This window comes from Akebia trifoliata, chromosome 2 (assembly GCF_017979445.1).
Source record: "Akebia trifoliata isolate Shusen 1 chromosome 2, ASM1797944v1, whole genome shotgun sequence".
Taxonomy (NCBI): domain Eukaryota; kingdom Viridiplantae; phylum Streptophyta; class Magnoliopsida; order Ranunculales; family Lardizabalaceae; genus Akebia; species Akebia trifoliata.
Genome location: NC_141376.1, coordinates 2345283 through 2412922, shown reverse-complemented (window position 1 = coordinate 2412922; position 67640 = coordinate 2345283). Strand labels below are relative to the sequence as shown.

Sequence of the window (67640 nt, the reverse complement as noted above, 5' to 3'; positions counted from 1 at the left end):
ATTGTTAAACCTTATTAAATTGAACTAAATTAATCACTTTCAACCACCTTAATTTGAAAAGCCATGATCCAGAATGGTGTCTCGTTCCTATAACAATGTTAGGTGTCTATGCGGCACATTTTTATTGAAGTTCAAACACACCATGTGCATAGCTTGGTTAAGAGCCCAAAGTGTTTTAAACTTCAACAAAAACATGTCATGTAAACACCTAATCATAGGAACGGAACACTGTAATGGATCCTAACTCTAATTTGAATGGCTTTAGTGAAAGAGTCATGATTTTCTAATTCCCTCTTTGAAAAACTCTCCCCCACAAGACTGTGCATAGAACCGTGCTATTGTGTATCCCGAGGAAATGTATGGTTTTACGCACAGTCATGTGGGGGGAATCAATTAATCATTATTCTTGGTGAAAAGAGTGCTACATGGGCGGACTCAATCCAAGAATCATGGGCTTAACCCAGTTGTGGGCTTGGCTTTAGTCAGCAATTTTTTTAGGATAAAACCAACCAATTCAAACCTGATATTATGTATCACAAGTACTATATGTTATATTTTCTATTTTTATTGGTTCTTTTAGGACAGTTTCTACTCTTTACCTTTCTTAAGTTTTCTACCTTCCAAAAGCCTTTTTAATAAGGTAATATGTGAAGATTTTGAAAACTTATGTTGGGGGATATTCGTATTCACAGAATAATTAAATTTCATGGATCCAAGTAGGAGTGGCAATGGATCAGGTTGTATGTGTTTAGGTAAGGATTTTATGAAAATTTACCAAACCCAAACCTGACCCATTTTCATGTCATAAACTTTAAAACAAACCAACCAATTTATAAATAGGTATACTTAACTCGACCCATTTATATTATGTTTAATAAAATTTTAGTCTTTATTGAAAAAAATAAGTTCCCTTTCCACCACTAAAAATAAAATGTCATAACTAAAGATAAAATCACACAGTATTACAAAACATAAACTACATTTTGTCACCACAAATGGATAATTTAAAATTTTCTTAAATAATTGTTCATATATTTAAAACTACATTTTAATGACAGAATAACTAAACGTGTCAAAATAGGTTGACTCACCTAAACCAGATCCGACACATTTAATAATTATGTTAGATGGGTTAACACTATTATAATCCAAATCCAATTAGGTTTGATCCAAACCCACTAATTTTGAGTCGTGTTAAGATTGCCACCATAGATACAAGTCAGGCTTCACGAGTAGTGTGTACCTTGTGTTGGGTTTAGGTTCAGCATCTCAAGCCCAAAGTCAAGTTAGATTAGGTTGAGCTTGGTTCGACCTCAACCCATGCTTGTTGTCTTGTAAGCCTTGCTTTTAATTATAGGTTTTTAAGAATCGGTCAAATTCAATAACATTACTTGTATTAAAGAATTAAGAGTCATGCTGGGGTGACAGGATTTACTGCGATTCTCACAAGTCTGACGTGGACATGTGTTCATAACCTGTAGATGGTTTTTACTCATATCACGAGGAAACACATCTATGGTTATATGCACATCCCACATCAAAATTGTGAGAATCGCAGTAAATACCGTGTCACCTCAGCATTTTCCAAGAATTAATGGTATAGATAATGTTAGATTACTCTTGAAAACCCGAGTACATTTCCTTCTCTAATCCAACGGTTGTCACTAAGGAAATGTCTATTAATCAAGTTGATTAGTAGAACATTGAAACCAATTAAACTATTTAACAATTATGCAAAGAAAATTTGCAATTTATGAAATTTTGTGAGTAAAAAATGGTTTCACAGATATCAGTAGAATAAATTTTAGATTTCTCACACCTCAAGATTTGTGCCGTGATTGACTCTGTAATCTGACGTTCATCTCCTTCCATTTTTCGTATTTTAGCAACTTCTCACATCTTTAAAAGATGTATAATGGCTAAATTCGATGGAATTTGACGTCGAATTTACCCCCTTTTCATGTAATGTAGACAGTTAGTGTGATGTGTATCAATGTATCTAAAAGCCATATTGTCTATTGTAGATGAAAAACCAATTTTTTGACTTTAATTACAACACCCTTTGTAGTGGTACTTAATTTCATCTCGATCAGCTTTTGGGATTCAATGACCTTCCATTTGAAAATGTCTTAGTAATTCTTTACCTCTATTTAAAGGAATTGTTTTAATATGAAATAAGCTTAAGCGATTGCCAATTGTAGTTTATCATCTCTGTATGATTATAATGCTTGCCATAAAATAAAATTGAACATAGATTTGACAAATTTATCACAAGAACATACTTTTAATTTGTTATATTTTGGAACCAACGTTTTCAATAAGCTTTTGTTGATTAATATTTGTGTATTTAAAAATAAATATATTTATCTTACGTCATCTCGATCTTTTATATTTTCATGGGTGAGTTACCATTTCAGGAGCTGAAAATGAGTTATTTACGTTTCTGGCCAACTGCTCATTTTAATTACCAAAACGTGAATGATCACGCTTTCATTTTAAAAAAAAAAATTCAGAACAAAAATTAATTTGACGATTTTAAGGTTACTATTTCCAATTAGTCACTTTAAACATGTGAAATTGTCACTGTAAACCTATGAAATAATCACTTTAAAAATCTCTGAATTCATTATTGTTCATGTTCTGGTAATTACAATGAAAAGTTAGCCAAAGTCATACATTCATCAAAAGTTGATCACTTTTTCATAAATATCCCTATTATCATATTCTACTTTCTCTATTTTATCTAACACGTAGGTCCACCAAGAATGGGCCAACATTCATTTACCGATTGATCCCAAGTGTACCACATATGGCAATCTATGGTCAGATCTGCAACTCACAACCCCCTAAACAAAATAGATCCATGCAAAAAAAAAATTACTCTCTTTACCTGATTGATAACTTAATTTGGTATAAAGTAATTCAAGTTTTACATTAAAATTGAGAAGAAGACCAAAAAAAGATAAAGAAGAACAATAAAAGAAGGGGGCGGTTCATCGGACATATGTAAAAACAATGGGTTTTCAAAATATGGGTTAGAGGTTTTGGATTGAACTGGTTTTTTGCGAGGATGATCACTATGATGAGAAGATCATCCTCACAAAAAAAATCAGCTCAATCTGAAACTTCTAAATCCATCAAAAGTGATTTACAAATTATTGGCAAAAATTGACAAAAAAATCGACGGTCCACATTGGGGTTAGAAGTTTTAGATCGGGCTGAGTTTTTTTTTTTGTTGATCTTCCCATCATAGAGATCATCTTCACAAAAAATCAGCTCAATCCACAACTTCTAACTCATATTTTGAAAATTTATTAATGTTACATCGTTTTTACATATGTTTTTTCATATGTCCCTTGATCCGTTCCCATAAAAGAAAAGAAATTGTGATCCTCTTAGAATTTTGCCTTCTATTCTATACTATCCAATAGTCTTTGCTGATATGGTTGGATGAAAGGGTCCAAGTCAACGGTTTATTTTATCTATTTTTAATTCTTTTGTGACCTTTTCTGCATTTTTGGTTCGACTTTGTCAAGGATTTGTAAGTAGATTTTTGGCATATCAGTTTGGCATGTTTCGGACAACCATCCAAGTGCATAAGATAGGGAAAGACATCCTCCTCTAATTTATATACATGGGAGCCTTTCTGGCTATCATGTTTTGTCTTATATGAGTTAGAAGTTTCAGAATGAACCGATTTTTTGTGATGATGATCTCTATGATGAGAAGATCATTTTCACCAAAAAATCAATGAATTCTGAAATTTCTAATCCCATCACAAGTGATTTACAAAAAATGAACAGTCCACAATTCTTCCACTCATGAACATGATATTAGAAATTTCAAAATTAGCGGATTTTTTGTGAGGATGATCTCCTCATCATAGAGACCATTCTCACAAAAAATCAGTCCATTCAGAGACTTCTAACCCACGTCGACCAAAACGGTGGCCAAATAGTTGGCACCTGAATAGGACCCTATATATATATATATATGAAAAAAATATGAGTTGTGTTAGAATGACCTCAATTCACACTTTGATAGCGTGAAGGTGCACACAGAAGTTACTCAAAATATAATTGAAACAAAATTCTTCTCTTTGTGAATATGAGTTTTTTTCATTAAATCTATAAGGATATTGAAGTCGATTGTCAATGTGATAATCCATGTGAGCCCAATAACCCTTAGTAAGATTTGGAATCTTACTAGTTAGTAAGGAAAGTATTAACGAGTCAAACACACTCCTTACATGTGGCGAAACTTGGTATCGATTTTTGTGTTAGCTACTTTAACTTTGAGGAGTAGAGAGTCTGTCGGACCCTTATTTTTTTATTTGACTTTTTATAATAATGAGCATTTGACATTTAAAGAGTTTGTTGGAGTTGCTCCGGCACACACATATTGATATTTGTAGTCTTTTGCTCTTTACAATGTTTTTGGAAGGTTACAACTCTTTCGAAAATCTAATCAATTACAAATCTGTAATAACAGTTTTTGGAAACAAAATAATAACAAATTTATAAGAGTCAAGAAGAATTAAATCGTAAGATATTAGAGTATTATCTTATCCAATTCTTTTGAATTTGAATGAAACTGATGTGAGTACATATTTGATGTTAACAAATTTATGTGCTAAGCTGATGAACCAAAGGCATGACTTCACGTGTGAAGAGAAAATTTTTAAACGGTTAAGAGTTCTCATTTTAAGTAAGTATCGGACTAGCCCTACTAACATATTATAACTATTATATTATTTTTCATAATTTTTGTTTTAAACAAGGAGAAAATATTACAAAATAATATAATATTTTGTAATTATTAAATCATTTTTTTATCAATATAATTAATAATTTTCACAAATTTTTAACAATATAAAAAATTATATATATATTTCTTACTCGATTTTTTCAAAATGCGAGTGATTGAGAGTGAGTGAGTCAGGTATTGTGGGGCCATTGTGGGGCCACTTTGTATAGAACGAAACTCAACATTCCAATTGTTGATTTTCATTAAAAATAAGTGATTAGGAGTTAAGGAGTAGGTTGGTATGAAAATTGATAATATATCAAACCGTCAAATTTTGTGCTCAAAAGGGTATTTTGATCAATTTATATACTTAACACTAAATATCGACGTTTCAACCATCGATTTTTGAAAATCGACGATCAAACTACCAATTTATTCTTATTTTTTGTTAAATTTGATGAAAAAAAAACTATTATTTTTTAATTATTATAAATTAAAATATTATTATTTTAATAATTTTTCCTATAAACTATTCATGAAGTGCTTGGACATATGGATGTACATAGTTATACACCTACACTAACATGCACGTGGGCCAATAAAATGAATGGATGAAATTTATTTGAACAGGCGGATTTATAATAACTCTTCAAACATTTATGGTTTCTAAGTTCTACTCATTACATTTTACTATTATTATATAATTTCTCACATGTCGACCTCAATGTAAGAAATCGGGTCTTCCCCAGCTTACATTTGTCTTCTTCTTACGATTTAAAGAAAGTAGCACCGATGAAAAAGACGTGTGCTGTGTCCACAGGTATCGATATTGACCTTTTTCTTCCTTCAATACCAATAATAATAACAAGTCTGGTAGGGACCACTATTCAATTATCAATGCATCTGGCCATGATTTTAAAACTCGTCCAAGATCAAGGTGTGTCATCCGAGTTAACTCAATATTAAAATTGAATTACAAACACCCAAATCACTTTTTGATCGAAATTTACTACTTTACATTTAGTTTTTAAATTTTTTAAACAAATTATCTCAAACAAATGGAAAAACTCATATGAGAAGACTCAGTATTGAACCTAAATGAAATGAAATGCGAAACCAAGTTTTAAAATCATGATCTAGGCACTACCATTGTTAATTATTATAAGATATATTTAAAAGAAATCCAGGCGTAAAGCATGAAAATACTTCAAACAGTATTAACGATCAGGATCATCCACCTCTCACATCAAAGAAGATAAAAGAAAAAAAGAATTTTGATCAATCCTAAGTTTGTGAACCATAATTATGGATTTTCGATTTTGTACCACATAGACCAGATGATCGTTTAAAACCTGAACCGATTTGAAAACAAGACATTTGATATAAACATCGATGAAAACTTCAAAAATATATATATTTTATTCTAAATTAATTATTTGAATATTGAAAGTTCTGTCACTTCAAAATGTTCAAAGAAAACAAACCCATTTTTTAAGAGAAACATAAGAGGGAAGACACCCGTACAAAGGGATATGGTTGGCTTGGCAATATTCTATGTTTTGCCAATTCCGAAGATGTTTAAAGGTTAGGCTCCATAATTTATAAAATTATACTAAATAATGGTATTTTCATAGGTTAATAGTATTGGATAGACTTGGATAAGTGGTTGAAAAATGTAAGAAAGGGATGGATTTTGTCTCACAGGGTATGAATCTGAGTGGAAGGTCACTATAACCTGTAATTTCATCATTTATATATATAGCTTATGGACCTCCCTCCTATGTTGGGACATACATCACACAGCCACATTGGTCCCACCAATCCCTGAGGTTTTAAGACTTTTCCAATAAAATTTTGTCATTTTATTAGCTGTTACTTTCACTTTAAACATGATACACTGTGACAAAAATATAGAAAAGACATCATCTACGCTCTTAAAATGCAAAAGTAATTTTCCTATATCAATCACTAAAAATATTTATAAAAAAACATTTATTTTAATTTAATGTGTGAATAATATATAAAGAGATTAATAGGGCATGCCTATCTGTTGAAATTTTATTATATATTATAAATTTAATGTGTGGACCTTTTTTTAATCACTTTATTATTATTTTTCTTTGCTCCCTCTATTTTATTTTCACTGTTCTAACTTGAATAAATTTCTTCTTTTATCTTTTTTTATTATTTTTCATCTTTTATTCCTTTAATCTCAAAATTCTTTAATAATATTTTTTCTATTTTATCTTTTTTACTCTTATGTCCTTAATCCTCCCATTATGCTATAATTTTGTGGGATCTACCTTATGTCTTTTACACTTTGTCTTTATAATTTTATTATATATATATATATATTTTTTTTCTTTTAACTCATTTTATTATTTTCATCTTTTACACCCTTGATCTTGAAAATTATCAATAATACTCCAAATTCAATTAGATTTTATCCAAACCTATTAATTTTGTGTAGTTTTCGAGTCGTGTTCATGGGTCGTATTATAATTACCACCACCTACTTCAATTTTACTTTTTTTGCTTTTACTCCCTTAACCCAAGAGAAGATACTCGTGCCATACTTACAAGTGAACCTTAGTATAATATAAAACACAACTATAATATATATAACACAAGTGCATGGCCCACTCATGCTACAGTTTTGTGAAGACAAACGTTTTCTCGATCACAATTTTGTATGGGGATAAACTTTCATCCAACCACTTTACGTGAGGTCCACTATTATTTAACCCCTTCAACTTTATTATATTTTTTCTCCTCCTCCTTTCTTTTTCAATAATACGTCTCTAGTTTAAATTTTTTTCCTCATTTACCCCTTTAACCCCAAAGATTTTTTAGTATTATCATTCTAATTTTTTTATTTTTTTATTCTACGCTCCTTAACCCCCGAAGGGGATGTGCACATAGGCATGAACGATATATATATGGGTCCCGTTCAGCAACAAACATTTTGACAAACATTTTGGCAAAACATTTTTCAAAACATGGGTTAGAGGTTTTGGAATGGGCTGATTTTTTGTGAGGATGATCTCTACAGTGAGGAAATCATCCTCACCGAAAATCAGCCCATTCCAAAACTTCTAGCCCCATGTTTACAAGTTGAAAAATCGTGAACCGTCCATTTTTTGTAAATCATTTTTTATGGGTTATAAATTTTGGAATAGGCTGATTTTTTGTGATGATGATCTCCTCACCGTAGAGATAATCCTCACCAAAAATCAGCCCATTCCAAAACCTCTAACTCATATTTTGAAAAATGTTTTGCCAAAATGCTTGTCAAAATGTTTGTTGCTGAACATTTCCTTATATATATATATATAAAACTTAATATTCTATATAATAAAACATAACTGAGTTGGTATGATTGTGAGACACAAACCTTTGTATAGGGCCCACTTTAACTACTTTATTATTTTTTCTATTTACCCCCTCAACTTTATTTTTATTCCTCTAACTTTATTATATTTTATCTTTTATTCATTTTAACCTATTTTATTGCATTTCATATCTTACCTCTTTAATATAAAAAATTATTTAATAATATTTTTTCATTTTTATGCTCTAACCTCTCCCATCAAACTATAGTTTTATGGGACTCACTTTATTCTTTTAAAAAATAATATATTAAAATAATAATATATTAATTTATAACTATTAAAAATAATAATATTTTTTCAAATTTAACAAAAAGTAATAAATCGGTGGTCCAATCGTTGATTTCCAAAAATCGATGGTCAGAACATCGATTTTCAATCTAAAATATATAAATTGATTGAAATACCCTTTTGACCACGAAATCTGGTGGTTTGACTGTCGATTTTCATACTGACTTACTGCTCAACTCCCAACCACTTATTTTGAATGAAAACTAATGGTTGAAACATCAATTTTCATTCTATACAAAGTAGCCTCACAATCTCCTCACTCAACCACTGTCACTTCGACAAAATCGAGTAAGAAATATAATTAATTTTTTTATTTTTATTTTGCTATATTGTTAAGAATCCGTTAAAATTATTAATTATTTAATGATTATAAAATACTAAATTAGTTTTGTAATAATTTTTTTCTTATTTTTAAGGAAAATTATGGAAAAATAATATAATAGTTATAACTATTAAAAATAATGAATTCTTTTTTTTTTGTAAATATTATAATTTTTTTAATATAATAGTTATAATTAATAAAAATAATAAATAATAGTTATTTCAAGAGTTACAAGTAATAAAATATGACACCTAATATGTATAATTATCAATATTAGTTATTTTTCAATATTATTTGTAAGTATTAATATGGAAAACTGTAAAAAACAAAAAGATTGAATCAACATTTCCCCATTTTAGAACTATAAAACCAATGGGTTCCATAACAACACCTCTTAAATTATAAACATAGTTCAAAAAGAAGCTTCATGTACAAAAAAAGATTTATCTCACCTAATAGAATAAGTACTTATCTTCACCAACTAGGCCAAGAGATAGGATCATTATCCAATAAGTCTAAAACTAATATCACAGGACAAACGCCAACAATACAATCAAAGGATAAAAATTCATTTCACCTTCATGAAAGACTAACACTAATAGAAACCTTCACATCTTTTTTGAATAAAGTAATAAAAAGGATTCAAGGAAATTTAAAAATAAATGTTTTATTAGAACAAGCAAACAAATAATCAAAAGAAGAAGAAATTTTTTTTGATTCTCCTTTAACAAGTAAAAAAACTTAGAATCACAATTCATTGATGACAATAAAGAAATCTTTCAAATAAATAAGTTTAAAAAATCCAAATACACTAAATCAAACTATTCGAGACTAAATTACAATTAAAAAACAATACAATATTATAGAAGATCAACACCTGTTAATCTTTAATTTGAAGAAAAAGTAAACCCAAGAAAGTATTATAATGGTAACAAAATATATGAATAGAATATTGATAGATATACTGACTATCAAATATTGAATACACTTTCTCAAATAACAGTATTTGGAAACGCCTGTACTCATTACAATCTATCAGAAAAACATATAGCAAAAACCATTGCTAGTGGTTTTACTGGCCAACTCTATGAATGGTGGCATAATATGCTAAGTCAAGAAGATAGAGACGACGTAAAATCATGTCAAATTAAAAAAAGATGGCAAACCCGAACTAGATGATAAAGGAAAAGAAATACCATACCTCTTTATTATTCTTATATCAAATATCTTCCTCCATTTTAATGAAAGACTAGATGAAATGGGACAAAAGGACTGTGAAATCTTAATGAATCTAAAATGCCTTATACTAACCGATTTTAGACGGTATAAAAACGTATACCTATTTAAACTTTATTCACTAAATTCTGGATGCAATGATGTATTCTAGAAAGAAAAATTTGTAACTAGATTACCAAAATTATTCACTGATAAAGTACGAAAAAATCTTACAGGCGATTCAGATAGTATAAATTATTATCAATTCTCTTTTGGAATGCTTATACAAAGAATCAATATGGTAGGATTAAAATTTTACTCGGAATTAAAACTTAAAAAACAAATAGAAAATCAAAAAATCTAAAAAAGAATTATGAGACTTTTGCTACCAAATTGGAAAAAGAATGTTTAAAGCACCCTCTGCAAAAAACAAACAGGAGACTTAAAGAAATCAATAAATTTCAAAAAAAAATCAACATATTATCCTTCAAAATTTCAAAGAAAATTCTAAAAAAGAAAAATCAATTCAGATCCTAGAGTAAAAAATAGAAAAAGAATTTAAACAAATTATTTGCTATAAATGTGAATAACTTGGCCATATCGCAAACATATGTCATCTAATTTTTTTTTCTTTTTTAAAGTAAATGAATTACATATGTCTTCATTTTCTGAATAAGCTCATTCTTCCATATAAGATAATTGTGAATATCCTTGACATTTTGACTCATTTTCTTTTACATATTCTTCAATAAATATGCTTCAATTAAATGTTTCAACCTAAAATGAAAATTTTATTCAATGAAATTCTTGACAAAGACCAACATAATCAACATTTAATACAAATATTATAAAATATGAAAAATCAAAACCAAAATAATAAATTTTCAACAGAAAAAATTCTTAACCCTTCTACTTCAACTCCAATGTATTATTTGAAAGATGTTTACTCAAAAGTAAATAAAATTTATACAAAAGAAACTATTTCTTTTATGACCTTTCAAATTTACAATAACAAATTAATAAATTAAAAGAATAAATTAAAATTCTAAAAGAACAAGTAGCGGAATTACAACTGTCATCAAATCCTCAAGTTGCTTCAGACAAATTTTCAGACACTAAAGAACAAACAAATCAATTTTTTGATGTCATAATTCAATACACTTATAAAAATGGTATACTTTAATCACGATAAAAACTAAAAAAATTTATTAATCTTATTGACTCATGAGCAAACATAAACTATATAAAAGAAAGATTAATATCTCTATCTTATTGCGAACCAATACAAACGTCTTTAATAGTAGCTAATGTTAAAAATATTTATATTAAATATAAATTAACAAACTCCTTTGTTTGCAAATAAAATATCTACCTTCCTGTTCCTGTTATTGTTGTACCAACATTACAACAAGAAGCAATATCAGGAAATTATTTTCTTAATAAAATCCAACCATTTATGATGACACTAGAGGGAATCCTCTGTAAAATAGGAGTTCATGAAGTCCTCTTTAACTTCATATCTCCCCTATCGTTTGGACAAGTTGATTTTTGAATAAATTTGATTCAATTAAAAGAAAACCAACTTGATTTTGTTAATCAAGAAAAAAATATTCAAAAAATAAAACAAGACATTATTTTTCTAAAATTACTAATAAAGAAATTTTTTTTAAAGAACAATTAATAAAAATTTACTGCTCACATATTTCTAGTGCATTCTGGCACAAGAAAACACATCAAATAGCTCTATCTTATATCTCATATTTCAATGAAAAAAATATTCTCACAAAAGTTTTGACCAATTCATCCACCATTAAAAAACCTTCATATGCATAAAATAAGTAATTGAGATTCATAATAAATCTCGAGGTCTTATTTTACATACGTAGAGGTCTTTTTTGAGGGTGGATGAGACTTATGAAGGTTTTTTTTTCTCTCTTATATTAGTAAGGAAAGGGTTTCTTTCTAAGTAATTTTTTTCAACCCACGTGGCGTCAGCTTAGCACATTAACTCACAGCAGAATATATGTCATTTGTACATGAGCAGAGTTTATGCTAACAACAGTCACTCCACTCATCGAATACTCTTGGCTTTCTTTCTTTCTGGAAAGTCATTCTCTTGGCTTTCTTTTAATGGCGTACTTCAGTCAAACCAGCAAAACCTGTCATTTCGAACCAGTAAAAAGCCATAACAGTAAATTCAACTCTATCAACAGGCCGGCTGGCAAAAGCCAAAGGAGATATCGAGGCTGCTTTGTCAGCACTCGCCATCTACCACTGTCTCTTAATTATTTAAAAAAAAAAAAAATCTGCTTGCACTTTAAATTCGATCGACGAAGAACTAAGTTAGGACAATTAGGTTTTGAGAATGTCGAGATTAGAGGCCGCAGTGTCGGCATCCATTCTTCGCTGCGCTTTTGCTCTTCTTTGTGCTTCTGTGGTTGTTAATGGTGGTCATGTCAAGTATAACACTGGTGCTGGCATTGTGGAAGGGAAATTAAATGTTCATTTAGTTCCACATTCGCATGATGATGTTGGATGGTTGAAAACTATAGATCAGTACTACGTTGGATCGAATAACAGTATCCAGGTTATAACAAGTCAATCAGATTTGTTAATTATTGATTTTGATGGCTTTTGGCTTTTGGCTTTTGGAGGAGAATGTGAATTTTGATTTTTTTTAGTAATCTTGATTGTTGGTCTTCTAGGGTGCATGCGTTAGGAATGTACTCGATTCGGTGGTTGACTCGTTGCTTCGCGATCCTAATAGGAAGTTTATTTTTGCTGAGCAGGTAAAATGTGGTGTATTGCCAAGTTTTGATTCTTGTTTATTTTTTTGTTTGTCCCATTGGTAACGTTGATTACTACAAGTTCATTTCAAATAAATGAAAATATTTGATTTGGGGTACTTATAAAATCACCCCACGAATTAATAAGGGCAACCCACACTAGCCCATTCCGAAACTTCTGACCCCATCAAAACTGGTTTACAAAAAATATGGATGATTTACGGTTCTTGAACTTGTTTTGATGGGGTTAGAAGTTTCGAAATGGGCTGATTTTTGGTGATGATGATCTCCTCATCGTAGAGGTCATCCTCACCCAAAATCAGCTCATTCCCAAAGTTTTAACCCATATAAGACAAAATAATTTGGCTATGGTGTGGGTTGCCCTTATTAATTCGTGGGGTGCTTTTATAATTATCCTTTTACTTGGCTTGGTTGAAGTGATAAACAATGCATTCTTAATGAACATGGCAATGTATTTGAAAAAGGGTACTTTTATAGGCACCTCAGTCCTTAGTAATGGCGCCCACACCATACACCAATGTTTTTGTCTTATGGATTAAAAGTTTCGAAATAGGCTGATTTTTGGTGAGGATGGTCTCTATGGTGATGAGATCATCCTCACCAAAAATCAGCCCATTTTGAAGCTTTTGACCCCATCAAAACAAGTTGAAGAATTGTGGACCGTTCATTTTTTTGTAAACCACTTTTGATGGGGTTCGGAATTGGCCGATTTTTGGTGAGGATGATATAGGACAAAAAACTTTGGCTATGGCGTTGGTGCTCTAGCAAAATTGCTAGGCCCCTTTGACACACGCCTTTGAAAAAAAGTAATAAACTTAACCCAAATGAAAAGCTAGGGAAAGTTCTTCCTTGAATCTATGTAAAGAAACTTTATCGATAAATTAAGCCGGATTGTAGAAAATTACGTCACTAACAATGAGAATTTTGTGTGGATGTGCGACAAACTATACGAACATGACTATTAGTGGGCTTAAGCATCATATTAGATTCCTCTGGTAGCTGTCTATATTCTATACACTACATCTCGATTTCTTGAGCAAGAAATTGGTTCACATTCACTAATGCTTTATAATGTGGAAATTAGTTCACATTCACTGATACATTCTAATGTGGCTAGTAGGCTTTTTTCCAACGATGGTGGGCAGAGCAAGGTGTGGAAACACAGGAAGAAGTGAGGAAACTAGTTGATTCAGGCCAGTTAGAGTTCATGTATGTCTCTTATAACTGTGGTTTCATGTTGGAAAATGCAATTTCATATAGTAATAGTTATTTGCTAATTTTGGTTCAGAAATGGTGGCTGGTGTATGCATGATGAAGCAACATGCCATTACATAGATATGATTGACCAAACAACTCTAGGTCATCGCATGATAAAGGAACAATTTAACAAGGTTCCTCGTGCTGGATGGCAGATTGATCCCTTTGGACACTCTGCGGTGCAAGCTTACCTATTTGGGGCTGAGGTAACACAATTTTCACTATGATCTTTTTTTATCAGTATTTTCACAATGATCTTACATGTAGTGAATGCAACAATATTTCATTGGAGAATTTTTTCTTTTTGGTCAATCAATATGTTAGGCTTTATTGAACAACCAGATAATTTCACTTTTGTGTAAAGCCTGGTATTGATAACCAAAGGAGTATGTATTGCCATTTTGTTGTGTAAACTTTTCTTGCAATGGCTATAGAATGTTCTTGGAAGATTGAAGGTGAAATAATTTAATATATATGTTATTTAAACTCATCACTTTTATTGGGTTTGGGGAATCGAAATAACTATAATTTAATAACGTTTCAAGTAGTTTTATTTTACAAATAGATTCCTGCACAGACTTTTTTCTTTGAGAGGTAATGGGTTAGTGGTTAGCAAGTGAAGTTAGGTTCAATGGGGTTTGAACCTAGTACACTTCTCAAGTTTCCACATTTCTGTGGAAAAATACATATTGTCATTATTTAAAAAAAATCGATATTTTCTCTGTTTCTCATAACTTCGTAAATACCATTATTGGCATCCATTTCAATAGTTTTGAAAAAATTGATACTTGCAGGGGATTTTTATAAGTTCATTTTAGTTGTATAAAGACTAGGACTCGTGTGTTGATGTTCTACATGGGTACGAAGTGTCAAACACACTGACCTCCACAAACTTGATATACGAACACATCCATACAGTTCATTTCATATGTTGAGAGATACACTTTATTGTACTCAATTTCATGTTAAGCTTAAAAATGTAGGAACTTTGTGCTTAGACACGCTTATGTGCATTTTTTTTATGGGTGACAGACTTATGTGCTTTAATATCATATCAAGTTATAAACAATATGCACATAATAGAGGAAAACAATAATTTGAATAAATTAAAGATTTGTAGGCTTAAATGTGGTGTTATCTGTTCGACACATGTGTCCAACAACAAATCCTTAGAAAATGGAATACCCTTGTTATATATTTGTATTGTATCTTGATTATTGACATGTTGGCTATGTTATCCTTGTAGCTTGGTTTCGATTCTCTACATTTCGCGAGAATTGATTACCAGGACAGAGAAAAACGCAAGGAGGATAAATCTCTTGAAGTTATCTGGCGTGGGTCCAAGACTTTTGGTTCCTCTTCTCAAGTTAGGAACTTAAATTCTTTCTGTTTCTGATTTTTTTTTTTTCAAGTGCTTTGTTTTTCTGACAAGTTTGTACCATAATGCAGATTTTTACCAATGCCTTTCCCATTCATTACGGCCCCCCTACTGGTTTCCATTTTGAAGTGAATGATGACTCTTCACCTGTCCAGGTACCAACTTTGGACAAGAGTGTGTCTTCTTGTACTTGGTTTTGAGTCACCTCATCAGTTACATGCTAGAATTGCAGGATAGTCCTCTTCTATACGACTACAACGTTGAACAACGTGTAAATGATTTCATTGATGCTGCTATGACTCAAGTAAGCCTTCACTTCTTAATCCCCCCATAGCAGATATTCCAATGACTTTCATAAGAGTATAGTGTAGCTAATTACCTTTATCTACCTGTACGTAAAGTTGTGTGCACGTGGTTTTTGATAATCTGTTCCACTCTTGGTTAATAGGCAAACGTGACACGTACCAATCATATCATGTGGACAATGGGTGATGATTTTCAGTATCAATATGCTGAATCTTGGTTCAAACAAATGGACAAGTTAATCCATTATGTTAACAAGGTATAGTCCATGGGAAGTATTCAATTTCGCAAGTTTTAATCTTATCACATATTTTTATAGAACTTTGCATATCTTCTCTTATTTGAAACTTCAGAGAAGCTACGATCAATTCGATTTGTTGCTATTTACATAGTAGTTGATCACTTCACTATTGGAAGTTTGGAACTAATATCTGTATGATAGTTTCAACTCCATTTATGAATTCCTTCATCATTTCTGTCTTGTACTTGCATAGTCCTGGTTCAGCAAGGACCATCCTGGTAAAAATAATTTGTGGTATTCTATATCGGTTTGATTTGATTTGTTGAAATACATGGAAAGTAAGTTGCTTTTTGGCAAAAAATACGTACTAACACGCATACACGACTTATATTGACATTACTAGGTTCATCCATGATGGAATCTCCAGGATCAGTCCATAGTAACTGGGACGTGTTGGGAAGGAGTGCCTTCGAAAACCAGAAATTAAATATTTTATGACCAGAAGCGGGAGCAGGAACTGCATATCGAGTAGAAGATTCCTGCTATTGAAGATTTAGTCACTGTAATAATCATCAATTGCAACAATGAAGTTAATGACTCAAGGGAACAATCGGCGACCTTGATGATGAGCCATGATAAATAAAAATTAAGGGCCCTTTAAAAGTTTATGCAAGATTGTTTAACTTGTTTAGTCTGATTTTTCCCCAACCACAGGCTATTTATCGACCTTGTTCAATGAGCCCTTAGTAAAAAATTGGTCATTTGAGTCCCTGACCCCTTCTCCCGTTCAATTTCTTACTTTTTAGTCCAACTGGCTACGAATGAAAGATAGTTCATAGATTGATTAGAGCAACCCTAGATGCTGTCTTGAGTAAGTTACTCAGGAAGGTTACCATAAGTACTTGGATTTTGAACCAACAGTCCATGGAGACTTAACAGTAAGTTGGCAAGTTACTTGTTCTCAAATGCAACTTCACTTGGGAAAGAGCTTCAAATTGACATAGTTTGAGGTGGATATTGCATTCCATTTATCAACTAGCTTCTAAGCTTATGCACAACATGTCTGTCCCAATCATGGAATCAATAATTGATAGCACTGAAAGGAACAGTTGGTCTTCCTTACTGACCTGGAATGTGGATTTGGAGTGAGTATAACTTGTCGTCTGAATGTGACATTTGATTTAAATTATTCTACGGCTCTCTAAATCATCTAAAGATTTTTGGCCTTTCAGAATTTGGTTTATAATTCCTCAGGCTACTGCTTTGTAGTTATTTTCATGGTTATTATTTTGTTGTTTTCTCTAGGTACTAGACTTCTTGGTAATGCATTTTTCTTTCTTTTGTGCTAGCTTAGGATACCTGGTATTTTATGCAAACATGCATTATTAGCTTGAAATAGCTACTGCACCTTGTAACCATGAAATTAAAAAAGAAACGAAAAAATTCTGCTTTTTAGTTATTTGATGTGCATTTTCACTGAGTTTGGTTCAACAGGATGGTCGAGTGAATGCGCTGTATTCTACTCCATCGATCTACACTGATGCAAAAAATGCAGCAAATGTATCATGGCCACTGAAAACTGAGGACTATTTTCCGTGAGTATCACCTGTTCCTGTTTGATGTAATTACTTGGCATGGATAGTTTTCTTCATCTAATTTATAATATGCATTCAGGTATGCAGATAGGGCTAATGCTTATTGGACTGGGTTTTTTACAAGTCGAGCAGCATTCAAGCAATATGTCCGTATGCTGAGTGGATATTATTTGGTGGGATATCATACAAGCATTTTCTTGTTAATATTTGTTGTAGAATATGTAGAGTCCGATGCAAGGAGGAAGAAGCCATTCTAACGGCATTGGTTTTATACACGGTACACATGCATCATGGTCAAGACCCACCATTTGATGGGTTCTACCTGGGTGCTCTTTTGCTCCATGACGATCCTCACCATCCAATCATTATATGCTTTTGGATGGTCAGAAAATTATGGCTAAATTATTATACGTGTTATTGGATGGTCGAAAGTATGGTTAATGATTAAGAAGAAAGTCTGCAAACCAGAAGTTTATGGTTCTCAGACTGGTCAACTTTGATCCATAATATCATAAACACATCACATGGTGGATACCGACCACTGGATTTAAGACATGTCGTGTCCTGGAGGATGACTGCTTCCAGTCCTCTTGTCCTGTTGCAAGTATTCTTACCCGTGTTTTTATCATTTAGTCATACCACAAATATACCTGAAAGAATCTTCTATTGTCTAAAATAGGCAGCGAGACAACTTGAATTTCTGGCTGGAAGGAGGCCCTCTGGTCCCCACACCTTTAGTTTAGGAGACGCCTTAGGAATTGTGCAGCATCATGATGCTGTCACAGGCACTGCAAAGCAACATACGACAAACGACTACATGAAACGCCTTGCTCTTGGGGCTTCGGAGGTTGATAGCTAACTCCTGATCACTTCCTTCAATTTCTTGATATATATATTCCTTTTGTGTTGTACTTCTTGTTCTGACTTATGTTCTTTTAATTGGAATCGCTTTTTACAGGCAGAAACCGTTGTGAACTTAGCTCTGTCATGCCTAACAAATTCAAGTTTAGGCTACCAATGTGCAGCTCCTACGATGAAATTTCGCCAGGTAAGATGTTTTCATATGTCAATAGGTTTGTTTTGTCCTAATATTCACCTAGGTCTGCAGGAACCATTACAACAATTATTACATTGAGTGTGTGAAGGATGCGATTGTAGTTCTTGAGTTGTATTTAAAAGCTAAATATAATCCAAGAGATATGATGCAACTGTTTATTGATAGCTGTCACATTTGTTGCACAGCTCCTAGTACTATTCTGGATTGACAGTGGTAATGATGAATCTTCCGCTTCTTCTGGTCTTCAAATCTTTTCTACTTTTAAATAGAAAATTTGGGCTGCACCCTGATTCTTTACTTGCCCAGTATAGGGAACATCATCTATGGATATTAAATTTCCCAAAAAAACTTCCATGGCTACTTACTACCATCCCTTTTTTTAAAACCAGATTTTTCCAGATTATTGAAATATTTCTTTTATTTTCTTCTTGTATTTTTTGACTATTGGTCAAATGCTTTCCAATGTTTATGTTATTTTTTTCAAGTCTAATATTGTTCTCTTTTTATTTTTCCAAAAACAGTGTCAGTTGCTCAATATAAGCTATTGCCCACCAACTGAGGAAGAAATTCCCGAAGGGAAGAGCTTAGTATGTATTTCCATTGCTTTTATGTTTGTTACAAGGTAAATGATACGCATGAATAATTTTAATCCATTATACTATAATTGTTACTTTTGCAGGTTGTAGTTGCATACAATCCTCTTGGGTGGAGTCGCTCTGACACAATTAGGATTCCGGTGAGTATATTCTTTTGTTTGTTGGTAGGACTCTAGCTCCTAGAGACTTCTTGTCATTCATCATAGTAATTCTTATTTGAAGTTTAGGCCTCAAACCATGGTTTTGAATTGCTGCAAAATTAATTTCATGTTGTTTGAAACCATATTTTTGTATTTCCTTTCGGATCTGCTCCATTTAATAGAATATTTGCTCTTTGCTCGCCTTTAAAAATGATGCTTTCTGTTAGGTCAATGATGCCGATCTTGTTGTACAAGATTCTAATGGAAACACAATTGAGACACAATATTTGGTGGTGGATAATACTACAAGCAATTTAAGAAGCTTTTATACCAAGGCCTACATGGGAGTGTCACCCAGAAATGCGCCAAAGTATTTGCTTTTATTTCAAGCATCCGTGCCGCCTATAGGATGGAACACTTACTTCATTTCTAAAGCTGGTGGGAAAGGTAGTTCCTTTTCCTTTCTTTTGTTAAGTAACAAAATAATGTTTATAGATGGAAAACGGTATAAAGTTCAAGTAGAGGTAGTTGGCGAGGGAGTTCCTTATTCACAAGAAATACATATTTACACCTCTTTTCATGAGGGAAACGGCCATGTTGTTTCTATCTAGGGAAATGCGAGGTGGGTATGATCTTTGTGAGTTCTATTCTGTCCTACCTACCAAAATAAATAAAACATTGTCCATACAGAACTGAAGCACCATGGACAATAATATGACTTAAAATTTTCTCTTCTACTTTATGTAATATTATCTCTGATGCTACTCACTAAAATAATGCAGGACAAAACAGAAGTGAGTATCTTCCTGTGATGGCTGCTTCACCAAATGATACAGTAGAGGTTGGACCAGGAGATTTGAAGATGTCTTTTTCATCAAGAACTGGACAACTTAAACGGATGTTTAATTCCAAGACAGGGGTGAGTTATTCCACATTTCCTTGCCAAAGGTAGGCAATTAAGATACCAAACTGAAATGAAAAAAGGTTAGCATATTAGGTAGTTCTATCAAGATGTATTATTTCTGCAGTTTTCTATATAATTGATTTTAGATCAATATAAGGTGAAGCAAATTTCATGTGAGTTCTTCCTGCTTATGTTCTTTTTGTACCTACTATTGGATGTTATTATTCATGTAGAATTTTTTTTCCCATTTAGCTGCGTGATCACGTTTAGGTGGTAAAGTGTTTGTTTTCCTAAAGCACTACCCACTGTAATGGTTATCAGATCATCCAGTTCAGATTGTACTTTCGTGTTTCACAAGTTGAACTGGATGGTTCTCCCAGTTCCATCAAAATGGGGTTTCTGCTCCTGGTGGAGATGTTTGTTACCTCTTCTGGTTGACCATAGATTTGACTAGCCATTCTGCTCTCTTTAAAAAATTAGAATGCTCATATGTAATGGAAAGTTTAAATGGGCTTAATTTCGAAGACGAGCACAATTGTTGGGCAGTACAGTGGTTGTGAAAGCAATCCACTCACACTATATGCCACTCGAGTTTCTCATTTTGAGAAGAAACAGACTCATTAATACGAAAAAAAATGTTGCTCAGAAATAATAATCAATTGCTCAATACCTATCAACAAAACTAATTTTTTGTAATAAAGAAAATGTTAGGTGCTAAAAACATTGAATAAGCTTTTTGACACTGAGATGTCTTATGAGATACATTGTTCTTCAGTTATGGTTTACTAGTGTGCAACATTAATGTCTTCAATTATTTGTATCTTTGTAGGGACATGAAAGTATGTCTCCTTTTTCCTGGGGATACTAGCAACCCTTGAGAATCTCCAGCTAAAACTGGTGCATACAGAATTTTCTTGTGCATATGAAACTTGTTCGTATGTAGATTGCAGATATTAAAATGAACAAATACTACTAAACTTTGGTGAGCAAAGTTCTTTCCACAGTGATGACAGTGATTCAGATCTTTTTTTGATTTAAAACCAAAATAGATTTTAAAAACCAAATTAAAACAGAGTATAGAAAAATTGCAGCTAAGAAGTAGAATGAAATTAAAGCAGGAATTGAAACTAAAGCAATGTAAAAATTAGAAAGATCAAATCAACCTTTGCAAGCTATCTTAAAATTCTAAGCAATTCTAATTCGGTCTCAATCCACGCAACAAAACTCTTGTTAGTGGATCGGAGGATAAGTCGGTTAATTCTTTTAGTTGAATCCAAAATATGTGTGAATCCTAAATCAAGGTGGGATTATTAGATTTATATCTCGAGTTTATCATTGAGCATGATTAAACTTGATCTTATCTAAAGCATGAATCATCAAAGTTAGAACCCTAGATATAAATTGGATAATCCCAATCTTAAGAGTCTTCACAAAGGTACATTAAAACAGAGGCAATAGAATTGATTCAACAACATTAAGATAAACTCGCTCCGGCTTCATTGACCTCTCTATAGAGAGTCTTGCCGATCATCGCGAGGAACAAATAGCAGTAAGATAAAATAGAGAGAGCAAAGTAGAGAAGACAATGGAGGTTTCTTGTTTCTCTTTGATTCCAAAAATCAGCTTAAATCTCCTTCATTACATAGCTTCAAAATAAACTAAGAACTAGACTAAGGTTATAAGAAGAATAAAGAAGAAAAGAGAAGAAAAGGTTCTTTTAGCTCTCACTCTAAAAGAACTTTCTCTCTCTCACAAAATAGAAAATACAGAGCAAAATTAGGAAGAAGGGAAAGGGACCCCTTTCCTTGAGACAACCCTTTTATTTATGGAATTTCTTTCGGGTTTCGGGTCAAAGTTGCTTTAGTTGATGCGAGATAGATCCATCATTACAACGGCCAAAGGGTCTAGAAGCTTCAGTACGAATCTCAATGCTAATCTCCCCAGGATTATCGTGGAGCACCACAAGGTCACCGCGGAGCGGTGGCGTGGCGGATTTTTATTCCGAGATTTGGGTGGATGATCCATCTTGGCTCGAGCATTGTAATGAAAATTATTTCCATTTTTATTTGTCTCCGAATTTAGCCTTTTTATCTGCAATCAATAGAAATTCTCTTAGCTTTCAATAATTTGGCAATTTTATATAATTTGTTTTTATTTGGAGAAGAATAGCAATCAAGTGCCGGTAATCCTTGTGTAATTACGGTCCCAAAAATGACTTTATGGGACCTTATCAAAACTCTCCCTAATCTTTATATTTTTCTTTTTAAACAAAAATAATAATTGAATACAGAATATAACATAGTATTTTGTGCTTTTGAGAGATGCTAGATTTACAAAATAGAACTTCTAAGTTGTATTGGTGTTATTCTATTACAATGATTTTCCTTTTTGGAATTGAAGTTGTTTGTTTTAAATTTTATTTAATTTTCCTTTCTCTGTTAAAATTAAACTGGAAATAACTCAAAATCTAGTTGGAATGATCTTGAAGTGATTGTTGCAATGTATTAGGTTGATATACCGATACAACAAAGCTATCTGTGGTATGGTTCAAGCAATGGTGACATGGATCCACAAGTATGTATTAGCTTTATGGTTAGGTTGGAATTGTGTTACCAAATTGATGTGGTTTAACTGTTTGTTGGCATGTCACACATATGATAATTCTTGTAGGCTTCTGGTGCTTACATATTCCGACCAAATGGTTCCCCTCCAATGCCTGTTTCAAGATCGGTAAGCTGTTTGTTTGTACTTTCATTTCACAACCAGTTACAAATATTTCATTACCTGAAAATCTGCAATAAGAGATTATATTTCCTTAGTCTTTTTTTTTTTTTTTTTTGGTTCTTTTTAGTATTTACTTGCTGGTATTCCCTTTGACTACAGGTACCCTTGGAGATCATGCGGGGACCACTTGTTGATGAAGTTCATCAAAAGTTCAACTCATGGATCTATCAGGTTATTTATTTTGCTCTATATGAATGATTTAGTTTGTGGGTAGAAAACAATGAAAATTTCAAAATTGCTACTTGTTTTTTTGTTGCTACTATTTGTTTGACTATATATCAAGAGTTTTTGGTTCTTTATAGTTTTCCTTCTAGACTGTACTGCACTCAGCACTTGATAATTTAATTCCTGAAACTTAGTAAAAGAGCTACGTCTAATTAGGCCCACACACTGCCTGGGTTCACTAATTTTGCAGTTTCTTTTGTGGGGCTGGGATCCATGGTCTCACAAAATCATCTCAATCAAACCTAAGGTTCAATTCATCTGATTGTGATGGCTAGAAAATCTGGAGATCGCTTGACAACTGATTCGTCTTCATTTACTAAATTACTTACATTTTTTTTTTTTGCAAAAGTAGTTTCCAAATGATTAGCAATGAAGTACAACTAAAAGGTTGTGGCTGGGTACTTGTTTTCTTTGATGATTTGCACAGATACTCCAACAGGGTGGAATTCTGCTATGAGCCGATGGTTATTAACTATGGGTGGGGTTCTGTTGTAGCCTTAAAGGGTGCTCCTCCTTCCATGCTTTTTTTTCCTCCCGATAAGTATAATAAAGTTTATTGAAAACAGATATGGGGTTGAGATGACCAATACAGAGGAGAGTAACACTCCAAAAACAAGTAACAACAACAAAAGAACTCATGAAAAAGCTGGCTAAACATAGACCTACACCTACTATGAATCTCAAATATTACAAACATGATCCCATCTAAATAGAAAATCTTCAAAGAAAAACCGTTTGAATTATTTAAATACTTTGCACCAAAAGAAAAGGAAGCCGAAGATACATATGATGATCTTCTGCAGTGACCGCTCCCACCTGTCGAAATTGCAAAGGTTTCTTTCCTTCCAAATGGCCCAAAGTTTCTCTGCAAATTTCAGAAACTAGGGGTTTTGGGCTCCATTCTGGTTGCTCGAACAAATCCGTCTAGTAGAATGTGGTGGATTAATGATATTTCCACCCAGGTTTATCACTTGAAGTACATATCTCTTACTTTCCTACACTCCTTGATGTCAGTTATTTAAAGTAGTCAAGGACATCAGCAAAAAATGGTCATGCACAGAAAGTAGATCTTTACTGCAAAAATAATAATAATTGAGGGGTTATTTTATTTTATATAATAGGATATCTTTTCTGAGAAGATTGTGGCTGACATGGTTCATTTTGTTACCACTCCCATTTCATTATATTGTTGCATTTAAATACATTTGAACCTTGAAATATAGTGTTGGCTTAGGGTTGTTAAATCCGCACACCACTCATTTAAAAATGAAACAATATGTGCTTATATAACACAATTCTGCGCAATGGCTTCTATGCTCCTAGAATTTATATATGAGTATTCTTTATTCAATAAAAAATATGCAGTGTTATTGAAAATGTGTCTTGATGCTAAATGAAGGAAAAGAAAGATGCCTAAGACAATTATGTATGATATCTTGTCGATGCTTGGTGATAGTAAGCACTATGTCATAAATCATAACCCATCTGTAATTAACGTTTTACAGGTGACTAGACTTTACAAAGACAAAGAACATGCTGAGGTTGAATTCACCGTGAGTCTATTCACCTTCATTTCCATCTTTCCATTCTATGTAACTCAAGTTAACTATTTATGATCACAAGATCCAACAGCTGGCCAAAATGTTATATTCACTGCACCAGGAAGTAAATTACAAGTTTAATTCTCTATACCTGAGTTGTTCTGAAATTTTCTGGAATGAAGGTTGGTCCAATTCCTATAGATGATGGTGTTGGAAAGGAGATCATCACGCGAATGTCTGCAAATATGGCCACAGACAAGACGTTTTATACAGATTCTAATGGGAGGGATTTTTTGAAACGGGTATGTCTTGCATGTGTGCCTTTTTGTCCCCTCTTCTCCAAGTTTTTGGAAAAAGAAAGCGAAAAGAACACTCAACGACAAGAAGAATGATGCATAGTACACATACATAATTTCTTGTACATTCCTTTTGCTGGGATGTGTGTTTGTCATTTGCGCATCTGAACGTTGGGTTTGTAATCACGCTGAATTATTTTCACAAAACCTGAATGTCCTGTTTACTATTTATGAATTTCCAATATGCATACCAGTATTGTCCATTACTTGGTAAACTTCACTGCTTCTAAGTTTGTTTAGTTAACTTCCTGATTCAAAATACAGAAACCATGATTCTTTACAGGTACGAGACTATAGAGCAGACTGGTCTTATTCAGTTAACCAACCTGTAGCAGGAAATTATTATCCAGTAAGTCTACTTACTTCTTTGAAACCTTACAATATTTTTTTCTGGCGGTAAACAACTTTAGTAAGAATCTAAGCTCTGCTACTTAGACATGGGTGTATACATAAATAACAGACATGTACTAGTGCACATGCAGATGGACCCTTGTTGAAATGGTCCTGCATTATAAATTTATCAAATACAATATTTGATTTGATTGGATTGTCAGAATGTTTTTGAAGGGATTGGAGGCTATTGCATTGAGGTTCGCCTCAAGGTGAGGCTCTTATAATACATGTTAAGGCTTTAAGCAAGTGATCTTTTCCCTCCAAAGGCTTACGCCTTACTCAGAGAGGCATTGAAAAGGCATATCCTTAGGGTATGTGCAAGCAGGCCTGGCTGGGAAAACATTGCTTTTACTGACTCCTCAAGCTTATCAACTTTACATTTTTTTTTACTAATTTTCATTGGAAAACCTTGCTCATTGGCATACACCTCATGGGGATGTGTGCATTTATTTTTTCTTTTTTCCCCGCTTTTAGCAGTTTCACCATATTATATTCTTTATAATTATATAAGTTCCCCCAGTATAACATTCAATTTATGTATAATCTCTTGTTCTTCTTCCACTAGTTTTTGTTTCTTCCCTATTTTCTATTGTTCTGTTTGTTGAATCTATGCCCCGCTTCTCCTTCTAGTTTTAGAGTGGTACTATACTTTTCTTGTAAGAGTGGTTATTACATTGGTTGGTTCTTGCTTGAGAGATTAAAACTTAGAAAAGTCGTGGTACAATTTAACAGTTTTGATGAGTTTGGAATTTGGATTTGGATATTAGACTTTGGATTGTGAAATTAATAGTTATCATGATTTTCTTATTCATTTTTTGAGGTTTTTTCTCTTTATTTTCTCTGATATTTGAATTTTTATTTTTATATTTAATTATCTATATATTTAAAAAATGCAAGCTCGTGAGGGCCTATGCCTTGAGGCTCCAATGCCTCGGCTCATGCCTTAACATCTAAAAACAATCCCATGACTATGCAATTGATCCCATTCTTTTGGATGGTCAAGAAAAATGTGAACAGTTCAAAAATAAATCTATGATTAAGATGGTTAAAATCATCCAATCAAGTTGACATTTGGCTGATTAGACCATGTCTGTCATGTAGTAATTAGCCTTTGAAGGTGGGTTCGAACCCAATGATGCATTATGATTCATGGCAATGGACCATTTTAGTTGAAATAGTCTGCATTGCACTGTTTAGTGTTTTGCTTTAGTAATTTACTAATATTATTAATGTTGCACCTAGAACCATAAAGTAAACATTGGTTTTTTTTTTTTTGACACTTCAACACTCTTTGTGATATTGCTCCAAACTCTTTTACCGTTTTCTTTCTTCTTTAACCTTTGCAATGAAGACATGGACCCATTTCTTACTTCTTTGGCTGGGCCACATAGAGATCATTTTAAGAATCCAACTGTACAAGTGATTTGTTTCTACAATACTTATTGTCGTCATCAAACTCTATCCATTCCGATATTATTCACCAAATGAAATTTGACCTGTAGTAACAGCTTTAGTTGAATTGGTACTGATTTTTCAATTTCAAGTCATTTTTTCAATGAAGTCAGTAATGTCTAAATTTACTGTTTTTTTTATTTATTTTTGTGTTGTGAAGTTGGTCTCAATGGTTCAACTCATTGTGCGGTTGGATTGTCCAACTTGATTTCCATCTGGGCCCTAACATTGGGAATAAAGGGCATGAGTTTAAAAAAAAAAGGAAGGTGTGAGAGCATGTGTTTGACATGTGAGTACATCATGGCAAACTGGCAACTCGGACACTCTTAAGGCCTTGTTTATTCCCTTCACTCACTGCTCGCTAGTGAAGAGTGGGTTTGTACGAAAATTGGGTGCCCTTTTTCATGGCTAACATAATGATTTAATGACATTCTATAAATTTGAGCTCTAAGAAGTTTATCTTATGTAAATTTTCAGCTTAACCTTGGAATTTTTATATCGGATAAGAAATCAGAGTTCTCAGTTTTGGTTGATCGTGCCACTGGAGGTGCCAGCATTGAAGATGGAGAATTAGAGCTAATGCTTCATAGGTAATATTTTACACCACTCTGTTGTTGAGATTTTAGTTCTCCTAGGTACCATGATTTCTTCTTCATCATAAATTCTAATTGGTTAGAGAGATCTTAAACTGATTAGCTTTTTGATCTACACAAGGCGAACAATCTTTGATGACTCTAGAGGTGTGGGTGAAGCCCTTGATGAGACTGTGTGCGTAGAAGATACTTGTGAAGGGCTTACGGTAAGTTGGTATTACACTAAAATTTATCATGCTTTGAACACCTCCCCCCCCCCACCAAATAACCGGATATTACAATATGGATGCTAATCCGTGTCCAATACTTTAAGTGTAAATTTCCTATTCATGCCATGCTGGGGCACTATCTTTCTCAAGTGTGGGTAACATAGGAAATATTTTCCGAAGAAAGAATTTCTAAGCTTCCATATCTTTTTTCTTTGAGGCCCTTTTGGAGCCTTGGAATGTGTGGGGAATGTAAGAAGGTGCACACTTGTAAACCAAATGGCTCTGGTTTTTCTTGTCTATAATATCTGGCTAAGTAATGCTGCTGGAGCCTTGGAATGTGTGGTGAATGGAAGAAGATGCAAGCTTATTAATCAAATGGATCCAGTCTTTCTTTCTGCTATAATATCGGTTAGTTTCCTGAATAATAAGGTGTGAATGGGGAAGAAGTAATATGCTAGAAGATTTCTCTGTATTATATGTGTTGTACTGTTCCAGATTGGTTCTTCCATCAAATTTCTTCTATTAATGATGTAATGAGAAGCTAGTTTTGCATACATGTCATATGCATGTATGTTATTAGATGTGTGCTCAAGAAGTTTGTTCATAACTTCACACGACTCTATTATTGATCCATTACTCCTACTTTGGGTACGAGTTCCAGATGTATAAAATTGTCGTCATGGTTTTACAAGGAAACAAGTGGAGTCGAGGCTAATGGGTCCAGTGGAATAGTCATAACTTTGTGGAAAACTGTCTAATAATAGGAGAGTTTTGAAACAAATTAAGCTGAAGCACATAAAAAAAAAATTGTTAAACCAAAAAATCCTGACTATCTAAAGAGTTTCTCATTATTGAGGTGTATCATTGGATCAAATTAGGTAAGCTGTATTCATATGGAATGTTAAACTCTGTAAGTATTGATGTGGGGGCAACAACTATGAACTATCATATATCAAGTCATCTGTTGACAGATGAGATGATGGCAGTCATCAATTATCCAATCCCTGTCTAGGATAACATTGATAATGGTGTTGAGAAGACAATGTTATGGATTCACTCCACACACAAACTAGTGAATTGGAAAAAAGCTAATATCTGTATATTCGATATATCTAGAAATTGAACAACTGAAATGTTTGTATGAAGGAATCTGTGTGAAAGAAATCCAGGTTTCTTCAAGCAAGACTTTGTGTAATTTTGGTTTCAACTTTCTATGCCTTTTTACTCGTTCTTTTCTTTTAATTGCTGAGCCGAGAGACATTTGCAAAAGATTGGAGCTGTTATTTGATGCTCCGTTATGCTTTGATGATTTAATTTCCAAAAGTATGTTCATCTGAATCTTCTGTTTTTCAATTTCTCCTCAATCTACGATATTCAGATTCGAGGAAACTATTATATGAGCATCAATCAGCTAGGCACTGGGGCACGCTGGCGACGGACAAGTGGCCAACAAGTTTATTCACCTCTTGTTTTAGCTTTCACACATGAGGTATAGCTTGCAAAATGTTAATATTATGTGCATTAAATTTCTTAGCTCTTCTTAATATTCCGATGGAACAATTTTATCTTACAGGAAATGGGGAATTGGAAAGCTTCTTATGTGACAAATGCAACCACTATGGATCCAAATTATAGTTTACCTCCTAATATTGCATTGATTACCCTTCAGGTGATCTTGCCTCAAGGAACTATTATGTTTAAAATGGCGTGGATGATGAAAACTTTGCCTTCCTACGAACTGTATTTTTTTTCCTTCGGTTTTGCAGGATTTGGAGGATGGAAATGTGCTTCTTCGATTGGCGCATCTTTATGAGGTAAAAGATACCCCTACTCATGTTTTAATTCACTTTTCCTCTTTCAGTGAAATAAATAATTTTTTGAACAATGAACTTTTGAATACTCAGAAAGTAATTTGTTAAAATCTATGTAACAAAGACACAAGTGTTGAAATCCATATACAAAGACAAAAACACTTGTGTAGTCCGGCACCAAAGGAGACACTAATGCCCTTGAAGCCGATACATAGGGTTGGCAATGGGTCGGGTTATGTCATGTGGAGGTAAGGGTATCATGAAAATTTACCAAACCCAACCCATTTATAAATAGTTATTCCTGACCCAACCCATATATAACTTGTTTAATAAAAATCTAATCTTCATTGTAAAAAATAAGTTCCATTTCCACCACAAAAATAAGATACCATTATTAAAAATAAAGTCACACAATCATAAACCAATATCTACCAACATAAATTAAGTATCACAAAACCTAAACTAAGTTTTATCACAAAAAAATGTATCACAACCAACTAAAGGGAGGAGAAATAAAGAAAAAGAATGTGTACATAGCCTAGTACAAAAACTACATATCTCTACCTATAACAAAATAAATAAATAAATAATAAAAACACTCTTTTAAAATTACACGTTAATGACAAAATAACTAAACATGTCAAAATGGGTTGACTCCCCTAACCCGGACTTGACCCATTTAATAATCGTGTTAGACAGGTTGACATTATTATGACCTAAACCCAATTAGGCTTGTCCCAAACCCACTAATTTCGTGTCTTGTTCCTAGATCATGTTAAGATTGCCACCCCTACCTATACATCTACATGTTAGTACTGTTCATTCCACATGCTGATACTATATTTAAAGAGTCCTTCAAGATGTATGTTAATGTAGAAAATATGCATTTAGATTAGCTGATATACATTAAAATCATGTAAACAAAAATATAAAAGCACATGAGTTTTAAGTGAGATTTTCTTTTTAAAGTATTTCGACAATGTGTATGAAACCTGAGTAAGAGATGGGTTTCAGACATCGCCCAATTTCTTTGAATATGAAATAATAAACTAATATTCGAATAACTCATCGTCATCATCAAAGCCTTATCCCAAAGTTAATAATCGAATAACTAATTGTAAAATAAAACAGTAAATTTTTGTCTGATCAAACTCCCAAGGGCTTCTCATTCCATTTTCTTCCTGTGGATGTACAAGGTTGGTGAAGATGCCGAGTATTCGACTATGGCTAAAGTGGAACTGAGAAAGATGTTTGCAAAACGAATGGTATGTAGCTTCAATATATGGTTTTTACGTTATTGAACTCTTTGCATTAATTGCATAGTAAATTTAACTTGGATTATGTTCTATAAACCAATTTAAATTGCCTGTCAACATTGTGAGGCTTTGCATTATTTTTAACTCAGCAGGGTGAGACCCAATTGTAGTTTGAGATCCCACTTCATGTGTGCCAGATGTCATCTATAATGCCCGATGCTGGGCATCTCCTGCGTTCGCGGATTTGTGCATCTGGAATAAATGAACAGAAATATAGATTGCCTTTCTTCTTCTATTTAGTTTTTTGACTATGTTCTGTACTGCAGATTAAGCAAGTGAGTGAGACAAGCTTATCGACAAACCAAAATAAATCAGAGATGAAGAATATGAAATGGAAAATTGAAGGGGATAGTGCAGAGCAGCCAGCCCCCATGAAAGGTGGCCCTGTCGATAATTCTACACTCATTGTGGAGCTGGGTCCTATGGAAATCCGCACTTTCTTGTTGAAATTTTAAGATTTCAGCCCCTTGATATAATTTGGCCCAATAAATTTCCAAATTGCACTATGTTTTTTATGCTATTGTTGTTGCTTCTTTTATTTTTATTTTTTTAAATAAATGTGATGGAGGATTTCTTTCTAAATACCCCTTAACTTTTGGGTGGTAACTTATTAGTCCAGTCCAGTTGATAATCTTTTTCTTTCTTAATGTCCCCATCCTCTTTCAATTTTTTCTGTGGACGATTGAAACATCCATTCGTTGAGATCAACCTTGTATGGCCATCGAGACCAACTATAATAATTTTAGATGTCAACACTTGGAACAATGAATCATTGAGACTGGTGATTCAAATAGTCAAGATTGACGATTTAACCGTTCGATCTCCACGATTTCAACCAACAATCTCAATGGTTTGAGTTTGTCTTTTAATAGGGATGACAGGGCATTAAGCAAGAGATATTTTACTAATGGGGTGTTAAGCAACCACGGAAAAGTTAGGTGCATTAAAAAGAATTTCAGAATTCAATAAGTTGTTTCCTTCTTTATTTTCAATGTATTCGAGACATACTTCCAAAAGGTTAAAGGAGGTTGAGGCACCTCAGGAAGTAATAGAACAAGTTATAAACTTATAATTTTAGAATAAAGTAGGTCTCTATTGAAAAAAAAAATTCGAAAAACTGCTTTGTATAAATTACTATAGTTCTACGGCTGGCTCATCCTCTTTGCTGGTTAAGGGGGTAGAAAGGAAAAAATAATAAAATTAAAAAAATATTATTAAAAAAACTTTGAGATGAAATATGTGAAACAAGAAATATAATAAAATTAGAGGGGTATTGTTTCATTGAGTAATGTTGAAGTGACCTCTGATTGAAGCCTCATATTGCACTTCTTTACGTGAAAGTGGATGAACCGTATATGCTTTTTAGAGTGAAAAAGCAGCTATGATTCCTATCCACTTTCAAGTCAAGAAGTGTGATACAAGGTTCCAGCTTGAGGTCACTCCAGGACAACTCTATTTCATTTTATATTATTCCATTTATTATTTCATTTTGTCGACAAGTCGAAGATGCGTGTATCTTTTCATTTTATATTATTCCAACGAAAGTGATTTCTAAAATGGCATGTCATTAGTTTGAAAACATGAAGGTATCAAATATTCTCAAAAGAGTCGTGATAATATGACACCCCCATTACAAAATCATAAATCATTTGTCTCAACATACAGAGAATCACAAATCATTTGACCTTTGTATGTACGTGATATAAAAAGAATAATGTTAGAGTGACTTAAAGATTGACCTCATTTCATACTTTTATGACGAGAGAATGTGTAGAAATCATAAATGTTTTTCAATCATCGAGATCGGATTTAAAAGCATCTATGGTTATGTGCCCACCTCCAAGTCAGAAAAGTGTGAAATGAGGTCAATCTTGAAATCACCCCCCACACGAATCGATACAAAATTCCGACACTATTTAACTACAAGGCTCGCGAAGTACCCAATCATCATTGTTCATTGCTTCCATCCTCGCTTTCGCGCCAAAAACCGAAAGGTCGGTTACAAGCTTTTGTAGCAAATAGCAATCCATCCTCGTGTTAGCGCCAAAAACTGAAAGAACAAACTTTTGTTCAAATATTTCTATTGAGATACCCCCACCTTATTGTTCGTTCAAACTAACTCCAGATTCCAGAAGAAGAGAATGAAGTGGGTCCGTGACATTATAAGTGCTTCCGCTACTCACAAGCCATCGAAGTCGCTTAGTTTGCGTTTAATGGCCATTTTCTGTAAAACCAGAAAAAACGATCTTTTCGAACCTGTAAAAAACCATAATCCTATCCCTAAATCCAACATTATCCGCTGGCCGGCTACAAAAGCCAAAGGAAAAAATCGGAGCTGCTTTGTCTGCACTCACCATCTTCATCAAAGTCATCTATACTCTAATAGTCACAATTCTTTCTTAATTATTTTAAAAACTCGATGAGATTTGCTTGGAGTATAAATTCAATCGAGGTTTAGAGGAACTAAGTTAGGGTAAGAATGGAGAGATTGAAGGTCGCAGTGTCGGCATGGATTTTTCTATGTGCTTCTTTGGCCGTTAATGGCGATTGTATCAGGTATAACACCGAGGCTGGCATTGTGGAAGGGAAATTGAACGTTCATTTAGTTCCACATTCGCACGATGATGTTGGATGGTTGAAGACTATAGATCAGTACTATGTTGGATCGAATAACAGTATCCAGGTTATAATTGATCAATTAGTTTTATTTATTGTCGATTTTGATGGCTTTTGGCTTTTGGATGAGAGTGCATTTTGATTAAGTCTAGTAATCTTGAGTTTGAGTTCTTTCAGGGTACAAGCGTTAGGAATGTGTTGGATTCGGTGGTTGAATCGTTGCTTCGCAATCCTAACAGGAAGTTTGTTTTTGTGGAGCAGGTAACTTAAAAGAACTATTTTTACCTTTAAAAAAAAAAAATCTTACTCTTTAGTATAATAGATTAAGTTATTAAGGGTGTAAGAATTTTAGCTTACAAAAAAAAGTATAGATTTTATCGATAGATAGTGCAAAGTTAATAATGGATATAACTGGAAATATCATAGCAAGAGCTTTCTTATGGTTTCATTTTTACAGCAAGCTGACTTGAATGCAAAAAATTTATGAGCTTTTTAAAAATCTAAATAGTAAAACTTGTCGAGACATTCCAATTCAGTTCTTAAAAAGATTAGAGGTACACATGATTATGTTTGTAATCTCTTCTACATATGTTGAAAAATGTCCTCCAACATCTCACAAAATGACTGTTTTACAGTGTCGCGTCCCTTTCTAGAATAGTATATACCATAAGATCACTGCCTGGAAATTTGCTTGAGTAGCATGATTAGCAAAATTTAAATTTAAATTATGAACAAATATAATTTCTGTTGTTAGAAAAGGTAAATAATGTACCCCTCATCATAGTTATAGATACTATTACTACTGTTGTTGTTGTTGGGGAATTTTCAAAGAAATTGATGGGAGTGTGTTCAAACAGAAGAAATTTAGCATAAGCAAATGATGTGGTTTAGAAGATGAAAAAGTAATAAATTGAAAATAAATGAAAAGCTGGTGAATGTTCTTTCTTGAATACAAGCATTTATGCACAAAGAGTTATTTAATCATTAAATTAACCCAGGCTTGGAGAAAGTTACATAATTAACAATGACAATGTGTGAAAAACAACACAGATATTGCTAGTAGAGGGCTTAAGCATCTTGAGAAGGGGGGGGGGGGGGGGGGAGGGGAATGGTTTAACATTCACTAACACATTCTAGTGTGGATATTAGGCTTTTTTCCAACGATGGTGGGCAGAGCAAGGTGTGGAAACACAGGAAGAAGTAAGGAAGCTAGTAGATTCAGGCCAGTTAGAGTTCATGTATGTGTCCTATTATTTTGGTTTCATGTCAGAAGTGCAATCTCGTATAGTAATAGTTATTTTATACTTTGGACTCAGAAATGGTGGCTGGTGTATGCATGATGAAGCAACAAGCCATTACATTGATATGATTGATCAAACAACTCTTGGTCATCGTTTGATAAAGCAGCAATTCAACAAGATTCCTCGTGCTGGGTGGCAGATTGATCCTTTTGGACACTCTGCTGTGCAAGCTTACCTACTTGGGGTTGAGGTAACAATATTTTCACATTGATTGTATTTGTTGTTAGTGCAACAATATTTCTTTTACGGGTAAAGAATTTATAAAGAAAAGCAGGTTGTGACGACCTACCTTCAATAGGGAAGCACAATAGACACAAGAAGCTCAACAAGCTCACTCCCAAGCTAAACAAATTGAATCCCACCTAGGCAGAAAATCCTCAAAAAAGAACCTCTTGAACTACTTGAATAGCTTGCACCAAAAAATAATTTGTCCGGTATTTGTAACAAAATGAGTTGCCATTGTCTAGTGTAATTTTTCCTGGACATGGCTAGAGAATGTCCTTGGAAGGGTGAAGGTGAAATAATTTCATATATTTGTTGTTAAAACACGTCACTTCTATGAGGGTTGGGGAATCAAAATAACAATGGTTAATAATGACGTGAACAATTTTATATTACGAACAAAATCCTACTTATGATTATATTTGAGCCACTTCTTTAATTGTACCAGGCTCTTCAAGCGTCTATTCCAATCATTTGAAGTCAACCAAACGAATCTTGTTCCTCCATTCCACTTTGTCTGAATCCAAGTTTTATGTTATTTGAGAGAGTTCTGGTCTTCCCTTTCTTACTCTCTCTTAGGATTTCAACTTGAATATTTCTTCCAAGGTAGTAGTCGGCCTTCGTTGAGCACCGTCTCAACTGACTTTCTCTTTGTTTATCACTTATTGGAGGTACTCTTACATTTTCCCCAAATGCATTCATTTCTAATTTTATCTTTCCTAGCATTTCCACTCATCCATCTTAACATCTGCATCTTTGCTGCGTTCAACTTGTTAACATGAGGCTTCTTGACTGCTCAACATTCAGCTCCATAGGCATATCTGGTCTTACTACCTGTCTTATAAAATTTTCCTTTTAGTTTGATTGGTATGCATCTATCACATGGTACTCTAGAAGTGCATTTCTACTTTAACTATCTAAGCTTTGATTTTAAGGGAACATCTTCCTCATCTTTCCACCCAATGAAATTGGTTGCTTCCAGGTGTTTCCAGACCATCAATTTTAAGTGGGCATTTCTCTTTTTAGTCAATGCTAAATTTACACTCCACATACTCGTCCTGAGATAACCTCTCTCTTCAAATGTCCACTTCACAATGGAAATTAAGTATTGTGATTTTGAATCAACATTTTCTCATTTTTTTTAGTCATAACCACTATAATTGTATTGCATTGCAATATTCTAATAAATATACTTGTACAAAGACTAGGACTCTTGTATCGAAATCGGACATGGGTACAAAGTGTCAGACACACTGATCCCCACAAGCTCTATATTCCAACAGCTCCTTGAAGTTCATTTCATATGTTGAGAGACCTACCCTTTATATTACTTGGGTTCATGTTACACATACAATATAGAATTTTGTACTCAGGTAAGTTGATATATGCATTAATATCATATAAATTTGTAAAAATATATATTTAATTGATAAAAATTGACATTTGAATAAGTTAAAGATTTTTATGCTGAAGTGTGTTGGAATATAACACAACAAATCCTTAGAAAGGGGAATATCCTTGTTGCATACTTGTATTGTTTCTTGATTATTGAGTGACATCTTGGCTACATTATCCTTGTAGCTTGGTTTCGATTCTCTACATTTTGCGAGAATTGATTACCAGGACAGAGCAAAACGCAAGGAGGATAAATCTCTTGAAGTTATATGGCGTGGGTCCAAGACTTTTGGTTCCTCTTCTCAAGTTACAAACTTCAACTTGGTTCTATTTCAGTTTCTTTCTTCTAAGTGCTTTATTTTGCTGACAACTTTAGACCCTCTGCAGATTTTTACCAATGCCTTTCCCATTCATTACAGTCCTCCAATTGGTTTTGGTTTTGAAGTGTTTGATGACTCTGTACCTGTCCAGGTAATAACTTCGAACAAGAGCAAGTTTTCTCATACTTGGTTTTTGAGTTTTTTTATTTATTTTAAAACTGTAATCATTTCATCAGTTCATTGCTAGAATTGCAGGATGCTCCTCTTCTATATGACTACAATGTTGAACAACGTGTTACTGATTTTATTGATGCTGCTATGACTCAAGTATGCCTTAACTTCTGAAATTCACTGTAGGAGATATAATGATGGCTTTAGTAAGAATATAGTTTAGCTGTCTACCTCTAGCTGAAAAAGTGAAGTATTATGAACTTGGAATTTGATAATTTCTCTTGATTAACAGGCAAACGTGACACGTACCAATCATATCATGTGGACAATGGGTGATGATTTCCAATACCAGTATGCTGAATCTTGGTTCAAGCAAATGGACAAGTTAATTCATTATGTTAACAAGGTATAGTCTGTATAATCCGTGGGAATTATTCAATGTCATATCAAGTTTCCAATCTTACATCATCATCATCATCATTGAAGCCTTATCCCAAAGATTTGGGTTGTGCTAAATGAATCTTACCGCTTCATTCAATTCTGTCCATTCAATTTTGCAAACAAGTAACATCCAATTTAACTCATTCCTATTTGGAAGGTAGTTAATACTTCAATATTGAACTAATATCCATTTGATCATTTTTTACTCCATTTGTGATTTCCTCCATCATCTTTGTTTTCTACCTGCATACCTGATGCAAGGACTATGCAAGTAAAGTAAATAAGTGCTATTTTATATTGGCTTGATTTGGTTTGTTGAAGTACGTGGAAAGTAAGTTTCTTTCTTGCAAAAAAGTAGGTATGTACGTAAAGAACTTTCTGTTGACATTTCCTAGGTTCTAGGATCAGTCATGATGCTGATCATCACTCGCAACAATGAAATTGTCAAGGACTTGAGAGAACAATTGACAACTTTGATGGTAGGCATGATAAATAAAAATGCAGGGTCCTTCAAAGGATTATGCAAAGTTATTTAATTTGTTCAGTCTGTGCTGGTCCTCAACCATTTCTATTCGGTTAGCCCTGTTCAATGAGCTGCTACATTGGGCATCCATGCCCCACTTTTTCCCACCCCGATTTTCTTCATTTTCAATCCAACTGACTACATTTTATTGCAGGTGAAAGATAGTTCATTCTGGCTTTTAGTTGTTTGATCAACTTAAATCTGCATTTGAACTGAATTTTGTTCTGCAGGATGGTCGAGTAAATGTTTTGTATTCTACACCATCAATCTACACTGATGCTAAATTTGCAGCAAATGAATCGTGGCCACTGAAAACTGATGACTATTTTCCGTGAGCATTACCCATTCCTGTTTTGATATTTACTACATGGCATGGATGGTTTTCTTCATTTGATTTACATTATACTTACAGGTATGCAGACAGGGAAAATGCTTATTGGACTGGTTTTTATACAAGTCGCCCAGCACTCAAGCGATATATCCGTATGCTGAGTGGATTTTATTTGGTAGGGCATCGTCCTTGCATTTTCCAATCTTATTGTCATGATACTAGTTTTCTTAGCTGTGGTTTCGTCATCAATTATTCCAACAAATATACCTGAATGAATGTATAATTTTCTAAAATAGGCATCACGACAACTAGAGTTTCTGGCCGGAAGGCGTTCCTCTGGTCCCAACACCTTTAGTTTAGGAGATGCCTTGGGAATTGCACAACATCATGATGCTGTCACTGGCACTGCACCACAACATACGACAAATGACTACATGAAACGCCTTGCTCTTGGGGCTTCTGAGGTTGATAGCTAACTCCTGGTCCCTTCTTTCATTTCCCTGATTTACTTCTTTTCCTTCTGCATTGATATACATATTTCTGACTTATTTATGTTCTTTCAATTGTAATAACTTTGACAGACAGAAACTGTTGTGAACTTAGCTCTGTCGTGCCTAACTAATTCAAGTTCCAGCCACCAATGCGCAGATCCTGCAGTGAAATTTCACCAGGTAAGATGTTTGTATACGGCAATAAGTTTGTTCTGTCCTGATACTCATCTATATATATGGGGACTTCACCATGCTGCTTTACTTGCCCACTGCATTATTGTTATTCTGTCATATTGTTTCTACGTGCTAATGCCCATAGCTATAATGTTGGATCGGATACATATGCATGGCAGGTGGTACTACTTGGATTGTTTGTTTGAACAGCCCATGATACATCATTCATGTAAAAGACCTCGAAAATGGAAAGAAATTTTGGTTTCTTTCTCTCTTTTTTTTTTCTTGGGTTAGGAGGGGAAGGGTAATTTTTGTTCCAGATTATTGGTAAGCTTGTTTTTACATTTCCTATTATTGGTCACACGCCTTTCCAATGTGTACTTTATTTTGTTCAAGTTTAATAGTGTTCCCTCTTTTTTTTTTTGGTCTCGAAAAACAGTGTCCTTTGCTCAATATAAGCTATTGCCCACCAACTGAGGAAGAAATTCCAGAAGGGAAGAGTTTGGTACGTCTTTCATTTCTTTTATGTTTATTACAAGGTAAATTATTTGTGTGAATTTTAATCCATTATATTGAGATTGTTACTTTTGCAGGTTGTAGTTGCATACAATTCTCTTGGATGGACTCGCACCGACATAATTAGGATTCCAGTGAGTATATACTTTTGTTTGGTTGTAGGACTGTAGTTAATAGAGAATTCTTATCATTCATATTGAAAATTTTATTTGAATTTAGGCCTTTAACTGTGGCTTTGAATTGCTGTAAATGAATTTCATGTTCTTTGAAACCATATCCTGGTATCTACTTTTGGGTCTGTTTCATTTAATACTATACTTGCTCTTCACTTGTCTTTGAAAAGGATGTTTTCTATTAGGTCAATGATGCGAATCTTGTTGTACAAGATTCTGAGGGAAACAAAATTGAAACACAATATTTTCCAATGGATAATGCTACGAGAAATTTAAGAAGCTTTTATACTAAGGCCTACATTGGAGTGTCACCGAAAAATGTCCCAGATTATTGGCTTTTATTTCAAGCATCGGTGCCGCCTCTAGGATGGAATACTTATTTCATTTCTAAAGCTGGTGTGAAAGGTAGTTTCTATTCCTTTCTTTGAGTAAGTAACAAAATACTATTTACAAGAGAAAAAAATGATATAAAATTAAAGAAAGATGGTAGGGGAAAGAGTTCCTTATGTACAAGAAATCCCTATTTACACCACTTTTGTCCAGGGAAACAGCCATGTTGTTTGTATCACTAGAAGTATGAGAAATGTAGTCCGCTATGTATAACTACGTGGGTTCAATTCCATCTTATTCTTACCTACTCAAAAGAAGGGAAACATTATCCATACAGAATTGAAGCACCACGGATAATAAGACTCAATATTTCCATTTCTACTTTATGTGATATTATCTTTTATGCTACTTAATAATGCAGGAAAAAACAAAAGTGGATATCTTCCTCTAATGGTTGCTCCACAAAATGAGACGGTTGAGGTTGGACCGGGAGATTTGAAGATGTCTTATTCATTAATATCTGGACAACTTAAACGGATGGTCAATTCTAAAACTGGGGTGAGTTATTTCTTCAGTTTTTGTATAACTGTTTTTAGTTTTACACCCAATATAAAGTCGAGTACATTTTCTGTTGGTTTTTCATGCTTATTATTGTTCAGTACCTACTCGTGGATGTACATATGCAGTATGTAATATTCATAATTGTTCATGCTGACCTCTTTGGTTGTGTGATCAGTAGAAGCTCCAGAGATCCAGTGTGTGAACCTGACACTGCCTTCTTTTGCTCTCTTTTTTTCTATTTTCTGTTTTTTTTTTTTTTTTGGGGGGGGGGAGGTTGAGCTGAAGAGAATGCAGTTCAGGAGTGACTGTGTGGCGTGTAGAAAGTATGGTCAGGGACATAAGTAGCAGTATATTATAGCATAGAATGATTTGCATTATGTTTTTTTTTTTTTTTCGTATAGGAAATATCATATTTTATTTTTGTTATGTTCTTAAAACCTTAGGATTTTTGAATATCAAATACAGAAATACAAACAAACAAAAAAAAAACATTAAAGGTTTATTTTGTATAGTCATGGAAATGATATTTGTGTAGTATGTCCTAATATCCTGAAACTGAGGCAGGAAAATTTTTGTATCAGAGAGACCATTTGCAGAAAGATCCTTCAACTGAGACAACAGAGGCTTGAAACAATTTCTAAGAAAGATATCGACTGAATAAAAAATTGAAGGCTGGATATGCATTGATCTTTGAAACTAGATCTGCACTGATGCATCTGATAGATCAGGAAACTGCAGTTTGAATAGCCTGATCTTTGAAGGTGGTTGAAACCTTTTTGTCTACTGTTTATTGCAGATACTTCGTCAGAATTGAAGCTCTAGTAACTTTTCGAAACAACAAACACTTCTTTTGTTTCAGCTGCTGGGTCAAATCAGTTGGGCCATGATTTCACTATAGGAGTTGAGCATATCAAGGCAAACTCTATGCTTCATTTACACAAAAAGTCCATTTATGCAACAGAGAAATTTGCATCTGTTTCAACTCGGTTTCATTTTAAGTATCTTGGTTGACGTTCAAATTGACATCAAGATCAGGATCAAATTTTTATTAAAATTGCATTGATCTCCATATCTTTTCTAACTTGTGTGCATCATTAATGTCATCCAGGTACTGTCTTTTCTTGCTTTGCTTGTAGGTCATTAGAGTTTCAATTATGTTATGACCCATACTTCTATCTTCGCGAAACATGAATGTATGTCTCCCTTTTCCTAGGGATACTGACAACCCTCGAGAATCTTCAGCTAAAAATGGTGCATACTGCATACAGACTTTTCTTGTACACGAGAAACTCTCCCTAATCTTTGTTTTTATTTAATTAAAAAAAAAACATAGTAATTTATGTTTTTGAGAGTGGTTATATTCGTGAAATAGAACTTTAAATTTTATTGGTGCTATCAGTGCCAGTGTTTTTCTTTTCTGTAATTCGATTTGCTTGTAGAAATATTTTGAAGTTATTTTATTTTCATTTCTATGTTAAAGTTAAAATGGCAAGAACTCAAAATCCAATTGGAACTTTCTTGAAGTGATTCTTGCAATGCATCAGGTTGATATACCAATACAACAAAGCTATATGTGGTACGGTTCAAGTGGTGGTAACATGGATCCACAAGTATGTACCAGCTTTGTGCTTAGATCGGGATTGTATTACCAAATTGATGTGGTTTAACTGGTTTTTGGCATGACATGTATGACAATTCTTGTAGTCTGGTGCCTACGTATTCCTGCCAAATGGTTCCCCTCCAGTGCCTGTTTCAAGATCGGTGAGCTGTTTGTTTTTGTACTTTCATGTGCACAATCAATTACAGAAATTTCATTACCTGCAAAGCTGCAACAATAAGAGATTATATTTCACCGGTTACTTTTTTTGAGTATTTCTAGTTGCCATTCCATTTGACTACAGGTACCCTTGGAGATAATACGGGGACCACTCCTTGATGAAGTTCGTCAACAGTTCAACTCATGGATCTATCAGGTTATTTATTTCGTTATCTATTAGTAAATTTAGATCGTAAAATAAAATGGTCTTAACAGGCTTGTTTGAGTAGAAAGCAATGATAAATTCAAAATTGCTATTATTTGATACCATTTGTGCAAGTAAATGTCAAGAGATTTTTGTGCTATAAAGTTTTCTTTCTAGACACTACTGTCTCGCAAAATCATATTGAGCAAACTGACTTTCATATGTTTTCTCATTTGATTGTGATGGATAGAAAAGCGGGAGACTGATTGACAACTGATTCTACTTCACAAAATTATTTTCCAAATATTACATGGGCTTCATTTTAAGCCCCTGCAGCCTACTATGGGGACTTTCTTTGTCCGCCAATTTGAGTGTTTGGACAGGAAATTGAAAAATATTTCAAACTGGTAGCAGTGACGAACAACTAAAAGGTTGTGGTTAGGGTACTTGTCTTCTTCGGTGATTTGCACATGCACTCCAACTGGGTGGATTTCTTTTATGGTTATTAACTACTACAACAGGATGGAATTTTGTTATGGTTATTAACTATGGGTGAGTTCTTTTATATGGTGTTTTTCCTTCCATGCTTTTCTGTTGATCAAGTGAAATTTTATTTTATTTTTAATAAAAGGCAATACATAAGAAGGGTCTCTTGGACCAAACTTTTTCACTTGAGAGTTCTTTTTGAAATTGGGGGCTTTTCCTTTGTCACGGCAGGATTTTGAGATGAAAAAGGCTCGGTTCTTTTTGCAGTTTGTCATAGCCATAAAGAAGATTGGGATAGAATAGCCTTTAATTTTGCGATTTTTTTTTTGATGTTTTTATGATAATTATTTTTGCGATTTGTCATAGCCATAAAGAAGATTATTATTTTTGAGAGGTGAAGAGAAAACACCAATCCAGTTGTTCAAACTAGAGAGAAGATGGAAAAGCAAACCTCATCCAGTTGATCACAATCTATAACTTCATTATATCGAGGTGTCTCCGAGTTACAGATGGTATGACAGCAGGAGACAAATTTCCTATGAAATATCAGAAAACATGGGTTTTGGGGCTCCATTCTGATTGGTCAAATGGATCCATGCACAGACTTATAGGATGTCTTTTCGAAAATTACCAGGGCTGACATAGTTCACTTTGTTTCATTCTGTCATTGACTTTTACTAAATTTGAACCTTGAAATATAGGGTCAAGTGGTCAACATGAGTTGGTTTAAGGTTGTTAAATCTGCACACCACTAAATGTCTGGACTAACATAATACAATTCAGCATGATGACTCAGTTCCTTTCCTAAGGCTCTCTTCATGTTCCTAGAATTTCTCTCTGATTATTAGAATAAAAACCAAGATTATTCTTTATACGATCAAATTATGCACTGTTAGTGGAAATGTATTTTGTTACTAATGTAGGGAAGGTAAGATGCCCAGGACAACTTACGTGTGACATCTGGTTGATTCTTAGTAATAGTACTGTTATATCATGTCATAACCCATCTTGTATTTAACTTGTTTTTCTTATTAATTGATGGCTTCTGCATTATCATGACTTCTGGAAGGACTCTTCTTCTGTAATTAACATTTTTCAGGTGACTCGACTGTATAAAGACAAAGAACATGCTGAGGTTGAATTCACTGTGAGTCTGTTCACTTAAATTTTTTTCCTCATTATATAACTCGAGTTGACTGTATTTATGATCCCAAGATTCAACCGATTGCCAAAATGTTTTATTCACTGCACTAAGAAGTAAATTACAAGTTCAAATTCTCATAACCTGGGTTGTTCTGATGATTTTCTGGAATGAAGATTGGCCCAATTCCTTTGGAGGATGGTGTTGGAAAGGAGGTCATCACGCGAATGACAGCAAATATGGATACAAACAAGACGTTTTATACTGATTCTAATGGAAGAGATTTTCTAAAACGGGTATGTCTCCCATGTATTATTTTTCCCTTGTCAAAGTTTGTGGAAAAAAAAAGGCTATCATTGACAACATACATCTATATTGGTTGCACTAACTTACTCTTTTATCTTCCTGACCAACTTCTTCATCTTCTTCTCTTTTTTCCCTTTAATTTTTTTAATCAATAACAACTAAAGTTTATTGACAAAGAAAAGAAAGGTAGGTACAAGAGGAGGAAAAAGTAAACATAGAAAAAAAAATACTGTGATTACATCAGCATCTCTATTTTACAGTACAAGTATGCCACTGAAGAATCTATTGCAAATTTACCAAGTACTGTTTTCCAGATTGCCTTGACAATCCTGTTGTTCTACTCATTTAACTTTCAGAACTTTTCAACATGTTAAGTTTGTGGGTTTGATTTTGAGTCATTATTAGCTTCATGTGGGAACTAGTTGTACTGTTTGTGAGATCATCTTAATGGATGCAGCTATCTGCTATATATCGGCTCCTCATGTAGCAAGGTTGGGTTCATATCTTATGGATTGACACATTTGGTTGTTTCTTGCAGCTATCTACTATACATCATGATCATCTATCTGTTTTGAAATCTTGATACTGTTTTATCACAAAAAAGTATAATTAAAAATGAATCTTGGTTCTGTTCATGAAAAAGGCGGGAGCCAGTTTCAATTAGCTTTATTTTCCCCACCAAATTTGGTTGAGTTAAAGCTGTAACCATATTGTTTTATTCGCAGGACTGCAAGGCAGCTTTACTCCTTTGTAGTCCACTTGCAGGATTTGTGCATTCTATATCATTTCATCACTGGATGGCTGTGAGTCCCTGGGACTTGACTCATATTAGTACCAGAATAGTTGTTGGCCTGGTCAAGCTGAGAATATTGAGCAATTCCTGTTCCCATATATTTATGTAATGCCACTCAATCTTATTTCAATTTTGATAAACTAGAATAAAGAAATGCAGATGATTTTGGATTTTGAAAGTTTCGACTCTCTTGTCCCTATGATTTAGTTATATAAGAGACAATCTAAAGGTCAAGCGCAAAGGCTCAGTACCACAAAGAGATCATAAAAGTTAGTACATAAAATAAAAGGAATCTCAAACCATGATATTGTTAGTGCCTGCAAGAACCCAACACTGGTGCAGGTCCAGTGGATAGCCATCTGAGTGGAAAGGGTTGACATGCCATGCATGCTCTTAGGCTCTGGCATGCTGTTAAGTGCTGAGTGTTATACTTGTTGTAGCCTGATGGTATTGATCTACAAGGATCTGCTGTTAATCAAGCCCGAAGGGAAATTCTGATTTTTGTGTTGGTAGGATGCTAACCCTAATTCGTTAGTGTATTTAGCCTTTTTGGTGGGAGAACGTATAGTAATTCTTTTTTGGCCTTCTGAGCATAGTGAAATCAGTGCAACTACATGGTTTCTCCCTGATTTAGGGTTTTCCACGTTAATTTGTGTTTTTGGTTGATTTCTTTTTCTTGTTCATTCTCTTCTATTAATTTCGTATCTTATGGCTGCAGATTGGAGAAATTCCAACACTGAGTAGGATGCGTACTATAATTCATAATTTGTCCTACATTCTTTTATGAATTTCCAGTATCTATAATAGTATTATCCATTTTCTTGTGGAATTTTGTTGCTTCTAAGGTCATTTAGGTTAACTTTCATGACTCGAGATATGTGTCCATGATTCATTGCAGGTGCGAGATTATAGAGCTGACTGGCCTCTTTCAGTTAATCAACCTGTTGCAGGAAATTATTATCCAGTAAGTCTCTACTTATTTGGAAAGAGCTATTCACTTTTGTGAAACCTTACAGTATTTTCACTGGCAAGAACGACTTTTGGAAGAGTATATGGTCTCTTACTTAGAGGTGGGCCTATAAACTATAAAGAAGAAGCGCACAAGCAGGGTAGGGGCCCTTGTTGAGCAAGTCCTCCATTACAAATTTATTAAATACAAAATATGATTTGATTGGATTGTGATGGATATCCAATTTATCATATTCTTTTGAATGGATGGGGGAAAATGGGAATAATTCCAAATATAATTCTATGGTTTTGTTGGTTAAAATCATCCCATCGGGTTGAAATTTGGCAAAGGAGACCCTGTACTTAAGCAAGTGGGTGAACCGCATTATTTACACTTCATGTCTGTCATGACTTGTGATGCTTCCATTGTTGTCTTCAAGCAGAAGTTCAAAACATGTGTCCATTTATGAATGTACAAGATTTTTTGTTCTCTATTAGTTCACTTTCTAACGTGGCACTACATACTAATACAAGTATTCACCATGATCCTAAATAATTCATGGTAATGGAGAATTTTAGTGAAAACAAGGCTAAATTGGATTCTTCAATTTTTATTCTTTTATATATGATTATAATTTTATCTAAGGAGATGAATCATTCTTCAATATATTTTTTTTGTTAAGTGTAATTTTATAAAAGAGATTATACAGCCGCAATCAACACTGTTTTGTTGACATTTTAATATGAAGTTTGTCTTGTTGCTCCAAAAATTATTCTCCCTCTTTTCTCTCTCCCCTTTGTAACAAAGTCATGAACTCTTGAGTCAGTGGTTGACACTGGTACTAGAGTGACACATTGATCCTCACATATAATACATTGCTGATCCCAAGCCCAGTTAAGGGAGGAGGATTGTGTCAGGTTGGCAGTTGAGAAAAGATTAACCACATCCTATCATGAATGTTTTTAGCCTACCGCCAGGGGCGGATTTAGAGTGGGGGCACTTGCCCCCACAAGAATTTTCAAAGTCTATGAATTAGTGAGCTATAGCGACAGATTTAACGGCGGATAAAAAAAATCTGTCACTATTGCCCCCACAAAAAAATTTCTACTCTTGGTTGCCCCACATGGGCAAATTCCTGGCTCTCCCCCTGCCTACCACAAAACTTTAGGATAAGGTTTCAATAAGGATGATGATATATGTAGGTGGAGATGTTAAATCTACAACTGTTTCCGACTCGTTTCAATGGGGCCACATGGAGATCATTTGTACTATCCAAGAGTACAAATGAATTGTTCCTTCACACTTGTCAAAAAATAAAATAAAAGAATAATTCTTCCTGCAATGCTTATCTTCATCACTAAAACTCAATCCATTCCGACATTGGTAACCAAATGAAAATTTGAGCCTTTGTAACAGTTTTAATTGAATTGGTTAGGAGTTTTCAAGTCTCCTTTTATTGAGGTAGAAATGTCACAATGTACCGATTTTTTGTAAGCTTGGCCTCCATACTATTGATAACTCAGTGATGATTGGATTGTCCGACATGATCTCCATTTATGCTCTAATAGTGGAATAAAAAATGATGAGTAGGAAAAAGTGTGTCAGCATTTGTTTTAACACATGAGTTCAACACAGTTTGTGGCATTTAAATTTTTTTGAAAATTGGGTGCTATACCCATTAATGAAATGATTTGATGGCTTTTTATGTATTTGATCCTCAAGATTATCTTTTGAAAACTTTCAGCTTAACCTAGGAATTTTTACCTCGGATAAGAAATCAGAGTTCTCGGTTTTGGTTGATTGTGCCACTGGAGGTGCCAGCATTGAAGATGGAGAACTAGAGCTGATGCTTCATAGGTAATATTTATATGCTATTTGTCATTGAGCTTTCAATTCTCCTATGTACCATGATTTCTTCTTTATCAAAGCTCCTAGTTGGTTAGAAAGATTCTAAACTGATTAGCCTTCTGCTCTATACTAGGCGTATGGTCTTTGATGACTCTAGAGGTGTGGTTGGATCCCTTGATGAGAACGTGTGCGTGGAAGATGTTTGTGAAGGACTAAAAGTATGTTGATGTTTCACTAAAATTTGTCTTGCTGGAACCCTTTTTTTTCCTATAAACGAATACTTCAAAATGGGTGCTGAATCCGTGTCAAGCACAGCTTACCTATCAGGAATTTTTTTTTTGAAGCCTGAATGAAATATATCTTTCTTTTATTTTATTTAGTTTTCTTGATGTCATTGTTTGTTTTGGGTTGCCCTTTGGTTGATCTGATCAACCTCCATTTTTGGCATCCCTTTCCCCTGTATTTCAGTTTCTTTCTTCTTCTTTTTTTTTTCCTTTTTTTTAAATGAATTGCTTTGATTATAACAAAAAAAAAAAAAAAATTTGATGTTAAGATTAAATGGGGAATGGGGAAAAGTTTACATTATCATAATTACCCTGCTTACCGGGATTAATCATGGAGATGGATCTAGTAGACGGTATACGTGTGAACAGAAATAAGTGCAGAATCCTTTTAGAAAAGAAAAATATTTCCTTTAGTCCTTGTATGGAAACCCCAGAACATTATTTTCCTTGAAAAGAACTTTCTAGTATTTTTAGAATTTTCAATACTATAAACATTTCTTTTTAAAGAAATATTCCCCAAAAATCTATAAATTTTTCAAAGGACTATGTAGTGTATAATGGGCCATTGTATGTGTATTTCTTTGAGCTAATTTCCAAGTTCCAATTCTTAAGATCCGGTTTCCAGATAGCAATTGGCAAATTTAGTGCCTTGGCAATGAATAATATCATTGAAATGGACAGCAAAGATTTCTTTGTGGATTCAAAGGCTTCTTCTGAATCATCTGTTTTTCACTTTCCCTCCAAATTTATTTTCAGATTCGAGGGAACTATTATATGAGCATCAACCAGCTAGGCACTGGGGCACGCTGGCGACGGATGAGCGGCCAACAAGTTTATTCCCCACTTCTTTTAGCTTTCACACATGAGGTATAGCATGTAAATATGATTAATACTGAAGTGTAACTTTCTTTTCTCTTAATTAACTGCTGATGAAACAATTTGTCTTACAGGAAATGGGGAATCGGGAAGCCCCTTCTTATGTGGCAAATGCAACCACTATGTTTCCTAGCTATAGTTTACCTCCTAATGTTGCGCTGATCACTCTTCAGGTGATCTTGTCTCAAAGGACTATGTGTAAAATGATGTGGGTGTCGAACACTTTGTCTAAGAACTATATTAGTGATGAAACTTAACTAAGTTGATAAGAAGTGAGGAGTGCTATTCCCATGTCCTAGTTTCAAACCCCCTAGAGCCCAACTTCATTTGCTAATCACTAATCTTTTTACCTACTGTATTAGTGACTTCATGGTTTTGCAGGAGCTGGATGATGGAAATGTTCTCCTTAGATTGGCTCATCTTTTCGAGGTAAAAGATGCTGTCTCATGTATCAATTCATCTTTTTCTGTTTCAGTGAGATTAAAAAAATAAAATAAAGCAAAACAAAACTTTGAAAGAGTTAATTGAATACTAAGAAAGTAGTTGCAAAATTCTATGCAACAAGGACACAATCACTTGTCAGCCCTAATTCGATGCACTAATATCTTAGTATAGTTCATTCCTGAGGCTGAGAAAATATTTTTAGCATACGTTTATTTCATGTCAAGTGTGTAATGTAGAAAGTATATATTTAGATAATCTCATCATCATCAAAGCCTAATCCCAAAACTTTTGGGTCGGCTAAACAAATCCTGTTCCACCATTCAATTCTGTCTAAAGCCCTGTAGATAAGCTGTTATGCATCAAAATCATATAAACAATATTCTACACACTAGCAAAAACCACAAGTAAAGGGGGGTTTTTATTTTATAAGTAAGTATTTCGACATGTGCATGATCCTGAATACTAGATGGCTTGGGGCATTGCCCAAGTTTGTAGAATATGGAGTGTTCTTGTTGAATAGGTGGAAACAGATCAAGTGGTATTGATCTATTTTCGTTAATTAATTGTTGGAATAGAGATGTATGAACTGATAAATTAATATCTGTAAAAATAAAGTATACTAATTTGAAACCTTCCAAATTCCCAGTGAAACAAGTCAATTTCTCTCATTCCATCTTTCTTCCATGTGAATGTTCAAGGCTGGCGAAGATGCCGAGTATTCAACTATGGCTCAAGTGGAACTGAAGAAGATTTTTGCCAACCGAATGGTATGTATGGTTTCTTATATGATTTTTACAATATTTTTTCTCTATACGTGGTTCATCATGATTTGGGTTATGCTCTATAAATCATTGAAATTGCCGGTCAACATTGTAATAGACTTTGCTTGATCATTCACCCATTAAAGATCCTTGAGCAAATTTAGATCCTATATTACATTTTTCAGTGGAATTTCTTGGTGGCCCATTCTACATTTCTATTTTTAGTTTATTGTCATTGCTTTAGCTAGTGTTATTCTTTATGCTATCCTTCGATTTTTTTAATAGAGCTTGAAGATTTTGCAGCTTTACCATTCTATATCACAAAAGTTTCTTCATTATTTTGGTGAAATATGATTTTGTGTTAACATGTAAATTTAGTTGTCTTCCTTGCATTAAGAGTAGCTTTCAAGTGCTACCTTCTTTTATTTCTCGAAAAAATTGCTGATTGGGTAGAAGGGTCCAGCCCCCACATCATGTATGCCAGATATCTCACTTATATGCTCAATCCTGGGAATCAATCTCCTTTTGTTTGTTAAGTAATTTATCTAGTTTTCCCTTCTTTCCATCCATAGAACTCTTGTACAAATATTTTCGGAAGAAAAAAGTTGGGAATCCCTCAAAGCAGTCTTGGAGCAATGGCTGCCAAATCTAATTATTGAATAAAAAATATTTGGAGTGCTTCTCTGACTAACTCTGTTCTGAACTGCAGATTAAGCAAGTGAATGAAACAAGTTTATCAACAAACCAAGAGAAGTCAGAGATGAAGAAGATGAAGTGGAAAGTTGAAGGCGACAGTTCAGAGCAGCCTGCTCCCTTGAGAGGTAGTCCAGTTGATAAGTCTACCCTCATTGTTGAGCTGGGTCCCATGGAGATCCGCACCTTCTTATTGAAATTTTAAGATTTTAGCTTCTCAGTATCATCCAGCCTAATAAATTTACAAACAATTACATTCTTACAAGTCCGCCATACTTGGAAGTCCAAGATGAAATAGAAAGTTGAAGGCTAGGGCAGCTTACCCCCATGAGAGGTGGTCCAGGTCCAGTTTTAATTCCCTCACAGTTGAGCTGGTCCCATGGAAATGCGTGCTTGTTGAATTTTTAAGATTTCAGCACTAGTATTATCCAGCCTCCGCCTTGCCTTGATCCCAATGAATTTGCTATTGTGTTCATCAAAGTTCTAAAGAGCTCACAGATTATAACTTATCATTATGTATCATTCATTCACCCGAGCTTTTTGTTGATGGCGGTGGTTGACATTACATTATGTCTCTAGTTACATGCAATGATGGGAGAACAAGATGGACCTATACACTAAACAGGGCTAATTTATTCCATCTCAGTCCAACAGATTTGCTAAATGTGCCTGTCATTGTTTTTTTTATTTTTTATGGGTACCGTCGAGGCATTTTGAACATTGATCATGTTAATCGTCGACTTGGAGAGCAACCCAGAATCTGACACGAGACTTGTCGGGTGGTTTGCAATTGATTATGAACATCCAAGGTAACATAAGATCATACATACAGTATTTTCATGGTGACTATGTAGATCTCAATGTCATGACTATTTAATTTTTAAATGTTGGGCCATAATTCGCATAAGAAATATGTTTAAATCAAAGTCTATGTATACATATCTACTCATGTTTGCATTTAAAATAAACTTGTCACTGTTTTTTATTATCAGAAAAATGACGTCAATACTTTGAGTCACATTCCTTATATGATATAATACGATATTAATATAATATATAAATGGTAACAAGAATATCCTTAAAATTAGATGTTTTCATAGTATTGTAAATGAGATGTTTGGATACTCCAAATATTTGCCAACATTTTTTAAGGAACTAAAGTATCCAACCTCTTAGAGCACACTGGAGTAATCCTTGAGGTAAATACTTGAGAGTTATTGGTACAACTGAAACAGTTTGGATTAATAGCCCCAAGTGCAGGACTTGTAGTAAAGTAAGAAAACTCAGGAGTCTGAGGTTGATTGATACGGATTGTGTTAAAATTGAAAGAAAACACGTGAATTAAAAGAAATTTGACATAAGATATTAAAATTATGACTTTTTGATCAATTTTTTTTAAAATTTATAATTTCTAATAAAGATTCTCTCTAACCAGATGATTTATCAATTAAATCAAAAAAAATATTTGCTTAATTAAATACTTCAAAAAATCTAAAACCGACATTTATAACACATCACAAGGATTCACTAAGATCAATGTTACATTCATCAATGATGAATAAATTAAAAGATTTAAACATTTAATGTGATAATCATAAATAAATATTCAAAAATAATTAATAGGTATGAAGTTTGACTAAAATAAATAACTCACTTCTAAATTAATAAAAAAATATAAAATTTTGTATACTATTGTTGAACAAAATAAAATTATTGATTTTCAAACTTCACTCTTAGTCCTAATTAGAATTTTAACTAACAATTTCTATAAATATTTTTAAAATCAAACTTAGAGATAAGTAGATGAGGAATACGAATTTACTGTGTTAAGTTGATAAACCAATATCATTGGAAAAACAAGCATGATTGGTTGATGGAGAGAAAATTTCTACGTATTACACCTCAACTCAAAATAAAGAAAATGGTGAGAATAAGTAGAAGTTGGGGTGCCAATAGAAGTTTTCTCTCATATATATATATATATAGGGTCGGATTCCGTATACCCCTATTACGACTCACATTGCAACACACCGTTTTGTCTTATATGGGCAAAAATGTTTGGAATGGACTGATTTTTTGTGAGGATGATTTATATGATGAGGAGATCATCCTTGCCAAAAATCAGCTCATTATGAAACCTCTAGCCCCATGTTTACAAGTTGAAAAATTTTAGACCGTCCAATTTTTGTAAATCAATTTTTATGGGGTTAGAAGTTTTGGAATGGGATGATTTTTTGCCAGGATGATCCCCTTATCACAGAGATCATTCTCACAAAAAATCAGCCCATTCCAAACATTTTTGCCCATATAAGACAAACGGTGAGTCGTAATAACGCCATCCATATATATATTTCTTTTTTTAGATTTTTTTTTTCTTTTTCGTTTAAGATTTTATATGAGCTTAATATAATTGTAAACCACTATTATAATTATTTGGACGAGTGTTATAATGTTATGTAATGATAAGATTATAATTTGGGCCTTTTAATCTTTGATTGGGATGCGATAAATAATTTAAGAAATTAGCTGTAACGAGTAAAAGTTGGGTGCCAATAGCAGCTCTCCTTTTTTTATTTTTTTTAAAGGCAACGAACCAGATGAGAAATGACGCGGATCGACTCTTACATCCGTTCGATTCTAAATCTAATTGGACGGATGCGATCTAATCCCGCCAAAACCAAACTCCAAAATTTCCCCTTATAAAGCCCATTGTTCTCCTGCGAAACATTCATCAATCAGTTTCAGTTTTATCTTAGTTTAAATTATAATCAAGGATGTCTGGGCGTGGAAAGGGAGGTAAGGGTTTAGGTAAAGGGGGAGCTAAGCGTCACAGGAAGGTGTTACGAGATAACATCCAAGGCATCACGAAACCTGCGATCCGTCGTCTTGCGAGGAGAGGAGGCGTTAAGAGGATTAGTGGACTCATCTATGAAGAAACAAGAGGAGTTCTCAAGATCTTTCTTGAGAATGTCATTCGTGATGCTGTGACTTACACAGAGCACGCAAGGAGGAAGACTGTTACTGCCATGGATGTTGTTTACGCCCTCAAGAGACAAGGAAGGACACTTTATGGATTTGGTGGTTAGATCCCTTTTTTTTTTTTTTTTTTGAAAGGGTTTTCAGACTCTATCGATGCTTGTAGGTCCAGACTGTAGTTGATTCTGGTGTTTTTTTCACTCAATTCTCTCTAATAGAAAGTGAGATTTCAATTCAATGGAAAATGTTGGATTTTTATACTTTTTAGGTCTTCAATCTGTTTGTCAAATTGCATATTAATCTATTTTTATCTCTTCCCGGCAAGTAATTGCCTTGATTATACTTTATAACTTGTCCCCCCAATTGATTTTACGAGAATCCATTACAGGTTGGCTTATCTTTGGGGTTTCAACGGAAAATCCAATTGGTTCTCCAAAATCTAGTAATGAGAATGTCTTTACGTGAATGTTTTGGACCATGAGATAAATGTTATTTTGGGTTATAGTCGATTCAAGTGGATGTTCAACATATATGAGGTTCTAGTTGATGCCATGTGGCACAGGTAAGCTTAAGAAATCACTTATGCAGTAAGTGTATCATATGTAACCTCATCTTTATAATTAAAATTTCATTTTTTGAATTTACAACTTAGATCTACCATGAAAGAATATAAAATCTCCAGTTATTACTCATGGTTTTTCATAGTGGCACCATACATGTTCTATCTCTTAGTTTGCAAAAGGCCAATACATGTTCTTTTGGTGCAAGGCTTTAAACGAATATAAGGGGATTTTTTTAAAGGATTTCTTGTCTAGGTGGGAGTTTGTATGAAAGTTGGAGTTGGTTCTAACTTGTTTGGTTTTTTTTTTTTTTGCTTTGCTCTCATGGTTTCTATTTACATCTTATTGGTACTTGGTAGGTCTTCTTGATCTCTTTTTGTAAGTCTTTATTTGTTTATTGATAATTTCAATTACTCTTATCAATTGGAACTGAAGCAAACAAAGGCCTTACAAAAGGATGTCAAGAAGACCTACCAATTAAGCATCTAACGTGGCAACTGCAACCATTGTGGATGCTATAACTATGGTTTACCTCCTAACATTGTGCTCTGATCACTCTTTAGGTGATCTTGTCTCAAAGGACTATTAAGTGTAAAATGGTGTGGGTTTTATAACACTTTGTCTAAGAATTGTATTAGTGATGAAGTGCTCACTATTGCTTTAGCAAGTGTTATCCTTTAATGGTCTTCTTCTATTTGTTTAATAGAGCTTGAAGATTTTGTAGCTTTCTAATCTATATCACAACAATTTCTCCATTATTTTGGAGAAATATGATTGTGTTTGACATTTAAATCTAGTTGTCTTCATTGCATTCACAAGTGTTTTTTTTTCCTTTTCTTGAAAAACTTGACATTCATTCACAAACATGAAAAACAGTAATTGGTTAACATTGTGCGTATCACTTATAAGCCCAATCTTGGGAATCAATCCCCTATGCCTGTTAAGTAATTCATCTAGTTTCCCCTTTTTTCCATCCATAGAGCTCTTGTACAAATATTTTCAGAAGAAAAACACTGGGAGTCCCTCAAAGCAATCTTTCAGCTTTGCCCCCTTGAGAGGTGGTCGAGTTGATAATTCTATCCTCATTGTTTAGTTGGGTTCCATGGAGATCCTCAATTTCTTGTTGAAATTTTAAAATTTCAGGTTCTTAGTATCATCCAGCCTAATAAATTTACAAACAAATACATCTTACAAGTCTGCCATACTAAAGTCCAAGATGAAATGAAAAGTTGAAGGCAATACTTCAAGGCAGCTTGCCCCCATGTGCGGTGGTCCTGGTCCGATTGATAATTCCCTCATAGTTAGAGCCAATCCGATGGCAATGCATGCTTGTTAAAATTTTAAGAATTCAGCACTAGTATTATCCAACCTATTAAATTTGCAAACTTCACGTCTTTTTGCCTTACCTTGATCCCAATGACTGCTATTGTGTTCCTCAAAGTTCTAAAATGCTCACAGATTATAACTTGTCATCATGTATCATTCGTTCACCCGAGCTTTTTATTGATGGCAGTGGTTGACATTACATTATGTCGCAAGTTACATGAAATGGTGAGACAACAGGATGGACCTATACACTAAACAGGGCTAATTTATTCAATCTCAGTCCAACAGATTTGCTTAATGTGCCTGTCGTGTGTGTGTATTTTTTTTTTTTTGAGGGGGGGGGGGGGGTTTTCCGTCGTGGCATTTTGGACATCGATCATATTAATTGTCTAAGATAAGACACAGACAGAAAATATTTACTAGCACAACATAGAAATAGAATACCCTTACACACCTTTTCAAAGCTGGCAGGCATACGAAACCAGAAATAAAAAATACATTTACAATTGCACCCAAAAAAGTAAAAGAAAAAGGACTAAAAACTAATACACATCTTCACCGCAGCCCCCTATTGATTTTTATTTACTTATAAAACTACTGCAGCAACCAAAATATATGGATTTTAAAGAACAAGGAGATTAGGATTATTAGGAGGAGATGGAGTGGGGTTGGTGAGCATGTGAACCACCTCCCTCATTGTGGGTCTCGCATCACTTGTCTCTTCCACGCATAGCATGGCCACCTTGAACAGGTTTATGACTCCACTCAACGGATACTCTGTGAGTCTTCGGTCCACCACTGCCAGTACTGATTCTGAATCAGACGGCTCTGAAATCTCTGATGTTGTCTTACGGACCCACCTCACAATGTCAACCCCATCACCAAACTCACCCACAGGTTTCCTACCAGTTATCAGCTCCAGCAGCACTACACCAAAGCTGTACACATCACTCTTCTCGTCCACACGCAGTGTATAAGCGTACTCTGTGCGATGTAAAAAAAACAAGGGCAATAAATTATTAGTCAATCCTGACTTCGTCGTTTTCCATTCTTCCACTTATGTCTGTTGTTGTTTGTCTCTTGTGTTATGTGTAGGTTGGTGGGGGTGAATAGAAGTCAGAAAGTCAATGTGGATCACCACGTGTTTCTTATACCAAGCAACCGGTGGTCCAACGACCCAATCGCGAGTCAAGCAAATTCAAGTGCTAAAAGCCGGATTTATTTAAAATTATGTTACACCCAAATTCCTTATAGGCGGCACGTGTCAAATGGTAGACCTTATTTTTTTATCTTGGAAAATAAGCATTTTCTAGTCGTTAAACGAAATGGAAATAAAATTAAAAAAACATCTGATAAGAGTAAGTAATGGTGCACATCCGATAAACATTTCAAATGGTCTAAACCATCAGAGCTAGTAGGGGTGGGTCCATTATCATGCCATTGACGACAATCATCGATCTTCACAAAAACATTACTCAAAAAGAGAAAAATAATTATTAGAACACAAAAGTCAACGCTCTTTAAAGTTTAAACTAGCTTAAACTAATTAATAATACGTCGTTTAGTAAAGAAAGTGAGTAAGAAACCGAATCAGAGAACACTAACCTGGTGCGATGTAACCGTATGATCCAGCGATGGAGGACATACACTCCGACGCTCCAGCATCCGTCAGGAACTTAGCGAGCCCAAAATCAGCAACATGAGCCTCAAAATCTGAATCAAGCAAGATATTGTTGGACTTCACGTCCCTGTGTATAATAAGAGGCGAACAATCATGGTGAAGGTAGCAAAGCCCCTTCGCTGCCTCCACAGCTACACGATACCTCGTCTCCCACTGAAAATGCGATCCCTTGGAACCATGCAAAAGCTCTCCCAAGCTCCCATTCGGCATATACTCATACAGCAATAGATTTGTATCCCTATTAGAAACATACCCAAGCAACCTCACAATGTTTCGATGTCGAATTTTCCCAAGTGTTTGAATTTCAGCAGAGAAGCCATGATCACTCCTCCCACTGCTTCGCCCAACGAGACGCTTAATCGCAACATCAGCACCAACTGGCATTGATCCATGATACACAATCCCTGCACCACCTTTTCCAATAATGTTCTCTTCTTTCAAACATTCAAGAACATCTTCAACTGTGAAATCGAGTCTTTGGAAGGCAGTGAGTTTCCACGCCTTCGAATTCCCATGCTTCTTCATGCAACTCTTAATCTTTGGAACTGCGTACATCAATACCAATACCAAGATTGGCAATACGAGTGCTACTATGATGACGCTAACGATGAGCTTCAACTTGAAGGAAGCAAATCCGTTACGGCCTGAAACATGACTCGCGTATAGGTTTGGATTGCAAGGTAAATGGTGTAAAGCGCCACAGAGATTGGGGTTTCCAGCAAAAGAAGTATCATTGAAGACTATAAACTGCCCACCAACAGGAATTGGACCAGAAAGATTATTGTAGGAGAGATCCAATGTTGTGAGACTCGCCATTAAGCGAATCTGGCTTGGAACTTGACCAATTAATTGGTTACTTGATAAGTTTAGAGTGTTTAATATGTTGAGACGCATAATCTCCTTTGGAATTTCGCCTTCGAGATTGTTCACACTGAGATCAATTGATTCAAGAGCAGAAGAACGAGCGAGTGCTCTTGGAATCTCTCCAGAGATTCCATTTCGGCTGATGTTAATCTTTGATAGATTCTTTAAATCGCCGATTTCTGGAGGGATTTCTCCTGAAAGATGATTCAATTCGAGGGAAAGAATTAATAAACTAGTTAAGTTTCCGATTGCCGATGGGATTTTTCCGGTGATCATGTTGTTGGAAAGGATCAGAGATCCGAGAGTACGACCGGACATTTTCGACGGAAGTTCGCCGGAGAAGAAGTTGTCATTTAGTTCGAGCAAACTGACTAGTGGAAAATTGAAAAAACCAGTAGGAATCGTTCCGTTTAGGAAATTTTTACCGAGTCGAACACGAGTCAGCGATTTACACTCACCGAGTTGTTCCGGAATCGGGCCTATGAAGAAATTGTTCATCAGGATCAACTGCTGTAAGCTTCCTCCTGCACACAGATCTCGAGGTATCGTGCCTGTGAGATGATTCGAAGTGACATCAAGTACTTTCAGCCGTCCACTACGGCCCAGATTTTCAGGAAGCCCAAGTGTGAAGTTGTTATCCCAAATTTCCAACACCTCGAGATCTGGAAAATCAGCGATGAACGCTGGAATTCGACCGTGAAGATGGTTGCGAAACAGATTCAAAAGTGTGAGCTGCTTCAAATTGGAGAAACTTTCAGGAATCTCTCCAGTAAGATCGTTATTGGAGAGATCGAGAGATTTCAGATTAATTAACTCGGAGAGTTCCGCCGGAATCTGACCTGTGAGCCGATTTAAAGGCAAGAATAACGAATCTAACTGTTTCAAACGGCTTAAAGTCCTCGGAATTTCCCCGGAAAGATTACAACTCCCCAAATCAAGCCTCTTCAACGACCGGAACGATCCAAATTCCAGCGGAATGCCGCCTACATAATTATTGAAATAACCTAAGCAGAGTTCTTGAAGATTCGGTAAGCGAGTCAAACAAGTCGGAAGTCGCCCGGAAAGACTGTTTCCGTTCAAAGCTAAGTATTCCAAGCTCTGCATCTCACAGTAAATCTCCGGAATCTCTCCGGTGAAGTAATTTCCTCCGAGATGAAGATGTTTCAGCTTCTTCAGCTTGATCACCTCGATCGGTGGCGCACCTGTGAAGTTGTTGTTATAGATATCGAGTATCTCGAGCTCCGGCAATCCTCCAGCGATGATTTCGGAGAATTTTCCGCTTAAATGGTTGTTGGATAGGTTGAGGACTTTTAGAGAGACCAAGTTCGTGATTTCTACAGGAAGGTTTCCAGTGATTGAAAGGGATGAAATTGTGAGGTTTACGAGCTTGTTTAACAGTCCGATTTCCGGAGGGATTGATCCAAAAAGAGGAAGAAACGAGACGTTAAGAGAGATTACTCGAGAGTCTTCGTCACATAAAACTCCCTGAAACGAGCAATGCGACGGTGAAGATGGAGAGAGTTTCCAGTCTTCGAGTCCAGAACCTGATGGTCCTGTCATAGCGGTTTTAAACTTCATGAGAACATCGAGATCTGTTTGTGAAGAAGAGATGAAGAAAGCGAGGGAGAACGAAGAAATGTAGTACAGAAGGAGATTGCTTAAAGAGCTTCTCATCTCTGTGTGTGTGTGTTTTTTTTTCCTTCTCTTTCTAAGTTGCAGGGAAGAGAAGATGTGTACTGAAGATAGGTGCTCGAAATGCTCGAATAAGTATTTGTTTGTCTGCAAAATGCTTTATTTAGAGAATCGAATTTGTAATTAAAATAAGGATTTTTCTAACATCTAATCAAGTTCGATTAAAGCATCAAACGTATGGCTGAGATGGTAGGAAATACAGTTTCCAGTACGTATTTGATTTATTAGGGATCTCTAGGTAAAATTCTTCAATCTCTGTCATCAAACGGTTTGTTTGAGTTTTTTTCTGTTTTAAACTACTAAAAAGGAGAGAGAAAGATAATACACTAATGTAATACTAATGCATGCCTGCAGAGACTCAACTCTGAAACTTAACGTGGACAGTGGACAGCGTGTGACCGTACCATCTTGCATTGACAGTGGATAACGGAGAGTTAACTGTTAAACGGACCACAGAAACAGAGTTTTCTTTTCTGGTGTATGGATGTGCTGACAGTCGTATCACCAAAGCAATGAGAGAGAATCCGTGACTTCAGTAATTCTATTTTTGGCTTATTGTTCATATACTTCGGTATGGCATAGGCATGTTTAAAATTTGGTGTTGTTTTCTTAAGTCTGTAAATGAGATACTTGGACCTCCCTAAACAACGACTAATATGTTAAAGAGAGGCTGTCCTGTTCCCATAGCAAGATACGGTGCTTATGTGGCATTTTTCGGTTGGAGAATAAATACATTAGACTGCGTGCCACAAAGAAAAGTACTTGATTGGAGGCTAATGTGTTTTAAATTTAAAAAAGATGCCACGTAGACATCATGTTGAATCCCTCTATTCAATACGACTTTAATATGAAGTCTTTCTAACACCATAAGATGCTTAATGCAAGATTTTTCAATTTTCTCTGATCATTCTTTTTAAACTTCAACAATGTTTATAGTTTACACTTCGCTGTTGAAGGTAATTTTTTAATTTATTATGTATTGATTAATAATATTAAGAAATTATGTCTTAGATTTTAACAATCCTCCTTTTTATAGGAATTTAAGTGAGGTGATTTGATTTGCAAATCTGCATCTGTCTAAACATATTTTGGAATCACGGAACAAAGGTATGTACCTTATTGAACTATGTCTAGAGGATTTATCCGACATATTATATGTTGGGGGGCATGAACTAGCATGTGGGTGGTTCCCTAACTATGTATTTTAACGATTAACCTAACCCCCATATATGAGATTCAAAATATCACATTTGGGTGGGATCAAGATCCACCCGCCTACTTAACATTTTAATGTGTCTGGTGATACACCACTACGATCATGTTTAGAAGTATTATTCCACTTTTATATCTAGATGTGCAATGTGAGGTCAAATCTTGAGATTATTCTAGCATAACTGTTATTAGATTGTAATCAATTTAAATCAGTTCCAACTCGAAAATTGAGGTTACTGAAATAGAAGGAATCTCAATATTTGGAGCTCAAATATTCATATCAGCAGTTTAAAATAGTATGCAACACTCAATGAATAAACCCAAAGTAGGATAGCTACCCAACTCCGGGCAGTACGCGATCTTCGCTCTGCAAGCAAAGTCCCGAACGTACGCTATTCTGATGGGTCTGATCTTACAATTATTATCAGAGGGTTTTGACGGCTAGTCCTGGCTGTTGGATTGACAGGGATCGGGGGATATGATTATGTTGTGGTCAGTGGGCCCAGCTTTTTATCCGCTACTTCAGAGGGAACTTTTGTTTGCTTTAATCCACTCTTTGAGTTCATTTAACGAAAATACCCTTACATGTAATAGAGAAATGAAGGGTAATTTTGTAAACAAAATTAAAAAGTTTATTTTTGATCTCGTCTGAGTGAAGCTTCTTTTGTCGCATTATCGATGTTGATGCTGTCCTTTTCACTTCGGGATATTAGGTAAAGGCTCCCTACGTTCTTCCCTAATAACACTTTTGTCTGACTCGTCTGATCCCCCAAACAAAAGACTTCTTTCTTTGTTTTGTTTTGTTTTTTTTTTTAATCTTTTTAAAATTCCTTTTTCAATTCTTATAGATTATGATTAAGAAAATTTCTATTGATACTCCAACTTTTATTTATTATACCCTAATTTCTTAAATTATTTACTACATTTCAATTAAATATTAAAACACACCCCTTCAAACATTCCAAGGGTTTGTCTTAAATTATAGCCTGAATTACCATTTCGTGGGCTGAAATGAATTATTTATGATTCCAACTAAATGCTCATTTTAATTATCGAAATGTGAATGATCATGTTTTCGATTAAAAAAAAAAAAATCAAAATGATAGTGAATTCGACGATTTTAAAAAGACTATTCACAGATTTAAAGTGGTTAATTGGGATTTAAAGTTATCATTTCTAATTAATCACTTTAAATATGTGAAATTCTCACTTTAAAAACCTCTTAATTCGTTATGATTCACGTTTTGATAAATAACATGAACAATGAGTTAGAATTGTAAATTCATCAAAAGCTTAAACACTTTTTCGTAAATATCCCTAAACTATAATCCTAACATGACACAAGATTACTGTTATACAAACAAATAGAATTGAATTATCATAATTAAAGTAAAGGGATAAAAGAATCTCAAAAAATGATAGGTATACATTAGACTAATAAAGAGCTTAGTGTATAAATATTTAGATTCAATTTAGTGTAGATAATTAAATTAGGTGAATCTGATTTAAACATGAGAGGTTCTTTTAAAAGCACCAAATTTACATTGGGAAGGTGAGAAAGAAGGTTGGAGAGAATTTGACTGTTGGAAATCTCGAGGGGGGGTGAATTTAATAAAAATTCTCGACACTAATCATTAAATTTGAATAATTTTTAGGAGTAACTTCTAAATAGGAATTTGGAATTTGAATCCCTGTTGATAAATTAGTGATGAAGCTGATTTTTGTCCTGTATGTCTACAAAGTTGTAGTTTGAAGGTTAATGGGTCCAAAAGCTATGCACGAGATTTGCACTAAAAAATCTTCTACCTTAATCCTTTTTTTTTTCTCTTCTCCGGTTGTGTTTAATGAATGGATGAGATTCTAATGCGAAGGTAGAGTTTTTCAGGCTGCCCATTATTCAAAAACACGAGAAAAATGTAAAAATGATGGAAACTCATTGCCAATTTATTTAATTAATTATAGGAAACTAATGTTGACATCCCAATTTTTACTTATTACATCATAATTTCTTAAATTATTCACTACATTCTAATTAAAGATTAATCTACACAATTCAAAGATTACAAAAGTTTGGTTCAAGTTATTATCTCGACGTTACAAAGTATTATAAATCATTTAAACTACTTTAGCAATTCTTTATAATTAGGATTAGGCTCACATAAATCCTAAATCTAACAAATAGAAATCTAAATTAAGGAAAGAGAGTTCTTATTGACACTTTAACTTTAACTTATTCTTAGTTATTGATTTTTTTTTTAAGGATTCTTATCAAAATGTGCACAATTTATGTTTGAATTTTGATTTCGGTACACTGTTCATTTTAATTCCCAAATACATGCATTTTGAGTGATGTTAAAGTGATAGACTTAGAATTCGTAGGTTATAAAAATGATGAATACATGTTTTGAGAATTAAAACGAACAAAGTACTGAATTCAAAATTTTGTTATATTCAACACATGAATTGGAGATGCACTCTCTTATTTTTTTTCCTTGACTTGGTGTGCGATATTTTTTTTCCTCATTGGTTCGTTGAAATATTAGCTAGGGTCATTTAGACTTCTTTGATTCTGGGCTAAAGTGACATTAAAATTAAAATCATTCACTCATTGCTGACATGGATGTGCATATGAAACTATAATTACTTTCATCGAGATACTTGTGTGAAGCAATGTCAATTTTAATGTCATTCGAACATGATTACAAAATCTACGATTCTCTCGACGCTTCCGCATCAGCAAGCATCTAAGGAAGGCAGTTCAACATTTTCCCTTAGTTAATTTGCACGTACTTTGACCAGGAAATTGACTTTATAAACCTTTATTAACTTAAAAAAAAATACTCATAAAATACATCGACATTCGAAAGTTTAAAAAAGAGATAAAAAACACCCTCACAAATTCAAAGCATTTATTCTACGTTACACAACCGATAGACACTAAATATGCTTATTCTCATTTAGTGGTGATTGAGAATAAAAGAACTAGAATCTACTACCCACCACTCACAGCGTACATGAGTTGAGTTGAGTGATTTGGAGAATATTTGTACTTTCTTTTTATATATATATAATATATATAGATATAGATGAGAGAGAGAGAGAGGTCTGGGGTCAATGGCTGTGTTTATTATAGGGCAGACCTACTCTGGAAGATTTGATCGTTTTTGTGCCTTTTAAATTGCTTTTCCTTTTGCGAAGCGTAAAGAAGGGAGCTACTTTTGGGAAGTTTAAAGCCATCATCTCTGTGTAGAAGAGTATATGACAAGACTAGAGAAACAGGGGGCTTATCATCCATGCCCTCCCTCCCAAGGGCAATGTGCACGACCCATAATGCCACGTGGCATATTAGTTGGGCCCACTTACTGATGACATCATTGGAGGTCCTACTCATTATGAACCACCCACCTGGCATTTTCTATATTTGGACGATGGGGTTACTGAAACACACAATGACCCATGTAGTACTATAGTGTCTGTTTTGTATAGTTTTCCTTGTTTCAGCAAATCTTATATCTTTAGCCATGTAATGGTGAAGAAATCTTGGATCACCTTGATTGGCTCCGTAGTTTCATAGGTACACAGTAGAACGTTTGATGGACATGTGATTTCATCGTTGTGCCCTTCTTGGTTTAGATTTTAGAATATAATTATTATATTTTTTTAAATTTAATAGCAACGATATATGTTTTATGGGACAATGTGCATGTGTTGGTTCCATTCTTCCTCGTATCTCTAATCAAACTTTGTACTTCCCAATTGTTTCAAGATGCAGAATGATTAACCAATCAATTTTCAATCATGTTTCTTAGACTCGTTGAATCCTTTTAATCTCAAATTATAAAATTAATAATTTTAAGAAATGTTTAGAGCGTAGCCATTAACATTCTAACAAATAAAAGTCACGAACAAGAATAATAAGAAATCCACGAATTGTCTATTTAGAATTGATGAATCATTTATACTAAATTCACCTTCACCTTCTCTCTCTAATCTATCCTTAGTTCCAATGATTGAGCTAGGATTTTGTTTACTTGGGGCAATCCAAGTCCTTCAAAGCTTCTATAAGTATGTTGATCTCTTAACCTCAATACTTGACCCTATAAAGGGGAGGCCTAACCAATGTTTTATAGATGAGAGGTGAGGGTTTAGTTTCATCTTTAATTGGGATTCTTTCTATTACCAACTTGACAGAGATTATAATAAAATCTTTATTAAGCTTAAAACAAAGAAACGGAGGTTAATGGGCCACCAGGTCCAACATCTATACCATAAAGATTCTACCATAAATACTGGTATGTGTTGAGGTGTGGAAGGAGGGTTCCAATCCTCCACCTTGCACTACCAAAAAAAAATAAAAAATGTAACTTTTAATGGTATTTTCTAAAGAATGTCAGTAATTATAAGGTTTTAGTGGCATTTTTTCTTAAGTATCACTGTATTGAATTAATCAGCGACATTTTTAGTTGAGTGTCGTTGTTACAAATTAATAACCAACATCTACCAAAGAATGACACAGAAAAAAATACTTTTGTGCAAAAAAATAAAACTTCTTGTTGCCATTTTTTAAGATTACTATTCCATCGATTCACTCTTCTGTGGATCCAAACACGTATGACGCCAGCCCAAATCTCGTTGATGATTAGATTGTTAGGTTATTGCATATTTTTCTATTTATCTTTGATAAAACCTTTAGGGGTGTTTATGTGATCGTTACCAACGTTTTTTAAACATTGTTAAAAACTACCATTTTTTGTAGTGCTCGGTGCATATGACTTTGATGTAAATTAGTATAGAACTATATTTCTTATGCTTGTGTGGTAATCCTGTCTTCCATTTGTTTCGCTCAATCACAGGCCGCTCTATAATTGTTTGATTACACTCGATCTTCAACTAATGTACAACTAAATATTTAATTAATAATGGGACCATTGCATTGTCTCACCACAACCATTTCTGTATTAAGAGTTAAGAAGTATTTAGATTTGATGGTCACGTTGTAGTTGAATCTAGTGAAAGAAATCTTCAGCGAAGTTTCCCAATTGGGTCCCATTCTCATTACTCAGGCAACTATGCCAAGGACTCTACTCGACTGCTGCCCATTTAAATATTCCAAATCCAAGAACTATTTAAATGTATCCCCAAAATTAAAACAATCCTCTCAAAATCTTATATTTTCAACCCAAATCAGAACAATATTGGGTGAATAACTCTATGAACGAATGATTCGGATCAAATTTAGTATTGGACACAAAATACCTGACACCACTAAAATTATATAAAATATATTTTATTTAAAAGAGAGATGCTTTTAATCAACCAAGACACTTTTTCATACACTAGCGTCCTTCTATTGATTCTTTGGTTCAAAGCATATTTTTCATTAAAAAACACCATGTTTTTAGATAGATGCAATTTTTTCATTAATAGATTTGAAGAATAATTTTATGACCTCGATTTTACTAAATCTTAATGATCTTATTAAAGTCATAACTGCATAGGGTAGAACTTATAATAGATCCTGACCCTACAAGTGGCAAAATTTAAGTTGGGTGAAAAGGACAAAAGGGATGGTATCCGTGCATAGTCTGATCCTGTGGTACCTACGAAGATAGATGGCTCAGCATGGCTTAGCCGATTTGATAACCTATTAGAATAGTGGAGTAGATATTCAGGACAAGTATTCCTCCAATCGTACTAGGGAAGTATCTCAAAAAATCTTGGAGTAATTGAGCGTATCAACTACGTTCTTTCCAAAATGGATAACTACCTATCTCCTGAAGGTTTTCCTTTATCTAAATTGAAGGTTTACGAGATGATCAGGACAAATTCCCTTCAATAAGGAGAGGGATGACATGTCTAAAGAGGGAATTATGAAACTGAATCATTAGGGGGAGAGGTCATGAGAAAAAGATCTAATTTGAGCATCGAAGGATATTTGACAGGTACCACATTGATACCTCAACTCCACCAAAGGAGGCAAATTCACCATTAAAGTTAGTATTGAGGTATTCGAGGTTCATTAGAGAAAATACCTCTACAATAATATAACACATTTGACATCGAGCAATCCTAATATCTATTTGCTCCTCTCATTAGTTGAATTAGATGCTAGAATTCAGCCTGGTTGATAATATTTAATTTGAGCATATTTTATGTTGGAATTTTTTTAATTTAAATTTTTGGGAGGGGATGGGAAAATAGAACACTTTAATATCCGACAAGGCCAATAAATGCTATTTCCAACTCTTCACATCTCACCAAACTCGATAAATTTTTGTTGACGACAACAAGAATTGAAAGG

The 67640-nt window shown here is 34.1% G+C and overlaps 4 protein-coding genes across 11 annotated transcripts; 3 read left to right on the top strand and 1 right to left on the bottom strand.

Annotated features, from left to right (window-relative positions):
• The first annotated feature begins 12146 nt into the window (after positions 1 to 12146).
• On the top strand, positions 12147 to 31568 carry LOC147408736 (Glycosyl hydrolase family 38 protein). Its single transcript, XM_086421340.1, has 29 exons — positions 12147 to 12550; positions 12669 to 12752; positions 13891 to 13979; positions 14059 to 14233; positions 15274 to 15393; positions 15477 to 15560; positions 15638 to 15709; positions 15854 to 15967; positions 17444 to 17544; positions 17624 to 17717; positions 18224 to 18391; positions 18503 to 18592; positions 19123 to 19188; positions 19281 to 19337; positions 19565 to 19784; positions 20120 to 20256; positions 22750 to 22815; positions 22912 to 22971; positions 23125 to 23196; positions 24756 to 24803; positions 24974 to 25093; positions 25431 to 25496; positions 27470 to 27582; positions 27707 to 27791; positions 29173 to 29283; positions 29368 to 29463; positions 29561 to 29608; positions 30802 to 30870; positions 31188 to 31568. The coding sequence occupies exons 1-29, from the start codon at positions 12329 to 12331 to the stop codon at positions 31374 to 31376; spliced, it is 3036 nt and encodes a 1011-aa protein (XP_086277466.1). The 5' UTR covers positions 12147 to 12328; the 3' UTR covers positions 31377 to 31568.
• Positions 31569 to 32850: 1282 nt separating this feature from the next.
• On the top strand, positions 32851 to 51537 carry LOC147408735 (alpha-mannosidase-like). Of its 8 annotated transcripts, XM_086421297.1 has the most exons (29): positions 32884 to 33604; positions 33715 to 33798; positions 34687 to 34775; positions 34854 to 35028; positions 36642 to 36761; positions 36843 to 36926; positions 37031 to 37102; positions 37239 to 37352; positions 38141 to 38241; positions 38323 to 38416; positions 38538 to 38705; positions 38823 to 38912; positions 39346 to 39411; positions 39500 to 39556; positions 39781 to 40000; positions 40347 to 40483; positions 42031 to 42096; positions 42191 to 42247; positions 42388 to 42459; positions 44033 to 44080; positions 44251 to 44370; positions 46072 to 46137; positions 47867 to 47979; positions 48104 to 48188; positions 49011 to 49121; positions 49205 to 49303; positions 49512 to 49559; positions 50273 to 50341; positions 51045 to 51537. In XM_086421297.1, exons 1-29 carry the CDS (start codon positions 33401 to 33403, stop codon positions 51231 to 51233), a joined length of 3018 nt encoding a protein of 1005 aa, XP_086277423.1. In that variant the 5' UTR covers positions 32884 to 33400; the 3' UTR covers positions 51234 to 51537. The 8 variants fall into 8 exon arrangements, 5 of the variants coding, with proteins under 5 accessions (XP_086277431.1, XP_086277417.1, XP_086277423.1 ...); XM_086421305.1 differs by having other exon boundaries at positions 32882 to 33604; positions 36642 to 36926; positions 49205 to 49338; positions 51045 to 51185; XM_086421291.1 differs by having other exon boundaries at positions 32883 to 33604; positions 36642 to 36926.
• Positions 51538 to 53752: 2215 nt separating this feature from the next.
• Positions 53753 to 54692, top strand: LOC147408734 (histone H4). The gene has a single exon (XM_086458956.1). It carries the CDS (start codon positions 53803 to 53805, stop codon positions 54112 to 54114), a length of 312 nt encoding a protein of 103 aa, XP_086315082.1. The 5' UTR covers positions 53753 to 53802; the 3' UTR covers positions 54115 to 54692.
• A 1602-nt stretch (positions 54693 to 56294) lies between these two features.
• Positions 56295 to 60206, bottom strand: CLV1 (Leucine-rich receptor-like protein kinase family protein). Its single transcript, XM_086421279.1, has 2 exons — positions 57496 to 60206; positions 56295 to 56874 (listed from the first exon to the last, which is right to left on the bottom strand). The coding sequence occupies exons 1-2, from the start codon at positions 60107 to 60109 to the stop codon at positions 56513 to 56515; spliced, it is 2976 nt and encodes a 991-aa protein (XP_086277405.1). The 5' UTR covers positions 60110 to 60206; the 3' UTR covers positions 56295 to 56512.
• Positions 60207 to 67640: the final 7434 nt, after the last annotated feature.

Excerpts from the sequence above, each read along its gene's own strand:
- CLV1 (XM_086421279.1), bottom strand. The coding sequence starts at position 60,109 with ATGAGAAGCTCTTTAAGCAATCTCCTTCTGTACTACATTTCTTCGTTC. Across the intron at positions 56,875-57,495 it reads ATACGGTTACATCGCACCAG|AGTACGCTTATACACTGCGT; the intron begins GTTAGTGTTCTC and ends TACATCGCACAG.
- LOC147408734 (XM_086458956.1), top strand. The coding sequence starts at position 53,803 with ATGTCTGGGCGTGGAAAGGGAGGTAAGGGTTTAGGTAAAGGGGGAGCT.
- LOC147408736 (XM_086421340.1), top strand. The coding sequence starts at position 12,329 with ATGTCGAGATTAGAGGCCGCAGTGTCGGCATCCATTCTTCGCTGCGCT. Across the intron at positions 17,545-17,623 it reads AAAACTGAGGACTATTTTCC|GTATGCAGATAGGGCTAATG; the intron begins GTGAGTATCACC and ends ATATGCATTCAG. Across the intron at positions 29,284-29,367 it reads TTTTAGCTTTCACACATGAG|GAAATGGGGAATTGGAAAGC; the intron begins GTATAGCTTGCA and ends TTTATCTTACAG.
- LOC147408735 (XM_086421291.1), top strand. The coding sequence starts at position 33,401 with ATGGAGAGATTGAAGGTCGCAGTGTCGGCATGGATTTTTCTATGTGCT. Across the intron at positions 34,776-34,853 it reads TCAGGCCAGTTAGAGTTCAT|AAATGGTGGCTGGTGTATGC; the intron begins GTATGTGTCCTA and ends CTTTGGACTCAG. Across the intron at positions 40,001-40,346 it reads TTCTAAAGCTGGTGTGAAAG|GAAAAAACAAAAGTGGATAT; the intron begins GTAGTTTCTATT and ends TTAATAATGCAG.